Raw genomic sequence first — 60,948 nt, 5'->3', positions numbered from 1 at the left:
TGCACCACAGTCACAAAGGATGTTATTCATAACTTTGGTCTGAGGCTGATTCAGTGCTGTAAATTGGGTGGAAGCCAGATTGGAAGGATTCAACAAGGGAGCTTAGGTAGATATCGGCATGGAACTAGAAAGCAGCGACATGTTCGAGAACCTTAGAGCGTAAAGGGAGGTTTGATACAGAATGGTGGGAGGATCGGATGTACATGTCAAGGATGGGGTTTTGAGCAGGGAGGAATGACTCAGTTGCCCAATGTGGTACTGAGTTGTTATGATTAAGAAGATCTCAGTTTTTAAATTCCTGATCTGTTCTGAATTAAAGAATCTCAGCCGAAGTGGTAGTAAGGATGCTACAATCAGCCTCAGTAAGCCTGGGCTACAGAAGCACTAAGGGAGCCAAGGTTCAGTTTAAGTCAACTTGATAACTATCCTACAACCCTTGCTGGACAATATGGACATTGAGTGAGGATGCTATTGCCTGGTCAAATAACCTGTCAATGCTCACTGCCCATGCCACTGTTGCCACTTTTTCAGATGAAATCCATGAAACTGGATTATGCAGTTCACAACTGGACTGGTAGCTGTCCCAGTGTAGTTTAACACATGAAGTATGGCTTTTTGGAGATCAAGATACCAGAGGGAGTTTGGGTCATATGCCAGCCAAGTCAATGCCTTCAGGATAGGATGGGAGAAAGGTGAGAGGGGGTAATGGGCAGAGAAATAATTTGATGTCTTTCTTTCATTGACTCTTTGATCAGGTCTATGAGATGAGGTGAGGTGGCCAAGGATGGTGATATTAGAGTGGCATGGCTCAAGTCCTTTAGGGTAGGAAACCTGCCATCCTTCCTTGGTCTAGCCTATATGTGACTCCAGTCCCACATCAACGTGGTTCACCTTAGCAAGCCACTCCGTTGTATCAAACGGCTATTTGCAGTGGTTCAAGGAGATGGCTCACAACCACCTTCTCAGGGCCACTGGGGTTGGACAATAAGCGCTGGCCTTGCCAGCGATGCCCACATTCTGAGAATGAATAATAAAAAGTGCCCTCTGTAGCACAGTAGACCCACCCACCCAGTGGACCATGGCTGGTGGAGACAGGTGCCTCACTCTGTGACTTTCAGGGCCAAGGCCTGGTTGGGGATGTCAGTGCCTGTGGAACTGCACCCCAGCAAGAGGCAGCAGCTTGAGGTGAAGGAGGGGAGGGGAGGGGGGGGGGTGGGAGGAAAGAAGCTGATCCCTGATGAACTCTCTGATCAGGAGGAGGAGGGGGGGGGGGGGCACTTACTGCAAAAAAAAACCCCAGCGCGGTGACGTTTGGCGACGTGCCCTGTGTGTCCGGCCGCAGTTCGAGTCGGCGTGATGACGCCAGCGCGGCGTGCCCCTGCTGTGGTTTAAAGCAGCCGAGGAGACCCCGTGTAGTCGCCAACGCCCGGTGCAGACGGTCGCTCGTTGGGGGTGAGTGGCGGGGTTGGGGGGGAAGAAAAGGGGGAGGGAGTGACCCGAGTTACGGTCCCAGTCAATGTAGTGCTTCGTCTGGGGAAAGCGTGTGCTGCTCCCGGTGGTGGTAATGTCGGGACGGATATAATGGGTTGTGTGAGAGGAGTTTTTGAGGAGGGGAGGGGAGGGGGGGGGGGGGGGGAGAGGCCGGCTTTGCGCGGCCCAGCGGGCCGGGCATTAGCTTCCTGCTACGGGGTTTGGGTTCGATTTACGCCGGGGGGGGGAAGGGGGTTGTTGGGCGTGTACCGCGGAGGAGTTGGTTTAATCCGGCACCTGAGGCCTTTTCCCGAGGGAGGCCGAGCGACGGAGCCGGTGGCTAATGGGAGGCGCGGCGGGATCCGCTACCTGGTTCGTACCCTGTTGGGTAGCGCCTTCCCGGCTCGGGGGGGATTACCCCGAAACCGCCCCCCCAGCACCCTTGGTACCGACGCCGCTTGTAGCCTGGGTGGGGCGGTGCAATCTTTCGGTCGCCCAGTGCACAACATCCCGCAGTGAAGATTCAGTCATTTGCTTTAAATTCGGTGCAAAGAGAAGGATTTGCTGCATTTATTTATGTAGATCCCACCAAATGCCGCAGTTTGGAGGCGGTTTCCTTCTAGGAATTCCAGCTATGATCTGACACGAACAGCGTCCCAGGTTTTAAATATTACTTTCTTAAGCATTGCTATCCGTTCAGAAATAGGTTTCCTGTTGAAGGCTTCTCGGTATTACAAGGAATTAAAGAGGAAGTTAGCGGGTGTGATAGCTAAAGGTTGCTATTTTTTGAATTTAGGCTTTTCTTGGGTGTTTTTTTTTGGAGTGAAATCAAATTTGGGGAGCCATGAATAAATGAGTAGATTTCCTTACTGAGTAGAAGTTATTTTATGTTCAAATGACTGCAGATATTGCTTGATTCTAGTTTGAATTGTAGGCTTATGTTGAATTTAGTTTGGAGAAGATATGATTTTCTGTCAGCTGTTTGAGGATTTCACTGCAGTGAAGACTGCAGGGAAACAGCAATGCTGCTGATAAATCTGGGCAATCCCACTAGTGTTTATAGAATCTCTGCAATTAAATCCAGATTCCAGAAATTGGTAACTAAACAGTGATCCTAATTGCTTTCTGTAAAAGGGCCTCCTTGGTCAAATGTAAACTCTATTGATTCTTGGTGTGTTTTAAGGGGGCAGCTGCTCCTCTGGCCACCATTGAGACACAGTTTGCACCATTTGCTAGATTGTAATGTATTCCTTGAGCAGCTGAAGTCCCCAGTGTTGCTGAGTGAAGTTATAATATGGAAATTGCAGATTTCCTCCTTTGCTGATTCAGAAGCAAATCACCCTTCAGGGTTTGTGGAATTGATGTGCTGAAGAAAGGCAGTAATGTCATAGCTTATTGTACCAAATCACTCAGTAGTATTGGTGAGGTTTGTTGAATCATTCCTGTCTGTGTGATGATTGTATAGAACAGGTTTGAATCATTTCCAGGGCCTAGAATATTTGCTTTTAAAACTATATTTATAGGTCTAGTTTGGAGATAATTTGGTTACAAGTGAGTACATGGGGTGGTGTGACTTTGAGTGGCTAGTGTTGCAGTAACAGGAAGTCTGTAAAACTGCTTCAATAGCTAATCTGGTGTAATCTCTCTGAATCCCCAAAACTCTTAAAATAGCTTGGTGTTTATTTCCATTTATTTAAAAAGTTCTGTACTCTAGAACAGATGTAATTGAGGTCCAAGAATAGCCTAATCAAGGTTACTTTGATATAAGTTTATATTTGAATTTCCTGGGCATTTTCAATTGGAGAGGGAGGAATTTATTCTTAAACTTGGAGTCTTGCAAGTTTATATTCCTGCTGGTTATGTAAATTCTGTATAAACTGTTCCATTTAAGTTAGATATGAGCTCTAGAGCAAAATGGCTAGAGACCACCTCCATGGAACTACTAGACTAGATTTTGTGGGTTAGCAAGTGTGAAAAGCTGTTTAGAAATCCAACCAAGATCCATGAGCATAATTTGAGAGCTGCATGTTGCTTAATATTGCATAAGTTTTCTAAGCAGAAATCTGTAGAATGATACAGCACAGAAGGTCATTTGGCCCATCATTCCTGTGCCAGCTCTTTGAAAGAGCTACCCAATTAGTTGCACTCTTCTGCTCTTCCCCATAGCCCTACATTTTTTTTTCCCTCAAGTATTTATCCATTTCCCTTTTTGAATGTTGTGAAGTGGCCTTGCTCAAAATGTTCCTCCTTTGTTCATTACATAGAAACACTGGTTCTTACAAGAAAATCTTGGTGCATAAAACTTCTACTGGGGCCAAGTTTCTTTTTAGATTGAAATTGAGAATTAATGCACATTTCAAAATGGAAATGATGGTAATTGTACAACCTGGGAGGATGGTACATTGTAATGCTGCCTCTTGGGTCTGATGCTTCTCCTAGATATGAAAGCAAAAATGCAGTATTTATTGCTTGTGTTGCCTTGCGTCTGGCTTTCCGTGAGGAAACTTTGCTTTGTGTTGCGGTTACTTTGTCTTTGCTGAATCTGATTCTAAAGTTGCATCAGTATTTCTTGGATCGCTAGTAGCTTGAAGTCTGATCTTATCTTGTGGTCAATAAGACAATTTCTGTAACTACTTTCAAGTTTTGTTGTAATGTGATTGAATTCATTTTGCATTGGTCTGTCTTCCCAGCTATTAGAAATTTAAGACTGAGCAATAATTAATACTAAGTTATTGCTTATTTCTAATGCTCTACCAGGAACTGATTCCAAAATACCTGGGTAACACCAGGGATAATAAACTATCTACTGCTAGAAAACTCCCAAAATAGGAGTTAGAGAATTGTGCTTGGTACTTTCCAATGACTTGTTTATGGCTAAAGTTCCTGTAATCTCAAATGTAAGCACACAAATTCAACACTTGGCTATAAGCAGGGCTAGTTGAGTTTTGATGCAATACAGTGACTTTGACTTAAGATTACAATTGTAATAACATTTCACATCTCTGCCTGCTCCCTATTGGATGGATTGTTAAAGGAGTTGGATTGTAAACAATACTGATATGGCTGAAAGAAATATAAATGCAAGATGGAATAGGGGAGTGGTATGTGACTGAAGGACACGAGTATTTCACTTGCAGTAAATGAAAACAGGCTTTTAAATCTGCCACTCAATGAAATGAGTGAAGCAGCAATAACTTCAAAGCTGATTTTCTGCACTACTAGCACCAAAATTGAACTGTCCTGAGTCCCACAATGCTTTTGCTGATTATGAAAATAAAGGCGTTTCGTCTCCAGATGCCTTTTTCTGTTCCAATTCCAATGTGGGAATTATGTTGTGAACAGAAACTGATCAGTGCCTCAGCTTTACGTTGTATTGAAAAGGACTATTTTAATGTGACCCTTGTGCTGTTTTGATACTGCAGATTGATAAATTTTCATTCCAGTTAACTGGTTCAAACCAATTAGATTTGCTGTGCATTTCTTTCCTTTGACACTTGTGCTGTTTGCTGACCTAGATTTTCATGGCTGCTACTGTTCTTGGGTGGATATCCTGTCTCATAGTCTCTACCTGTGCATTTTCAGCATTGGCAGTTTCTTGAGCCCATTCAAAGGGTTACCATGAGTGTTTTGCTTAAAGATTCCTTGGTGTCAGGAAATGGATTTCACATACCCCTAACTGCCAGCTTCACATGATTTGGGGTTCTTGTATGTGCTATTCTAAATGGTGTATAATTAGTACCAAGAAAAAATTGGTAGAATGACTGAACTAAACTTCTTAAATTTACTTTGATATCATAGTCCAACAAATGTAATTGTAGGTGTACTGAAGCTTTGTAACTTTGTGCAAATACTACCTTTGTATCTCCCTTGTCTCTTTATAGGTGCCTTAGATGTATGGCACCAAATGTGTTTGGTAAGTTGAGGCCCACCAGGTAAAGCAAAACAGAGTTTCATAAAGTCCTTTTGTTCTGTTGCCTAACTAAAATATCTTGATTCGGTTGCTGAGAGGATGGTCACAATGACCTGTGATCCCCAGAGACATCTTGCATATGTTGGATGCTGTTGGATATGGTCTCAGTCTGCTTTGCCTTGGACATTATGTTGGCATCAAATTTTGATGCAAATTCTTTTCATGGGAAGTTATTTGGATCTTCAGGACCAGGATGTGCAGAGTAAAATCTAATTAGCTGGAGATATGGCTGATTGCAAGGCTGCAATGGTTGGGCACTTCAAAAGTTCCAAATGGCAAATTGTGGGCTGTTAAACCTACAATAGTTATTTCCCACTTTCAAATCAGCATCAGAACTCATGGTAAATGCCTCGAGACTTGTACAGATTTCTCATTTATTGAATTGAGGTGGTAATTGCTGAATATATGCTTGTATGGTTTCTGAAAGGGCCTAATTTATAAATGGGCATCCACAAGATGTGACTAGGGGCAGTTGTTTGGGGGTGGGGTGGAGGATGACCTGAAACTGAGAAGTAAAGGAAGCTCAATCATTAAGCATTGATAAAGGAAAAACTGGCAGAGGGGTTGAGAACCAGAGGACACGGATTTAAGGTGATTGGCAAAAGAAGCAAATGTTCCACAAGGAAAAGCTCTTTTTTAAGCAGTGAGTGGTTAAGACCTGGAATGTGCTACCTGTGAGGGCGGTGGAAGCAGATTCACTGGTGGCTTTCAAAAATGAATTTGATGAATACTTAAAGAGGGGGGGGAAGAGGAAGAGGGGAGAAAGGGGGAAGAGAATTTGCAGGACTATGGGACAAGTGGGGGAATGGGACTAACTGGATTGCTGTTGCAAGAGCTGGCATAGGCTCAATGGTTACAGCACAGAAGGAGGCCATTATGTGAAGCTGGTCTCCTACTCAGTTCCTTTTGCAGTCCCATTTTAGTTTTTTTTGCCATTTTCTCTTCACCTGACATGAAGATGACAGGCAGGAAAAGACTTACTAGTCAATCCAGCCTGTCCCCCCACAGTTGTGATGCTTGTAATGCATACACTCTCCACTCACCTGGAAGCTGTGTAATCTTTTGGTAGAGATGGATAAAACTCCAGGTCCATTCGGTGGGGGGAAATGGAAAATTCCTCTCTCCCTCTTAGGTGATCAAAACTAGTCCATTGGCTCCAATTTGTTAAGGATACATACCCCTTGTACAAGATTATTTCTCTAATCCCATTTGGAAACGGGTCCAGCTCTTGTGTGAAGGAAGTCAGCAACTCAGCATTCATAGCATGAGCTGGCAACCTGTTCCACAGGTCCACTATGCCCTGGGAAAAGAAACCACCTAACATCCAACCTAGTTCTGCCCTTGCATAACTTGTAAGTTTGATCTCTGGTCCTTCCTAACCTATCCAGTTGAAATAATTGGTCTGTATAAACATAGGAAGCACTTCCATTAGGTATCAGATGGTGGTTAGGGGTGGGAATGTTGCCCATCCCCCCCACTGCAAGGAATTGAAGTCAGTTGTAGGATAGCACTACTTCCCCCAGCTAAGATCGCCAGACTGGCAACCAGATCTGGGAATTTTCTGATCGAATGCTTCATCTGCTCACTGGCTGGGGAAGTAATACTGTTGAGAAACTTGGCAGAATGATTTTTTCTAGAAACTGTAATGGTCAGCAAACCTCTGTATAACTGCGTTTGGTTTTGTTGCACTGAACAAATTGTTTTACATTTAGGTCAGAACAAAAAACTTCCCATTAAACATTTTGGGGAACCCAGTATTGGCATAATACAAAATGTCTACCTGTGCTTTTTGCAATGTGAATATTGAATTTATTACCAGGAGGAAAAGCTCCAATTTTCAAACCCACAAATGTTTGTTTAAAAAAAAATTGATCCCTGTCCATTTAAGCTTTGTGTAGAGTAGAAACTGATTGAACTGGTTCAGTTATCGTACAACTACTTTGGTTCCTTGGGGAGTGAGATTTTGGTGCAAAGTAGTCCCATTTACATCTGTTTTGTACAGGCAATTGTTATAATTGGTCCAGTATCTTGGTTCTTGTCACTCATTTGGTTTAAATCAGGAAACTACATAGAAATTTTTGGTTTGCAGATTTGGTTGTGGATTTAACAAATGGGAAGGGCAGCTATACAATAGTTACCTGTTGTCAAAAAGCTGTAATTCATTACCAGGAGCAATGTGGTTGCCTCTTGTATGTAGTAAGGCCAGCAAAATTGTTACAAAAACCCTATAATTCGTTAACTCACTCATCCTATGGTGTTAGTTCCTGATCATGCACATTGTCAACCTACTGGTTATGTACATGCTATAGCAGCAGGTGAACAAAACATTGATGTGAAAGGTACAAGCTATGTTGATATGGCAGTACCTGGGACAGACTTCAGCTATGTTAGCTTTTGGCTATGCAAAATTCACTTAGCTTGAGTGTATGGCATTCATAATGGTGTCTTACTGTAGATGCAGTTGCTATACTTGTGCCAATATGCCAGTTTGATTTTAGTGCTGTGAGCTGAAATGAAGATCAGATTCCTTGATCTGGCTATCTGGGAACTTTTTAAATATTGCAACAGATGAGAATATGAAGTGGTGTCAAGATGAGGCCAACTTGAATCCAGCTTTTAGTTGGCTCATCTGTTACTCAGTCATTGCAATTTCCAAGTAATAGCCCTAGGAGTGCTCTTAATATTGAGCTCTGCCTGAATTAAAGCAAGTATACTCAAGATGGCATAGGCCAATTAAGATGTTCCCTTTATGGATTGACTTTTTTTAGTTTTAGGAATCATTGTGTCCCATGTTCAATTTGTACATTCCATTGCAAAATATGGTGCTGTAGAATGCATGACTTGCTTTGTTGTATGGTATCTACTGCCTGAAATAATTACATGTAAGAACATTTGTGTTCCACTAGTTTTTTTTGTTCATGGGATCTGGGCATTGCTGGTAAGGCCAGCATTTATTGCCCATCCCTAATTGCCCTTGAGAAGTTGCCACAGTGCAGCATTAGAGTGTTGACTGTCTGAACTTTGGTTGTTTGGAGGGAATATTTGGAGCTTCAACACTTGGATGTCCTAGTAGTTAGATGAAGTTGGCTCAATTGATTTGGTTTAATCAATATTAAAGCTTCTTGGCTTAACTATAAATTCAGTTTGATTTATATCGGAGGGGAGGAAAAGAGGGAGGTGTTGGCTTTCCATGAGGTCCCTGGCAACCTGAGTAATACTGGAATCCAGTAGGAAGACCCCCTCTTAATGGATCACCTTGGCAGCCAGCCCTGGACAATCTGGCAAGCTTGCTCTGGAGTTCCATTGGTTGCCTGAGACCCACATGTTAAGAGCTAGTGGCATGCACATCCCACTGCAAAAGCTTAAAGTATTGTACCACTAAATTTTGTAGGACAGATCAAATAAGGAGCTTGTGTCTGAGACCTGCTTAGGACAGTCAACTCGTGTTAATATTGGAATGAATTGACAATAGGTTATTTGGTAACATTTTCAAAATATAGTAGTCTGGTTGAATGTGGTAATTTTGCCCAGTACAGTGCTGTAGTTAAACAAATCAAACTCTTTGATCCCATTAGCTTCAAAATCTGGCCAGTTGGGTTGATCCAGCATCTAAAACACTTTGTTGGCAAAATTCTCCCCCTGAAGCTTTCATGTTTCTATGTTCCTATGAGCTGCACGCTTTCAGGTGAGATGTTAAACTGAGGCCTCATCTGCCCCCTCATTGGTTGAGGCAACTTGCTGTGCCTAAATTGGCTGCCACGTTTCCTACATTACAACAATGGCTACACTTCAAAGTACATCATTGGCTGTAAAGTACTTGGAACATTGAGATTGTGAAAGGTGCTATATAAATACAAGTTTTTTTTATGAATAGGTTATAATTTTCCCAAGGTTAATAAGTGTCCTTTACAGAAAGGAATTGTTAAATGCTTGCTTTTGTGAACAGAAGTGTTGCTTTGCATCTTCCATGTATTTTTAAAGATGGTGGTAAATTGTGTTGACACAGATGAAGAAAATTGTATTGAAGTATCACTTTGTCACTGACTTTCAGATTTTTTGTAGAGTTAGCATTACTTGATTCTCTTTTGTAAGGAGATCATGAATTCTTAAATGTTAAAAATAATGTCATCTATGGCTGCAATGTTGGATGTCTCATTGGGCTGCAGTGGGTTCCATAACTTGTCTGGCTCTTAAGGGCTTACCCTGTGTTGGACTTTACTAGTGCTTTGGTGGTAGCAATGCAGTGGGTGGCAGTATAAACCTAGCTATTTGAAGCAAGAGGGAGCTATCCTTTCTGGTCACCAGTGAGCTAAGTAGTCCAGGCTGCCTGCACAAACCAGCAAGCGAAAGCAGTACTACTGTGAACCAGACTTAGTGCTCGAGTGCCACTCTACTGTTCTGATATTTTAAACTGGCTCATAATATATAGACAAGCTGTTGCTGATTCTGCAGCACTAGAATCTGTTGGTTAATTGGAATATGCCACTAATCACTTAACACCTAAGTGACTGGTATAGGGCTGTGGTTTTCAAACCTTGAGGGATTCAATCAAAATATTGACATCTTTTGTTGTAACATGAAGGACTGTAACTAGCAATGCAGCAATTTCTTTAAACAATCCTATTTACAGATAAGTATATGCTAGTAAACATCAACTTGCATTTATATAACACCTTTAACATAGTAACACTCCCATGAAGTGCCATGGATGTTTTATCAAAGTTTGACAGACACACATGGAGATATTAAGACGGGTGCTTTGTCACAGGAGGTTTTAAGTAGCTTTTTAAAGGGGGAACAGAGGTTTAGGGAGGGAATTCCAGAGCTTGGGGCTTAGGCAGCTGAAGGCATGGCTACCACTGGTGGAGCTTTTTTAAAAATAAAAAAATCTGATGCACGAGAGTCTGGAATCGGAGGAGTGTAGAGATCGTGGAAGGTTCTAGGGCTTGAAGGCCAGATAGGGAGGGATGAGGCCATGAAGGATTTGAAAACAAGGATGAGAATTTTTAAATCGTGGCATCTCTGGACCAGGAGCCAATGTCTCCAATAGTGGAGGAAATTTTTTGCTCATCCAGTACTGGATGTCCAAGCAGTGTGACAAATCAGACAATGGATGGATTGAAGGAGGTTGTGGTGGTGAAGTAGAGCTTGGGTGTTGTCAGTGTACACATGGAACCTAATGTGTTTTCAGATGTTGCTGAAGGGCAGCATGGAGATGAGAAGGAGGGGGCTTCGGAGGTAACAGTGCAGGAGCTGGACAACAAACCTTTTTGCAGTAAGTCAACAAATGATCTGTGAATCACAACTACAGCAACTTGCATTTATATAGTGCCTTTAACAGTAAATTGTCACAAGGTGCTTCACAGGAGTGTTATCAGCAAATAACTGAGGGTCATGGGACCTCCATAAATTCTTGCTGTGCATCAGATTTTCAGGAAGTACAACTAACCAGCCTGCTGTTGTATCAAACTGATGGTGCCATTGTAACATACTTGAGGAAACAGTAGAAGAGTAATGGCTTGCTGTGCTCATGTGCTGAGTTACAATGTATATATTTCTCAACATTACAAGTGAGTACTTCATTGGCTGTGAAATGCTTTGGGATGTTGTGAAAGGCACTGGATAAATCAAGATCATTCTTTGTCATTGTGGTCTGATATGCTGTGCTAACTGCAATAGTAGCTAGGGTTGAGAATGGATTTAAGGTCAAATGGGGTTGCCTTAGAACTGCAAAGTCATTACATCCTTATGAGGTGTAAGACACTGTTCCTTGATCACAGGTCATTTTCACAGTGAACACAAGTTGGCTTTTACCTTCCTAATGGCTGACTGAATGCTCTTTATTTGGGCATCTAATTGTGTGTATGGTAATCTTGTAACAGTACAACTGAGTAATGGTGGACTTGCTGCTTAGCCCAAGTCAACATGTGACAATAAAACCAAATTATTTTGCCCAAGCCTGGCAGTGCTGTACCTAACAATGTTACAGGTGGGTTGAATGACTCGAATCTGCACATATCCTAACTTGCATCAAGTCTTGTTTACCTTTCACCCCTTTGCTCACTGACCTACTTAGGCTTCTGGTCTGGCAATGCTTCCTTTTGTATTTAAAAAAAAATAAAATTCTCATCCTTGTTTTCAAATGGCCTTTGCCTTACTCCTCCCTATTTCTGTAACTTCCTCCAGCCCTATGATCTCTGCACTCCTCCAATTCTGGCTTGCAAATCCCTGATTTTGGCCATGACTTCAGTTGCCTAAGCCCCAAGCAGTGAAATTCCCTCCCTAAACCTGTCTGCCTCTACCCCACTCTTCTACTTTAAGACCCTCCTTTAAAGCATACCTCTTCAACCAAGCTTTTGGTCACCATCCTAAAATCTCCTTTATATGGCTTGGTGTCAGATTTTGCTAATGCTGCTGTGAAGTGCCTTGGGACATTTTACTATGTTAAAGGTGCTATTATAAATGCAAGTTGTTGCCCTGTACAAGTCAGTAGGATACTATTTGCTCCTTGTGGACCTTTCCCAACCACTGGTGAAGGAAGCTGCTTCCTTCACCAGAGTGGCAAACAGCTAGTTTGAAGTAACTGTACAAAGGCCACTTAGTGGGTGCTGACAACAGTCCCACAAAATAACTGGGCACTTTCTATAATAAAAGCAGTCACAAGCTATATTCCAGAATTGCTGTGGAAGTGAATTACAATATAGTCTACACATGGTTGTGCAAAAGAAAAGCAGGAAATCTTTTTTAAACCCATAGCACTTCAGAACAATTCCTACTGTGATTGTTTTAAACTAGCAAGTTCTGCTGTGACCTCACCATTAGTGTGGCAGGTTTTGTCAATTGATACAGGAAAGGGAGTGGTAGATAATGACTCAGGTGCTGTCTAGCTGCTAGTTGCATTTGTAGATATCTGGATCAGCACTGGGATAGTGGCTACTTTAGCCAGAATTCAGGACACTTCAAGCAAGCAGATGTGTTTTTTTGACCAGCCTGTCTAGTTGCCAATGAAGGTACTGGTAGTGAGAACAGTAAAGCTAGTGAATTGAGCAAAAAGGCTGCAGATTACATTTTGTACTGAGCTGGTGTTTTGAGCTCTTGTTCATATACTGAACTACAGAAACACTTGTATGCTATGTTAAGCTCCAGAAAAGTGCTTACTGCTCAGGGAGCAGTAAGCACTTTTCTGGAGGAAGGAGAAAATCTCCGAAAGCTTGTGAATTTAAAATAAAATTGCTGGACTATAACTTGGTGTTGTAAAATTGTTTACAATTGTCAACCCCAGTCCATCACCGGCATCTCCACATCATGCTCAGGGAGAAGTTGAATTTGGAATTAGTTAGGTGCCAGCAGAATGCAAATGAAATCCAGTGACTAGGCTTATTTTTGAAAGGTTTGTTTTAACCCAGTGGATGTAATTTTAAAGTTTGCATATTTGACTTGTTGCCTGTGGCCAAATGGAGGTAAAATTGCTATTTGTTTGTAGATTGGCTTTTTTACCCCCCCCTTCCAGGCTGAGATGTAATGTACTGTGTTTAGGCACACCCCAGTGATTTTTTTTTCAGTATCACTTATGTTTTTGTGCATCATGTAACTGAGATGCAATTAATATTGGTTAATTTGTTATGGTCTCTGCACATATTCTCTTTGGAATACACTTCATCACAGATGCTCAGGGAGACTGGTGTGGCTTAAAGTAAGTTTACATGTGGAAAGTGCATGCACATTTGCAAGTAAGTGGCTTGTCATTGTAGAGCTGAGCCTGTCTGCAGCCAGAACCCAGTGGCAGACATATGTTTCACTGTGGCATTCTTGGGTAAAGAATGAAACTACCTTATTTAGTGGTGGTGCCTACCTCTGCAAAGATAACCCTGGCTTCTCTTCACTACATACCATCTTCTTAAACTCCTCTCCCCTGCCTCTTCCAACAAGTGCAAGGAGCTCATGGACTACTTTGTCACCAAGATTTGAGATCATCCATTCAACTGCCTCTTCTGCTTCCCTCTTCCCATTGCCCACCAAGCCAAACTTTCTTTCCCCTGAACTCATCTTTCTCTAGTTTCTCTCCTATCTCCTCTCTCGCCCCCTCTGGTCTTATCTTGACCACAAGACCCACCTGCTGCTCCCTCGACCCTATTCCCACAGAATTGCTGACCTCTCAACTGGCCCTCCATGTTAGCTGATATTAATGGTTGCCTCTCCTCAGGTACTGTCCCCTCCCCTTCAAATGCTATGATCACCCACCTCAAAAAAAAAAAAACATTCTTGACCCCTGTCCTTCCAAACTGTTTCCCCCATCTCCAACTTCCCTTTCCTAAAGTCTTTGAACATGTTACCTCCCAAATCCCTGCCCATCTTCCCTGCAACTCTGTTTGAATCCCTCCAATCAGGTTTCCATCCCTGCCACAGTACTGAAACAGCCCTTACCAAAATCACAAATGACATCCCTTGTGACTGTGACCATGGTAAACTATCCTTGACCTATCTGCAGCCTTTGACAGGGTTGACCACAACATCCTCCCCTGGCACCTGTCATCCAGCTGGGTGGGACTGTGCTCTCCTGGTTCCATTCTTATCTGTCCAGAGGATCACCTGCAATGACTTCTCTTCCCACTCCTGTGCTGTTACCTTGAGTCCCCCAAGGATCTATCCTTGGCTGCCTCCTATTTCTCGTCTACATGCTACCCCCTCAGCAACATCATCCAAAAACATGTCCGGTTCAACATGTATGCTGATAGCACCCAGCTCTACCTCACCACCATCTCCCTTGACCCCTCTACTGTCTGATTTGTCACACTGCTTGTCCAACATCTAGTACTAGATGAACAAAATATTGGGGAGACTGAAACTATTGTCTTCAGTCCCTGCCACAAACTCCATCCCTCTCCCCTGGCCACTGTCTGAGGCTGAACAAGACTGTTTGCAGCCATGGCATCCTATTTGATCCTGAGTTGAGTACCCAACCACATATCCACCCCATCACCAAGACTGTCTCTGCCCTGCCTCAGCTCATCTGCTAAAACCCTCATCCATGCCTTCATTACCTCTAGAATTGACTCTCCCAAAGCTTTCCTGGTCAGCCTCCCATCTTTCACCCTCAAACTTGAGCTCATCCCAAATTCTGTTATCTGTATCCTAACTTGCACCAAGTCCTGTTCACCCATCACCCTGTGCTTGGAGCTACATTGGCTGCTGGTCCAGGAACACCTGTTTTTTAAAATTCTTGTTTTCAAATCCTTCTGTAACCTCCTGTGCTCTGAGATCTGTCTTCAGCTGCATAGGCCCTAAGCTATAGAATTCTTTTTTCTTTCCCCCCTGCTGCCTCAAGGTGTTCCTTAAAACCTACCTTTTTAGACCCAAGCTTTTGGTCACCTGTCTTAATATCTCCTTGTGTGGCTCAGTGTCAAATTTTGTTTGCTCCTGTGAAGTGCCTTGGAGTTTCGTTAAAGGTGCTATATAAATACAAGTTGGTATACAGCTCCAGTAGCATAATGTCAGTCTGATCCTGATCTTGGGCTCCAATGCAATATAAAATTTCATTATGCATAGTCTCAATGTTAGGGCTGTTAACTGATTTGCAAAAGTTCATTTTCTTGTCTATTTATCTGCCTAATAATTGGGTTCTTGAAGTACTGGATGAAGTTTGCTGCTTTTCAGAAGGTAACTGTATTGGCCAAATGTTTATAGCTCTACCTTGAACAGATTTACACTTTAACCTTTTGGGAAAACTTTAATGAGAAATTTTATTTGCCAAAGGGAATATTGTGTTGCTAGGAACAAGAGTAGGCCATTCAGCCCCTCGAGTCTGTTCTGCCATTGTTAGATCATGGCTGATCTGTACCTCAAGTCCATTTACCTGCTGATTATCCTTATCCCTTGATACCCTTGCCTAATAAAAATCTGTATCTCAGTCTTGAATTTCTATTGATCCAGATTTGTCTGAATGTAATCCTCATTCCCTTCCCCTCTTCACCCCATCCCTGACTGATGTGTTGAGTGGTAGAAACTGCCTTCTTGCAAATAATTTTTTTATTTGTTCATGGGATGTGGGCATCACTGGTGAGGCTGGCATTTATTGCCCATCTCTAATTGCCCTTGAGGTGGTGGTGAGCTGCCACCTTGAACTGCTTCAGTCCATGTGGTGAAGGTTCTCATCATTCAAGAGGTGACTGGCAGGCTGTTGAATTCTGGAGGATGGTATAGCTGAACTGGCCTTATGCAATTTACAGCAGGGGCCACTAGGTAATGTGACTGGAATCCTGTCTTTTCCTTCATATACTTAACTAGGGGTACTGAGTAATTGCAGCACCTTTCCCACTGCTGATTGACATTAGCTAATTGCAAACTAAGAATCAAATCTGTGGCTTCTCTTCAACCTCCCCCCCCCCCCCCCCCCCCCCCCCCCTCTCTCTCTGTTTATACCTAGCTGAGGTATAGTTTCACAAGTGCTACTAACATTCTGCTGTAAGCTTGGTCTTTGACAGTGAGTAGTGATGGGCTATTTGAAGGAGGGGTGGCACCAACTTTGCACAAGCCTGTGCTCACCAATGCTTCATGTATCTTTCCAGAACAAGTTGCTGGATGGTAGCCTGGAGCAGGAACTTTGGCTTTCTACCATCAGACATAGGACCTCTGTCTATTTAGCTGTGCTACTCATGGGATAAATTTGCTGAGCCACCAGTGAGTCTAATTTTCTACTCTGTGGCTTAGTGCTACCACAGACTATGCTTTTGCCCATAAGCCATTGAGAAGCTAGTTCATTTTTAATAAAATGTCTCTTGCTTGTAGTTGGCCAGGACAACATAGGCTGTTAAATTGAAACCCTCCCAAAAGAATTTGAGATTGCTTTCACAATGTAAGCAGAGAGCTAACAGACGTTCAGAAATAATGAGTTGGGTTGTGGTCAGCAAAGTCAGTTCTGTGTTCAGAACCTCTAAGTGGTACCTTGGCTTAGTAAAAGTTTATATGACTAGTTTTGGTTGTGATCTAAGCTTGGTTTGAGGATTTTTTCATTCTCAAGATGTGAGCATCACTGGCAAGGCCAGCATTTATTACCCATGCCTAGTTGTCCATGAGAAGGTGGTGGTGAGCTGCCTTGAACTGCTGCAGTCCTTGTGAAGGTAATCTACAGTGCTAAGTAGGGAGTTCAGGATTTTGGCCCAGTGACTGAAGTAATGGTGATTATGTCCAAGTCAGGATGGTTGTGTGACTTGGAGGTGATGGTGTTCCCATGCACCTCAGACTTGCAGAGAGGGTATTATTAACCAGGCTCTTATGAAAATAAAAATGAGAATCTGAATTCTAACATTTGCTTTTGAAATTGGAGGTTGTATGGTGAGTTGCTGAGTCTGGCAATAAAGAAAGTTCCCAAACCTCTGTCTGAAGATATTTTTTATTGATTGTCTTGTGCACTCAATTCCCTTGCATTGTTGTAGACTCCAGACCCTTGATCTTTGTTTATACAAGGTGTTTGTGATGGCTTTTGTTTGGGTGATGTGGGTAGGAGGTATTGAACATGTATAAAAGTACCTCAGCCCTTCCCAAAATACTCCTGTAGCTCAGTGTGGTTGTTAGAAGTTTTAGGGCCTTGTGTGCAATACTCCCGGTCATGCTAGTCACTCCTGTAAACACTGAACATTTGTGTTGCAAATGTGTCTGCAATCTCATCAAAGGCAGACCAAGGAAACACTTGAGGCCAGATGAGTTGTTCACCTGCTTTTTGTTTTAACATGCAGCAACAGTTATGATTGGACATGCTTGCGTCAATCATTGCAACTTGCCTTTGTGTACTACAGAATGAACACACCCCCATATCAGTGGGCCATCTTACTTGATTAAACATTTTAAATTGTCCTCTTGCATCTGAGTCTGGCAAAAGCTAGTTCATGCAGCTTTGTTTCCTAAATTGCTTATTGTTTAGTCTTCTGGAGAAAAAAATTCCTAAGTGTGGTATTTAGGCACTTTTTGCTTACTTTTTGTTCTTCAAAAAAAAATTTTTCAAAACCCCCCAACATGTAACTAGGATCTCTTATCCAATGCTTTTTTGGGGAGGTGTAAATGGGCAAAAATCCCAAAATGTGATAACTGTCTTGAAATTTTGAATTTTTTTTGTGCTATTGGCTACTTGAAGTTAGAAATGCCTTATCCACTTAATGGATGTTGTGCAGTAAAATAATGTAGGTGACTGGCACTGTTCAAACATAAATCCATATGGTTATAAAATTGATCAGAAATCTTGCTGTGACGTTTTTTAAAAAACCTACAAGACAGTAGAAATTCTAATATGCTGCCTCTTGTGCATAGAAAATAAGAAACTTGAAGACTATCGATAAAGGTGGAACTTGTCATATGATTTAATATGCTTATTACATGGTACTGAGTGGCTGGTGCCCATTTCTAAACTAACTTTCATGCTAAGGTTTGAAGTTGCTGACCTGATCAACCACACATTGTTTGAGGAAATCAACTCCACTTATATCTACAATTAATATTCTCTCCTTGTTCACTCCCTCTTCCTTCTCACTAAAACAGTTGCTGTACATTTTATCTAGAGGCTTGTGCCAGGGTTAGGATGTTTACTTGTAAGATGGTATCGCTCAAGCCATCTGGACTTTTCCTCAGCCCTGGTATTGTGTTGTACACTTAAAATTAAATCCTGCTTTGGCACATCCACACTAAATGTCCTCTTTTGAAATTGGAAGCAGACATCTTAAACTGTTCTTGCTGTGCAGCTTGGCTATTCTGTCCCAGCAGCAAATGTGGATGGGGAGTTTGAATCACTTCCCTGTTTCATTCTCTCTAAAATGGGTGTTAAGTAAAATGTTCCTAATGAACGAAAACTCTGCACATGCATGCATTTCTATAGTGTTCCAGATGGATAATTTAGTAGATTTATTAATGGATACCTTTGCCACATCAGACCTGGTATCTAGTGACAGCAAGTGACCTTCATTCCATGTAGCTTTAGCCTGCTCTTGCAACTCGTGTGCTAAGAATTGTTTTAAAACCAGATCTTGCCAGCTTATGGGTTGCAACCAGCTTGGGTTCACTCCATGGGAGTTGGTGCCATGAGCACAGGTTTTAGTGCAGTATAAAATCAGCTTGAGGTTTATTTCTGGCACTTTCCCTGTAACAGTAAGGCTCTGTGGGGGAAGTGGCTATTAGACATGATTGAACAAGGTTCCTGCTAGAATGTGCACCCATCAGAGACCAGGTGAGAGATAGTGGGCACTTTCTATTGGAGGGGAAGTGAATTGACTAGCAAATGACAGCAACCTGCTGGATGCCAGCTATTGTCTGAACCCTCTTATTGCCCTGTTAAACAATGCTACAAAGATCCAAATGGTTGTGGATACTTTGTTCCCTTCCAAGTAATAATGGTTTGTACCTGTTTCTGGACTGGAGATTTTTCTTTAATACTGAGTTTTACATTATGTAAAGCAGGTTTGATGCATAGTTCTAATTTGACTTGATATCTAGATTCTTAATGGATAGCATGTTCGACTCTGCAGGTATTGACTCCCTGAAACAATAACGTGGGTTGCTGATCGCAGAATTTCTTTTTTTAAAAGAAGGGAATTGAGGCAACAGGAGTTGTACCAGAACAGCACCAGCAAAGGTGCCAGCAGGTTGCCTCTTCAAAGAGGAATGGTTTAAGGTGATAAAGATGTAGAGCAGACCAGTGCTAATTTTAATGCATTTTCAACTTTTAACCTTGAATTCATATTCCTAATTTTAAAATATGCAAAGCATTATTTATATCCTGGGAGGAGCCTGCCTGCTGTTTAATTTGTAGTAAATTCTCCCAGCTGCAACAATCCACTCCTCCTCCTCTCTCCCTCCCTCCCTTCCCCCCCACCCCCCACACACTACACTTATACTACTGGTTTGCTAATGTAATTTGGGGACAGGAACCTACCACCCTACCTGTGTTGACCACCTTGTCACTGCAGTCCCATATTGGCTGACTCTCAATGCCCTCTGGGCAATAAATACTGGCTTGCCATTATTTGTCCCAAGAACAAATTTTTTTTAAAAACTGTTAGAATGTAAACAGATGGGTCAGTAAGATGACTTGTGCCAAACTGGGTCTCTGCCATTTCTAATCTAGCTTTCTTTTTTCAGATACTGTAATACATTGGATACACATTGTGAAGGTGGAGACTAAGTGACGTACAACTATGCAGACTATAAAATGTGTTGTAGTTGGTGATGGTGCTGTTGGTAAAACATGTCTGTTAATCTCCTATACAACAAACAAATTTCCATCAGAGTACGTTCCCACGGTAAGTGAACAGTCTGTTTTGGTGTTCTTAAAGTGTGAGCACTTGTGGCTAATATGGTATGTACAATGGTGTTGCAATGTGCTTTATAACATCAACATAAATCAGTACAAATTTAATTCCAGCTGCTAATCTGATAAATATACAACAGAGGCAGGATGTGTGGATTTGTAGCTGCAACCCTCATGGTACCAACCTCCAGTGGCATTTTCTTGCATTTGTTTCAGGAAAATGACCTCCTGGGTTGAGGGGTAGAAGCTGGCCTTAGTGCTGCTGTGTAATGCAGGGATCCAGAATGCAAACACTGGGATGTTCCTCACATTTTCTCTAAAACTGGTTTCCTGTATTTGCCCATTCATAAATGTTTTCTCCATTCCATTAGTACTGGGCCCCATTATGCTAGTGAGGGAGAATATTATCCATCTCCAGTTACACTTACATTCCTATAATATTTTGTGGGAGGTGCTGAGGTCTAGTGTTGGCAAAGTTGCCCTGGGAACATGTTGGCTGGGGATTGGATGTGATGTAGGGAGACTGGCAGATGTTTTGGCTACTTGGTAATTTTAGATGTTCTTGACTGTAATATCTTGTCCTATACTCTTTGCTACATTCTTTGGAATAATTATTTAATCTCAGCAGAATGCTAAACTAGTACAACTGTACATCAAATTCTAATGGATCAATTGTACCTTTTTTATGGTTCTAACATTTTGCATAGAGAAAAATAAGATTGGATTCAATCAAGGATCAGGCTTATTGGTTAAATGTACTTGAGTTACAGTAACAAAAGCAAGTTAGTCATGTAGTTGAGTTTAAACTTGGGTATCCCATTGCTCTGGTTCACTAGAGCATGAGATTTGATACCTTTTTTATATAGCTTCCCTGCCCTCCAACAGCCCAGTACATGATGCATATTTTCATTTGTGTTGGATCTTCTCAAGTTCAGTGTTCCATGTTACTGTATATTGCAGCATTCAACAGCCCTCTTCACTTAAATCCAGATGTCTTGCTCTGAGCAGGTATTAGGTTCACTCCTAATGTTATCAAGCCTTACTGGAAGATATTTGCTTTGTTTTCAATTTTCTTTACATTTTAGCAACCAAAATCTTGGGTAGAAACTTTTTTGTGGAACCTGTTCCCATGCTTGGGCAAGCAATTTTTGGTTGAACACATAATCACCAGTAATTTGGCATGTCAAACTAGTAAGTCTTTTTAAAGAATAAAATGGAAACTGTAAAGTTGATTCGTGAGTTTCTTAAAGAATTGGCAGTGTCATTTGAATTTGTTTACTTATTTGTAAATAAAGTTGCATCTGTTATGTCAATGGTATGTTTAGTCAGACACTCTTGCTAATACAAACTTTCTTTCATTGCACATTGTACCACATCCTTAACAATGTTTTTCTCAAGGTGTCCACTACACCCAGATCTCGTGTGGTTATATTTTAACCAGCTTGCTTTTACTAAGTCTCCCACTGTGATCACTGGGTCTCCTGCCCTTTGGAACATAGGAATATAGGAACAGGAGTAGGCCATTCAGCCCTTCAAGCCTGCTCTGCCATTTGATAAGATCATGGCTGATCTGTGATCTAACTCCATATACCTGCCTTTGGCCCATATCCCTTAATACCTTTGGTTGCCAAAAAGCTATCTATCTCATTTAAATTTAGCAATTGAGCTAGCATCAATTGCTGTTTGCGGAAGAGAGTTCCAAACTTCTACCACCCTTTGTGTGTAGAAATGTTTTCTAATCTCACTCCTGAAAGGTCTGGCTCTAATTTTTAGACTGTGCCCCCTACTCCTAGAATCCCCAACCAGTGGAAATAGTTTCCCTCTATCCACCCTATCCGTTCCCCTTAATATCTTATAAACTTCGATCAGATCACTCCTTAACCTTTGAAATGCTGGAGAATACAACCCCAATTTGTGTAATCTCTCCTTGTAACTTAACCCTTGAAGTCCAGGTATCATTCTAGTAAACCTACACTGCACTCCCTCCAAGGCCAGTATGTCCTTCCGAAGGTGCGGTGCCCAGAACTGCTCACAGTACTCTAGGTGCGGTCTAACCAGGGTTTTGTATAGCTGCAGCATAACTTCTGCCCCCTTGTACTCCAGTCCTCTAGATATAAAGGCCAGCATTCCATTAGCCTTATTGATTATTTCCTGCACCTGTTCATGATACTTCAATGATCTATGTACCTGAACCCTTTGGACGTCCACTGTTTTTAACTTTTTACCATTTAGAAAGTGCCCTGTTCTATCCTTGATCCAAAGTGAATGACCTCACATTTGTCTATGTTGAATTCCATTTGCCACAGTTTTGACCATTCACCTAATCTATCAATATCCCTTTAATTTTATGTTTTCATCTACACTGCTTACAATGCCACCAATCTGTCATTGGCAAACTTAGATATGAGACTTTCTATGTCGTCTTCTGTTAATTTGTCACTCAACAATTTTTGATTTTGTTTTTAAAACTGGTCTCAATATTCCACCATTGACCTGTGTAAATTTGAGGTGACCTATATCTTCCATGATGAAAGGTTGGTAGTCGTACATTGTTTGCATTGGTGAAAGGTTCAATTGCCAGGGCACTAGTAAAATTAAAGCTGGGTATAAAATGCCAACTTAAACAATTACAGCAAGAGGAAGCTAGATAAGCACATAAGGGAGAAAGGATTAGATGAAGTAGGGTGGGCGGATGCTTGTGTGGAGCATAAACAGTTGGACCAAATGGCCTGTTTCTGTGCTGTTAATTATGGATAAATAGGTTTGAGAACTCAATGTGCTTTGAGTAGGTGAAAGTGATTTTTTTTGGAACTAGTTGATCTCCTGTGGCATTGCACATGGTCAACACCAAGCCCAGTATTCAGCTATACCAGGTTAAAGAATGGGCACAGTAATTGGATGTGGGGGAGGGATTGGGGAGCAAAGGCAGGGAAAGTACCTCGGGGGGGGGGGGGGTGGGGGGGGAGGTGTCTAAACTTAATTTCAAACTTGGTTGAGTTTATACAGGTTTTAAATTGGTTTCTCACACTACATTTCCCTTAACAAAACTGAATTCTGTAGAATTTTTGTACTGTTGAAACAAACAACTGATCAGCAAGTGCATGGAATGGAAAATGTGTTTTGAGCACAGGAGGTAAATGTGGTAGTGGGGTCAAATTACTTCATTAGGGGGATGGGCTACATCTCCTAAATTGTGGGTGGTTATCAATGTAATCTGTTACATGGGCCTGGGATTGAAGCTTGCTACAATATTGGCAAGCTTTGTGGCTGATAACTAGGAAGCAGAGTTCAGATCACTTCAGTGCACACAGCTTTCATTTATGTTCCTATTGAGTTTATTTATAAGGCACACTGCTGCAATATTGTCCATGGTTAGGTGTGCAATTGATGTGAATAGCCAGGCTGGATATGCAGATTGTTCTGGCATGTAATCTGTGCTTATTGCAATAAGCATAGTGTGCCACCAACATGCATAACAAACTGTAGAATGTTGCAACCCACTTTAGTTCTAACAATGTGCTCTGTCACTTTTTCCTGTTGCTTAAACTCTTGGCACGTTGAGTTGTGACTAGTTACCTGAGTTATTGGAATAGTAAGAACAACAAATAAGTGACTAACTCTCTCAAATTCCCCTCATGAGTATACTTGATCAGAGTAGTTTCTGCCATAGTATTCCTCTTAATTTTAGTTCTGAACTGATTTGCTTTCAATGCATTGTTTCATTATTTGGAAAGTGCTACTTGCAAATGAAGGAATCTCATTACTGTTGAAGGGCATTGACTTCTATCTTCTGGGGCAGGATGGAGACAGTCTGATGTTCTGAATCTGGTTTTGATGCAGCCTCTAGTCATTTGCCAATTAGTGACTTGAGCTAAATGTTTCAAAGCTGTTCTTCTGACTATGCACACTAATTTGTGGAGGGGTTTGGAATTGCAAAGGTCTCAATGTTGCAAATAACTTGCTGATCTTTATACTGTTTTGCAGGTATTTGATAACTATGCTGTAACAGTTATGATTGGAGGTGAACCATATACCTTAGGACTGTTTGACACTGCAGGTAAGAGGGGCTGCTTAAAACGAACTTGAAGGATAGTCAGGTTTAGTATAATTTAGTGCTTGCCTGTTGTCTCTAGTTTAGATGTCTGAGCAGAAAAATAGTGGTAGCCTTAGTCACTAAGATTGAAAGTGCCAGACTGTTATACTATGGGTTAACGGTCTGGATATGTATTAAGTGGGAGAACAGGTACATGTAATTATGGCTTATATGGTGTATGGCTTATGAGTTGCACATGTTTAGTCCTAGAGTACTGTTGACTAATTGGACTTTATTGTGCCCTTATGTACAAAAGAAACTTACTGTAAACCTTGACTACTGCAGTGGGCCAGAATTTGCTGTGGCAGGATATCAAACAGCATCTCCTGTTGGGTAGACTCTTTCCCCTCCTCCTCCCTCTCCCTCCCCCCCCCCCCCCCCCCCCCCCCCCCAGCACTTCAGCTCAAAAAATCTTTGCCCACGAAGTTGCTGAATGTGCAAGCTAAGTGCAGTGAGGAAATCAGCATCAGGGTCCTGAGTGAACAGGACAAGTAACAAGGTATCTCCTTAATCATTTGAAGGATTGTGAAACTCAGTGCAGGGATTGAGAAGGAAGTGTAAATAGTGGGTGAATTCAATATCAAATCAGGTACATAGAGAAATAGAGGGAAAGATTGGAATAATAAAGACAAAGGAAATGTTTTTAAAAAATTAATTTGATATTTTAAAAATCAACAAATAAAACCTGAAGGAATGAGTCTCCACACTTGTAATAGTTAATTTTGTCAGGTTGATTGGCAGTAATTAACACTTGCCATTAAAGGGTACTTAGACCAGAATAGACAAGACTTTACTTTCTGTGGTGATTGATACCAACCTATCATGCAAATACAGCAACTTCATGCCATTCAGTCCATTTCAGTGGTGATGCTGTTTTCACAAAGCTACCAGCAGAGTGGCACAACTTGGACAACTTTTGGATATTTGCATTTAACTGCCCCTTGCCTGAAGTTGCTGTACCATTTATTCATAAATAACTAGCACCAATAGCCTCACTCTTGACAGCAAAATCTGGCCCATTGTAATTGGATGGGGCTTTGTAGCCTCAAGGCTTAATGCTATTGCATGGATTCTCCATTGGAGGCTTTTTAGCAGGAGCAGAATGAGTTGCCAAAAAATATATCTCAGATTCTATACTTGGCTAGATTTGCACAGCTAGAGCCTATGATTGGGTAGATATACTAGTGATGGGGTAGGTATAGTTATACTATTGCATGAATTTTTAAAATTAAATTGGGTAATCCAAAAGTTTTAGTATGCTGCATTATTAATGGCACTTGTAATTTTTATATAATGCAGCCAAATCTGTGGCTTTTCTTGTCCTGCATTTTAGGAATGATGAAAGGTCTTTCTAAGCAGGATTTTCTCCCCATGGTTGTAGTTTTGGGAAGTACCAGTAAAACTTCAAGACTTCTTGCATGTCTTGTTAATTGCTGACTAAATTTGTTAAGCACTGGGGCTGAAAGCTATAGTTAGTTGATGTGAAACCTCATTCTTGGTTTCAAATTGGCCCTTTTTTGTATCCCATTGAAAGGTGGAGGAAGCAATGTAACTTCTCAAACTAGTTATCAATGTATTTGGGGCGACCCTGGGAATTGAGTTCCGTCCCTGTCAATGTGCAAATCTGTGCATCAACTGCATATGAACTCCTAGGAGCTACATTTCTCTCCTGAGAGGGCATACTGCTAGTGAGGCTTTATTTTCAAGTGGATATTAGTGCTGGGGAAGGAAATCTTTCTATTTCAGTCACCAGGTCAAGTACAGGATGCAGAGCAAAGTTCCCTCTACTGCACCTCCAGCCCCAACTGCAAGGACACTATTGCTGCACCAGCTTGAGCTGACATTTTCCCATTTCCATCACCAATCATCTTCATCAGTTAGTACTAAACCAGGGGTAGTTTTGTGCTGTGGGCTCATGTTTACTAGGAGCTGGATTGAGGCTGCTTGCTCATTTTTATAGGTGTTAGGGTGAAGGCATATTGCCATTAGGCTGGATTGATCCCAGAGATGAAAGGCCATTTTTGTACCACCAGTATCTAGTCACCTAATTAATCCTACTTTAGACTTTTCCATAACTTGGAGCATTCTACTTCAAATATTATCTATTGTCAATCAGATTTTTACCAACTGTTGCCAGACCACAAATAGCACAGCTCCACTGACTTGGTACTAAAGCAGTGTAGCTGTATGCTTGGACTGAGTAGTCAATTTTGTGCAAGAAAAATGATCAAGTCTAGAAAATGCAATGCTACTAGTAAAGCAGATCTTTAATCAAGCAATTCTAGTGTCAGACTAATAACCAATGAGTCCTATTTTACCTCTTGTAAATTGCCATCCCACTCCCTATTGTCTTGGCAGTTTCTGTTCCAGCCTGTGAGGTTGAAATTCAGTTATAGCATGCATATGCATCAAGGGTTATTTAGGCATTGAGCATATTGATATATTTCTTTCAAATGTAAAGCAAGGAACTGCTAGTATTAAAACTAAGTCAAATTTGGGGCTAACCTGGGTGCTATTGAATACTTGGTAGAAGAACCATTTTGGTATATTTGGAAGACTGAGCAGACAGCTCTTTTAAATATATTGTACACAAATGTTGCTAATGCAGTGGCAGCATCTGTTTTTCTAATGTCCTTCCAAGTAGTGAGATGGAGGCTGGCCATTTTTCACATGGTGTCTGGAGGCTACAAGCCCATGGAGGTTATCCTGGCTCAATCTGATTCTATACTTACTAAACATCCAGAGGGATGTTTCCCAATTGAAATGTGGGGAAACCCCCACTACCTAGCCCAGGGCACTGGGGTCAGTTGTGCAGTGTGCAGCTACACTGCTTTGGTATAAAGTCTTGGCTTATGTCACCTAGTTGGATGCAGACTAGGAATCGGTCCTGGGACCTTTTTGGTCTGCATGGATTGGAGTTTGAGCCATACTGGGTAATAACTCTCCTCCTCCTCACCCCCCCCCCCCCCCCCCCCCCAACACAAGTGTACACCAAGATCTCTAACTTGGTGTTTGAGATTAACTTCAGCTTCCAAAATTACTAATTGTTTAAAGGGTGAAAGTTGGTGAAAGCTCAGCTATTTGTGGCCTCATGTAGCTGGTAGATAATATTGGATAGGTGCAGTTTATGGGAATCTGGACAAGAATTTGTAGTCATTGGGGTCTGCAACTTTGGTAGAAAATCCAGTTGTTTTCTTCTCTTGGTAAGCAGTTTGTCACTTGCTGGCAATTTTTGACTTGGAACCTAAATTTGTCTCCAGGTCAGGAAGATTATGACCGATTACGACCACTGAGCTATCCACAGACCGATGTTTTCCTTGTGTGCTTTTCTGTTGTGTCGCCATCTTCATTTGAAAATGTTAAAGAAAAGGTTTGTATTCTTCAGTCCTGACTGAATTTCTACTTGGCACAGTTCCTCACTTGACACTTGCTACAAATTTAATTATTTCAATCTGAAAACTTGGTCATTCTACATTAGTTGCCTGTTGATCTGCATTTTCCCTAATAGAGAAGAGAGGTCTCTGTCACTGGCCTGCCACTAGGAGACATGAAGGGGCTTGTGTGCACTTTTTCTCTGCTGCACCTCCCTCAACAGTACTTACAGGGAAGTGGGTGTTGGCAAGGCCTAGTTGTCCTGAGATCGTTGGGCTGCCACCTTGAACTGCTGCAGTATTCTTTGTAATGGTTTGCTAGTCCATGTCAGGGCAGTTAAGAGTCAGTCATGTTTGTGTAGGACTGGAGTCACATGGGCCAGACTGGGTAAGGAGGATGGGTTTTCTTCCCTGAAGGAAATTAGTGAACCAATTGGGTTTTTGACAGCTTCATGGTCACTTTTACTGATGCCAGCTTTTTATTTCCAGATTTTGTTTTTAAAAAAAAAACTAATTCAAATTCATAAACTGCTGTGGTGGGATTTAAATTTATATTCTGTAGGTTTAGTCCAGGCCTCTGGATTACTAGTCCAATAACAACCAGTACACTACCCAAGTGTCTGTAGAACAGTGGTACTCTAGCTTTAAATCTGCAGAGTTGCTATTCCATGAGCTTCTGGGCCTTTAATTGTAGCCTGTCCAGCTGTGGCATATTGACTGACTGATGGGATTCCATGGTAGTCCCTCCTTGCTGTCTGATGAGAAAGCCAGGGCATGCTATTGCAGGATTGTCTCAGCATCTGTACAGCAAAAAGGCTCTCATGAAACCATAACTGGTCTTAGTTTTTCTTGTGCAGTAAGGCCAGGTAATTTTCACAACAGGTCATGGTGTGATTTTTAAAAAAAAAAATCAGGAGCTTGTATGAAGGATTGCAGGTGCAGGACAGGCCTGTGTACCATCATTTAATGGAACTGTTGCATACAAAGGGTCTTGAGGATTGCTGTAAGACATTAGGATTCTGGTCTTTATAACTACTGTTCCTAAAGTGCTGTTGCTCTAGGTTTTGGTCAAACTGTAGTGAACTAACAGATGTACCATCCAAATAAGGTTGAAAAATGTTCCCATTCATTTCCTTTTCCCTGATCCTCTAGTGGGTACCTGAGATCACTCACCACTGTCCAAAGACTCCATTCCTGCTGGTTGGGACTCAAATTGATTTAAGGGATGACTCCTCAACCATCGAGAAACTTGCCAAGAACAAACAGAAGCCCATCATCCTGGATAATGCTGAAAAACTAGCCAAGGATCTGAAAGCAGTCAAATATGTGGAATGTTCTGCTCTGACACAAGTGAGTGCTCAAACCATCCTTCTACTCTAGTTAAACAAGCTGTGTTTTACTGCAATCAGGTAACATGTTCCAAAGGAGGCTTGGATTTAATGCACATTATGGGTGTGGATCATCAAGGTTTGAGTATTCTTGGATGGCTGATTACCTAAAAAATTAAACTATAATTAAAATCTTAATCTAGATTTGAGACTACAAAGTAAACTTGTCTTTTGAGGGAGCAGAGGGGAAAGAACCTATAAGCAGACTAGTTTTGACAATTCTGACATCCAATTTACCACCTTTGCTGTGCAATATGTCCATAGTCAGTGCTGTTTTGGGTACCAGAATTTCCTTTGCAAGGGGATTTCCTGGGGTGTTAGCAGCAGCAGTAGTTGCATTGCTCTACCATTGTGCTGTCAGTGAGTTAACCTCTGCCTACTTGTGCAGTCCAGCAATGTTTAACTGCTCTCCTGCATGACTCCATCTCCCACTGGTTAAGCTGTATGTAGTTCAAACATTACTTTGCATGTGCAGTTGCTCTAAAATCATGAATAAAAAGCAAAATACTGCAGATGCTGGAAACACAGTAGGCCAGACAGCATCTGAACAGACCAGTTACTTTTCCGATGTTAATCTTTTGCCAACTCGGATGCTGCCTGACCTGTTTCTAGAATTTTTTTGTTTTTAAAATGTTTGATTTGTGCATAAATAAAACTTGTGAATAATTTGACTTGGTATCAGCAGGATATCTAAATGTTCTCAAAGCAAAATGAGTTGGCCTTCTGGTTTGAGACTTCCAGTGAAGTGTCTGAACAAGTTGTCAAATGAGCTAATACTGTGTTGCTGAGCTTCTGTCCTGAGTGACAGTTCAAACTATTAGTCAACTACACAATCTGAAGTTTTTAGTAGTTTGAGAATGCCATGGGACAGTCGCAAGGTGCATCTGGGTGGTGGCCAGGGGGAGCCTGTCAGACCATGAGGGACTGAGCTGCAAAAATGAATCCATGAAAGTGGCAGAGCTCCATATTGTTTATTAGAAAATCAGGCCAGTGCCCATTAATTTTAGTTTCTGATCTGCCAGTTATATGCACAATTTTCAATATGCATGATGGCTACATTATCTTGCAGATTATAAGATGAGCTTAAATGAAGGCCCTTTAGTCTCTCTCTATTTGATCTCATCCATCCAAAATACCAGTTTTGCCGTCTAAATCCTTAATGTTTTACCATGCCCTCTGAACATTGACCTTTCAGTGTGGCTCATTTGGATATTAGTTTGAATATCAATTTTTCACTGAGTAGGTCTATTGGAATTTGTACAGATGGATGAGCTGTCACTTCCTTTCACTTTTTTAAAAAATGAAACATCAAACTTTTAGTGGATAAATGCACTTGGTTGGTATTTAAACTGTACAGTCTAAAATGGCTCTGGTTCAATTTTTCTCTACATTAGCTTGCAGCTAGGGCCAGTAACTGGAACACAATTATCTTGTTCCTGGGTTAACAGGGTGGAGGGAAGGCTAAACAGTGCCTGTGTTTGATTATCCATTAACTCCTGTTGGAAAGTGCACATGTGGATGTTAGGACAGGATTGGGCTTGGTGTTGATTTTGGGGGATGTGGGGAGGAAAGAGAAACGGTTTCCACTGGATGATCTGTTTCGAATATAATTTCATTTTTTATAAAAGTTTTACAGCTGATGGGCTTTCACCTGAATAAATTGAATTTTTCTTAGATATTTGTATTGGAAGAAACATTAAACTTCAGCTTGGCAATTTGGGCAGGGGGTGGTAAGTTACAGACCTCAGTCACCCCCTGCCCCCCCCCCCCATTCTGCTACCATTTATAGGGGGTAGGATTAACTCAGGTGCTGATATCTCTAGCTGTGGACAGTGTGATTTGTTTTTAAAAAAATTGTGCACCTACAAGTATTAAACTTGTTTGGTCATGCACCACCACCTCTGTCCTTTTCCCCGTCTCTTCCTCTTTCCCTCCTTCCCCCCCCCCCCCCCCCCCCCGCCAAAGAAAACTGACTCCTGGGGGCACAGCTCAACTGGTGCTGGTAGTTTTTGGGTCTCTTGCTCATGCCTGATCATGAGATTAGTGTGGGGGCTGCATCAGTCTAATCAACATACATTATCCAAGGGATGATTAGAAATGTTTTTGTAGCTAATTGCTGTTTGACCCCAGCCATTCCGGAAGAAACTAACAAACCTAGAACAAGATTAAGTAGTAACCTGGGAACTTCTGGTTTGTACAGCAACTGGTGCTCTGCCCTCTGCAATCCATTCCATTGCATTTCTCCTGCCTCTGCCCCTGAAATTTGAATGGAAAAATTTGGTCCTGGTTTGGATCACTCTTTTAAAGGCTTTACTTAGCCTGGTTAAAGAACATGTATCACAAGTTCAGTGCTTCAGAAGCAACATTACTTTTTGAAGTTGTCAATTTTTATAGGTTTAGAGCAAAACCTATTTTGGGGCAAATTTGAAGGACAGGTTGGGATTGAACTTTGCAGCAAGAGTCCCAGCAGTTTAAATGTGAAATGTTGACCAGTGTGGAAATTTTAGGTTTTTTAAAACAGTATGAAATTTTGCTGCCATGATTCAACCTGCTTTTCACTGGGGGTAAAAGATGCTGGAAATATAAATCAGGCCTGTCAGCAACTGACAGACTGCTTTAACACTTCAGATGGTGACCCTGTGGTATGATGCAGGGTATCCATCTAAAATGTTAACCTGGCCTTTTTCCTTTCAGATGCTGATGGCCCTCTTTACTAGCACTTGCAGTTTTCTTTACAGTTCCACCTAGGAGTGATGGGCAGGTTGGCATCTCCTTTCTGCATATGTTCAGTTACATCCTTGTGACTTTCTGCCACCACCTCCTGGAGGGGAAGGAGTGCAGATAGGCAAGGCACCAGTGACAATAAGTGGGCTACAAAGTGAATGTGGGGAGGGAGGAATATCGTAAACCCCAAAAATTCAATTTTTTTTTAAGAAAAAGGGCTTGGTCAGTCAGCAGCCAAGTGGTAAGTTGGTTTTTGGTGAGTCTTCATCAGAACCTGATGGTTTTGCCTGAAATGACCTTTTTTAAAGCACTGCTGCTGACTACTTTGTGTATGGTTATGCATGTTGGGTATTTTAAATACCTGGGTGCTGTTAAAACTGTTGTCTTGCTTCTAACCTGAGTCTCTCTCCTAACTTCATGCTGTTTTTCCATTCCTGCCCCTCTTTTCTCTTTCCTTCCTTCCCCCTCTTTCCCCTTCTCCTAAACCACCTTGTCTTGTAGAGAGGTCTGAAGAATGTTTTTGATGAGGCTATCCTAGCTGCCCTCGAGCCACCGGAAACTCAAAGGAAGCGGAAATGCTGTATATTCTAAGTGTCCCTCCTTCTCTTTGTATCCAATCCTATAGAAATGCTGTTCAAATGAGTCCTTTTAAACTGTTCCATTCACTCCTTCATATGGATATGTAAAAGTTGCTGGGTGCCATTTTGGACCTTTCCAAAAGTTTCTACTCCTGTAATTGTGATGTACTCCTAGGTATTGTACAGTTGCACCTTCTGTGGGTGTCTTGCTGTTAATTTGGTTGAAATAAAGTTGATTCAAATGAGTTCTCTGGCTTGCCATATTGGGAGACCTGTATAAATGGAGCTGATGGCATTCTATAGGGATTCTTGATGTTTTGCTTTTTCTATCCTTTGTGTATGTGACAAAGCAGCAAAGGGCATCCTTTATCTTTGTAGCTGTTAACATCAAGTTGGCTAAGTTTATTTCAACTGAATAGTGCCACATGTGATGGTTACATTGCAGTATTGCCCCTGCCTCTACTGTGACTTCTGTGCCTGAGCTGTAACAGCAGATTTTTAGGTACTTCCTTTTTAGTCCGATAGCAATAGTTGTAGCATAAACCTTCCAGTAAATTCTCAAAGCTTTCTTCTTGCTCTTCTCCCCCTCCCCTGTGTTTGGACTGTTGCAGGTAAAATCTCTAGCTTTCTTCACATACCGCCACTTTTGACTTAAGTTGGAAGTAATCTATTGCAAAACAAACTTTCTGATTTAGTAAAGTGCAGTGAGTTTAGTGCTGAAGATTTCAACTGTTGCTCAAATTTGTGTCACTGGCAAAGCAAATGGAGATCCTCCACAGGGAGACAAATCTTTGAGCAACATTGCAACAGAAACTGCACTGTTGTGCTAAATACTCTAATTTAGCTGCAGCTAATTTTTGCTAAATGAGTACCTTTTTGCTGCTGTGTAAATGGAATAAACTTTGGACATAGTGCATAGTACCAGCCTTTTGTATAAATGTTAGTTGAGTGCTTTAATATCTACTTATCCCTTTGTCTTATTGTCTACAAGATTTAAAATGTTGAAAGATGCTACCAGGAGTCCCTACAACTGTCAATACCAGTTTTTAAGTCTATAATTCATGGAACCTGTCTTCATTTGATACAAAGCAGAATTTAGCTATAGATCCTTTTGACAAGAGCCAAGGATGTTAGTGGTAGCTGTCATACATAGTAAGTTTGTAGAGTAATGTGTACAGTAAATATCAGCATGTTATAGTGCCAACATCCCAGATGCAAGCTTTAAAATTGATGTATTTGGTAAATCATATCTACAAGGGGAAATGCAAGTCTCAGTGATTCATTATAGTGCTGCTGTTTAGAAAAAGTAATGGGCTCAAATAAGTAGGTTGTGGTGTTGGGGAGGACTGTCCTGGTAGAGCTTCCTTGTCCAAAGTATAAGATTTAGTAAAAACTTGAGACCATAACCTTCCAAGACTTGTTTTGCACCAGTTAATGCAGCTGTTGTGGATGAAGGTAATAAGACCTTGCCTGCAGGTCTTCCATTAGTACTCAAGGTCTACCAATCTTAATGGGAGGAGTGTAGGGAGAGATGAGGTTAAGGATAACCTAGTGTGCTATGGTTGGAGGTCAGGGGGAGGGCACGGAGGGAAGATGACAGTCAGATTGGGGGGGGGGGGTGGTGGGCAGAGAGAAGAAATTCCTTTACTCCATGGTGAATTTAGCAAAGGCACAAATTTTGATCCTTGTGGGTTTAATCCTATGGAGATGTTCTAAATTTATTAACGATTGACTGGCTCTCATTAGGGTATATCTTAGAATTCTTTTCTGTTGCAACTGCATCTTACTGAGCAAATATTTATCATGTAACAAGATTTGTTGCCCAAATGTTTTTTGGTTTGATTCTTTGTTTTTTATTTTGAACCTGTAACCATGAGAGCCCACCTTTCTCTCCCACTTTCCAGAAAGGACTAAAGAATGTATTTGACGAAGCGATATTGGCAGCCTTGGAGCCACCAGAACCCAAGAAGAAAAGACGCCCTTGTTCACTGTTATGAGCAGTGCCCGCAGGCTGACATATTGAAGCGTTGTTTAAAAAAAATTTAAATCATCCTGCAATAACACCCTGCACACAACCACGAGTGCGATGATGGGAGGAATAGAATAGCCAATGGTAAATTTTCCCCCTTCTAATGTAACATTTAAGTAGACAATGAATTTTTTTGTTCCTGATTATTTTCCACTGGACACTGATCCATAACTAGGTTTTAATCTGCTGTTCTAAAATTCCTTACCACAGGCATGAGACTTGCACAGTAATTGCTTCTGTTTAATGATCAACTAATGGCTTTTTGTAAGAAGTTGCCACACTCCCAAGTGCCACATCCTATAAGCTAGCACCACTGTTCCACCTTCTGTGTTGTCACCAAGCTGAATTAGTCTGATGCCACTCTGCTAAAGAAAAATCACAATTAGGCCTATATGCCTTGTGCGATAGTTGACACTTTTTGGCTAGTTGATCACTTCATATTGCTCCCACCAGTACTTTGTGCTTTTTTTGTAAAATATTCTCTCCTGAGGCAATCAAAGTTTGGAAGGACAAATTCTCACCACTCAGTTCAAGGGTGGGTATAAAAACTGTACTCATCTTGATTTATACATTACTGCAGTCCTAGTGACAGCACTGGAACAGTTTAGACCAAGCTAGGTATTGGATCTGAAGTCAGTGTTGCTATGCAATTTGCTAGATGCTTGAGCCATTAAAAAGCTAGTGATGGACTGTTGTGCTTGGGAGTGATGTGGGAGATACTTGTGCAGAAGTGCAGACTGGATTCCTGTGGGAATAATGTTAAAAATGCTAAGGATCCTTTGTAGAATTCAGTGTTAAATTTTTACCAAATTTTTGATTTCCATTTGAAGAGTGTCATGTTTCATTGTCTTGTAACTTCTTGGTTTAAAACAAAGCTTTATTTCATGTTGAGTTCTTTGTATATGCATTTTCAAAATATTAAACTTGTACCTTAATGGCCTTTATCCTTATTGATGACTTGTATTGAGTGATTGCCAATTTGGGCTCATTTTTCCACTTTCATTATTTGGTTAAACTATACTGTACCAAGACTTGAGCAACTTAAATGGCATTGGCTTTATCCAGCATCTGTTGTGCACACTGGTTATGTGCAGCTGAGATTGCCAGCTAAAACTTGGTCACTTGCAGCTGGCATTTTAGTTGTATATCAAATCAATGCCTGACTACTGGCCATTGGTGCTGGCAGTTCTGATTAAACCACCCAGTCCCTCATTTTGACATGCATGTTTTAAAACTAGAGTCTTAATCTAGAAGCAAATAATCCTCAATCTGAAGATAAAGCATGAATTCAGTCCATTTGCTCCAAATTGAGGCTTCAGGTAGGTCAGCACTCATACCTGATCAGTTCACTAATGCTACATAAAATGGCCCATATTTTTAAAAATGTTTCCCATGCTGAATGAGATTCGGGCAACCATGAAGCATTTTACAAACCTTTTTAACCCATAAGCTATAATAACCAAAACTGCTGGAATAAAATCCATGTGAGTAGAAGTGACTGCACATTGAAACCTTTCAGTCACTTGGCATTTGTTTTACCTGTTTTTGAACTCCAAATACAGAGCTGTACCATTTTAAAATCTGATTTAGAACATTGAGTGCACTTTAGGTGCAGCAATGATCATACAACCTTCAAAATAAAACCAACCTGTAAAACTGTGCTATGTAATATTTACTGCCAGTGGTGACTTCCTGGGAAAAGGGACTTGGTTTAGAGCAGGAAAATAATATTCTGATATGCACTTTGGGTTGCAGAGCTGGGGTCTGAAATCAGACTGCAGCAAACTGCAAGGATGTCAAATGTTGCTGGAAATTGCATTTGAAAAGCTGAAATGGCCTTTAGTAATGCTTCCAAGTTGCCTTGTGACACATTTTCTTGTCCTTGTTAGTGATCTGCAGTTAGTGATCTGCATTTAGTCTATAGGATCTGGTGCACATGGGCTATGGTCTTTAAATCTTAAATACTGCAGTTGCACACCAGGTTTGTCTCATACATTTGTATGTATAAAGACCCACAGTTCACCGAAGAATGACATTCCATGCATACTTTACCACAATGGAAAGATCTCACATTGCATTCACTTGATTAGAATTCTAATGTGATTCACTTGTATGTTTATTCATATGCAAACAACTATATTTTGATCACAAGAAGGACTGCAGCAAATGCCATGGCCACAGAATGTCATCAGGACCTGGAACACTTGCAGAATTGGAAAATATTGAATGACCCCATAATTCACACTTTAACCAACAGTAGTGGAGTTTATGGAACTCTGATCTTGTGTAGCTCTTTAGTAAAATAGTGTGGAGATTCTAGCTGTAAGGTATCTATGAAAAAATTGTCTTGAAGCATAGTGATAATTCTAGTCTTAAATGTAGCATGTAAGTAATGTATTTTTCCTACTCAACATTAAAATGGTACATTTTAATTTTTGCCTGTCTTCATTACTTGTGATTAGTATTTTTGGTATCTTAAATCTACTCCAAACTTGGATTTTAACCAAGTAATCTCCAGGTTTGCAATGAGGCAAGGAAAATTTAATGGATTAAGCTAATGGTTTAACTGTCCAATATTTAAAATGATGTGTCTAATCTTTCAACTTGTAACTTAAGTTGATGCAAATATAATGCAAGTATCAACTGCTAAATAGCTGTTGCCCATCTTGATTTTGCTTGTCCAAATAATGTGAAGTATTTGCTGTTGAGGACTTCCAGTTTGTAATAGATCTGTTTGCAATTTTTTTTCTAGTTACCATACAGAAGCTGGGGTGCTGCTGCCTCGCTTGTCCTAAAGTTTGCATGGTCTTAGAAGCTAGTACTTCATTAGAAGCAGCCTTAATATTCTTAAATGGAATTAGAAAAAATTAAAAACTTTGCTTAAAAGCTGGTATGAAGTAATCTGTTTGCTCATTATACCTTGTGGCTTTTGTAATGTACCCAAGCAGGGTGCTTACAAGGCAACAATCTGGATGATAAATCAAGAAACCTCAATGATGGGCAAGTTGATTTTAAAAATCACTTCTAGTGGTCTTACAGTGGAGAATAGACTCTACAGTCCTGTTAAATTTTCACAGGAAGGCTTTCTTTTCAGGAGGAACGATCAACAAGTTGCATTTATATAGTGCCTTTTGGTGTAGGATCCCATTGCAACTGTTGGGTAACTGATTTTAGTCCCTCCTGATCCCAATGTAAAAATTTCATTGTATATTCCAGTAGTGTTAACTTGCAACTATATGGATTATATTTGAGACATTGCATTAGTTTTTTGAATGCTTGGGCAAGTTGCCACATGACCAGCATTACACTTTTTCTATGCTTTGTGCATCTGGGTGAACACTGCATTTGATTTATTCTTAATTGGATGCATTGCCTCTTAACTGGCACAAGAAACAAAACCTATAGTGAATTGAGGGGTGAAAGTGACCCTGTTGATACTAAAGCAATGATTTAGATTTTTTGCAAAAGGATTTAAATTTCTACATAATTTAAGGGTTTAAAAAAAATGGCCCACATTAGCAGCTGCTTTCTTTTTGAAGCTATGTTGTACACATGCATTCACAAACCTGGTGTCAGTCAGTTGTTAATATGCAATAGACCCACTCGTATTCACTCAATCGAGTGAACCAAGTGTACTCCTGCAGGTAAGCAGCTGCTGGCAAAATATGAAGCTTTTGGGGGTTTAATCACATGGTATTGGGCCAGTTAATGTCCAGAATCACCACACCATAGATACTTTTTCAAACAGTATGACCGTGTAGGTAACATACTCCTCGGCTCAAGTTGGATCGTTTTACTTCCCCTGTATGAGTTAGATACCACTTCAAAACCTCGGCTCCTCCTCACTGGTTCATCTATAATATGATTCTTGGTAATACCTCATCTTACAGGTAACTGTCAAAACCTCAATGTGCAAGATTGGGTAGATACCACTGTAATCGCATTCATAAAACATGGCTTCCTGATCATTCATAAACTTGCAAGAAACTACTAGCTTTTCACACTTACTAATTCTTTAAGCAGGAAAAATAAAATAGTACAGACATTGGAGTATCTACACAACCTGGAGCTGCGCTTTAAGCCCCATCTCCATTCCTCTCCTAAGACTGCTTGTCTAAACCTCCACTCTGCTTCAGCTCCTCTCCTGGTTAAATCCTTATCCATACTTGTCACCTCTACACTCAATTGCTCCCATCTCCTTCTTGCTCTCCTCCCACCTTCGATAAACTCACCTGCCCATATTCTCTTCTGCACTAAGTTCTGTTTGCTCATACTTGCCCTTACCAACCACTGCTGCCTCACTGATCCACCACTACTGAATTTTAAATCCTTATTTTAAAATCCCTCCACCTTGACTTTGAAACGACCTCCAGCCTTGCATTCCCTCCTGCATCTATTACTCTTCTATCTTTGGCCATTTTGAGCATTCTTCAATGTTGGCAGAGCCTAACCACCTCCCCTTGACATTCAGTGGCATTACAATTGTCGAATTCCTGCACCATTGACCAGGAACTTAACTGGATTAGCCACATAAATACTGTGGCTACAAGAGCAGGTCAGAGGCTGGGGATTCACCTCCTGACTCCAAAGCCTTTCCACCATCTACAAGGCACAAGTCAGGAGTGTGATGGAATACTCTCCACTTGCCTGGATGAGTGCAGCTCCAACAACACTCGAAGCTCGACACCATCCAGGACAAAGCAGCCCGCTTGATTGGCACCCCATCCACCACCCTAAACATTCACTCCTTTCACCACCGGCGCACTGTGGCTGCAGTGTGTACCATCCACAGGATGCACTGCAGCAACTCGCCAAGGCTTCTTCGACAGCATCTCCCAAACCCGCGACTTCTACCATCTAGAAGGACAAGGGCAGCAGGCACATGGGAACAACACCACCTGCACGTTCCCCTCCAAGTCACACACCATCCAGACTTGGAAATATATCGCCGTTCCTTCATCGTCGCTGGGTCAAAATCCTGGACCTCCCTTCCTAATAGCACTGTAGGAGAACCTTTACCACATGGACTGCAGCGGTTTAAGAAGGCGGCTCACCACCACCTTCTCAAGGGCAATAAGGGATGGGCAATAAATGCCGGCCTCGCCAGTGCTGCCCACATCCCATGAACGAATTAAAAAAAACCTTTCATCCACCTGGAAGTTCCTCCTTTGCCTTCTCCATGCTCGAACCTCATCAAAACCCATTGTTTGACCAAACCTTCGGTTACCCGTCAACTTACGCGCACCCCCCCCCCTTGGCATTTTTTTTACCACCTCTGTAAAGTATCTTGGAATATTTATTACATTAAAGACACTATGTAAATACAAGTTATGTATAATAATGCAGCTAAAGTTTGTAAATCATGGTAAAGTAGTTGCTGATCTCATCTCAGGGAACCCGCACGCTTCATTGCTTAAGCAATCTCCAATACGCTTGGTTTCCTCTCTGATGGCAGGTACCTTGGTCACACTCATCAGTTACTAAGGCCATTGGTCCTCTGAACTTTCTAGTACATTTTAAGTGCCAACTACATCATCCTCGTTATTGAAATTAAGTCTCACCACGCTGTCCTACTTATTTTCCAGGATCTAACTGCAACTCCTTATCTCCCTCAATCTTTTCTATACTTTGCAGAATTTAAAATCCAATCTTATCACCTGTTCACTATTTGATTTACCCAGTCTTTTCAATGTTGGTGCCTTGGCTCTTCACCTAGCTTTCTCAAGGGCGTGAGCACATCGCTTGTAAATAAAATAAATGCTTTGGACCATCAAAATACCACATCTAATAAATGAAGAACAATACACATACATTGACCTGTATATTTTTGGCTGGAAGTACTGAATTGCTTGAACCCTAGCGCACTTTAAGGCTGAAAGTGAGTCTTGTGCATTTGTGGTTTTCTTGAGGTGTAGAGATAGTACTTTATTTAAGCAGCGTTGGAAGTTTAATTTTTTTTTTAAACAGTGCTGCTGTTCCATCAAGTAGATGTCAGACAGCTTTTGAAGAATTACATCTAGTTTTCAGTCCTCAGGAACTGGGATAGCGACTTCAGCCTCCACTAGTTGCCAGCAGAGTGAAAAGAAAGTGAAGCATAGTTTAAACACATTATGCAAAGGAAGTCATGCCCTCGTTTCTCAAAGTAAAAGGACTCGATGCTCTGCAGCACCTCCTCCTCCTTCCTTCTCCTCCCCCCATGACCTGATTTAGGGTGGGTCAGTATCAGACGACAATGTGGAACTCAAGTGTTAGCCTCCCATCTAGCTCCCCAATGCAAGGGGGAGAGTGCCTACCTTGTGTCAGTGCAGTCAGCCTGCTGGCCTTTGGCCACTCTCTGTGTTTCTCTAACTCAGCCTGCCAAAACCTGATGGGAATGCTCCCTCTTGGCTCTTGCCCTGTATTCCCTACTGCATGCTTCACACAAGTGCTTGATGTATAAAAGCCTGGCCGCAGGCAAACTGATTGCTGGAAAGAATAGCTGATCTGTTGGCCAGGGAAGGCACGTAAGACTGGCAAGGGGCAATGACCGCTGGTTTGTAACCTCTGACCCCTGCAGGTACTCCCTTCCCTTTACCCTCCTCCCCAAGTGCGACTCTGGAAAAATTAGGGAAGCTGCTGAATCCATTGTCAGGAACAACTTTCCCCTCCCCCAGCTCAACCCCATAACATTCAAGGGTTTCTGATAGCACCCTCCCTCCAAACCCACTTAGATGGAGCTCTCTCATACATCCTTCACCATGAAGCAACGCCATTAGTAACCAGGATAGCCTGCTTCCCCCTATTCAGCTGGTACTGCTCCACAAACTAACCCCCTAGAAGGCGACGGTGTGTTTGACCACCCAACTGATGACACCATAGAAATTAGGCCCTTTATTACCAATGTAGGTATCCATAGGCATAATTACAGTGGTGAATCCCAGAGCCTTCAATTGTTACGTATGTGAAATGTGTCACGTATGTGCACTATGCAAACGCTCCTGGCGGAACTGTAAGCAGCTCACGCAGCTCCAGTTAAGACAGCAAAGGCAGATCTAGACCCCTCAAGCACCAAAGAACCACACAGGCTATAACACGTACTTGGAATTATAAAACCTCAATGAGAATTTTGTGACCGCGGTAGGGTAATCTGAATTTGTCATGTAAACACATAGGCTGAATGCTATGTAAATGAGTTGGAGATCCATATCCATCACAATGAAACAACAAATCTCACCCTTTGGACAATCTATCTGCATCAGCTCAAATTCATACACCAAATGTTAGACTTGAGCATATAATCAAGTCTGACACTTCAATGCGGTACAGAGAGTGCTGCACTGTTGGTCATGCTAGCTTTGGATGAGACATTAAACCAAGGTCCCATCTCTCCTCACAGATGGATACAAAAAGACCCCAGGGCGCCTCCACCAACGGAGTGGTATGGCGATGCTCCAATTTTCTGGTCACCAGTCAGAGTGAGCACCTGTTATGCCCACACAGGCCGCCGACCCGAATAATGGAAATGACCCCATTCCTGGTGAGCGGAAGTCCTGCTCCAACACAATTCCACTGAAATTTCAGGCCCATTTGAAGAAGTGCAGGATTAGGGTCAGGACCAACCTCTCTGGGGTATTTTTCTACAGGTGCTAAGCATTGCCCAAGTGGCTGTTATTCCAGTGTGAATCTTCATTATGCCAGCAGGGTATTTCATTGCAGAGGGTACTACAGATAATTCAGGTCCTGTCTTCAACAGATAGCCACACATGAGCACTTTCCAACCAGGGTCGGTGGAGAGTGAGATCAACCATCTAGCCCAGTTTGAGCCCGGGACCTCAATCACCGGATAAAGTCACAGAACCTTTGTGGAGGAGCTAAACTTAGTAAATTTAAACGCTCACTTAACCTTCCTTGTGATTTATCAACCACTAGGGTGAAGTACTTCTGTCTTTTGGATGAGACGTTAAACCTGCCTGCTCTCTGAGGTGGATGTAAAAGATGCCATGACAGTAATCGAAGAAAAGCAGGGGAGTTAGAGTCATAGAGTTATACAGCACGGATAGAGGCCCTTCGGCCCATCGTGTCCGCGCCGGCCATCAGCCCTGTCTACTCTAATCCCATATTCCAGCATTTGGTCCGTAGCCTTGTATGCTATGGCATTTCAAGTGCTCATCCAAATGCTTCTTGAATGTTGTGAGGGTTCCTGCCTCCACAACCCTTTCAGGCAGTGAGTTCCAGACTCCAACCACCCTCTGGGTGAAAAAGTTCTTTCTCAAATCCCCTCTAAACCTCCCGGTGTCCTACCCAACATTTATCCCTCAATCAACATCACGAGAATAGATTGGTCATTTATGTAATTGCTGATTGTGTGACCTTGCTGTGCGCAAATTGGCTGCTGCGTTTCCTACGTTACAACAGTGACTACACTTCAAAATTACTTCATTGGCCGTAAAGAAAACTTACTGTAGTTCTAGTGTCAGCTTTGCTGAGTTGGAGCATTCTCGCCTCTGAGTCAGAAGGTTGTGGGTTGGAACGTCCTGAGGTCGTGAAAGGCGCTATATAAATGCAGGTCCTTCTTTCTGTTTGTCTTTTAAAATGCTGACAGCAGCCCAGTCGCAGAGATCAAGATGATCCCAGATTCCGCTCCATTTCAGTCTGTGCTGTTAGCTGATCCCAGCTAGGCGGTTGGTTAGAATACTACAATTGGCCTCAGTACCCCCAGGCCAGCGAAGCGAAAAGCGAGCCTGGGTTCTCTTGCTTGCTGGCGTACGGTTCCACAGGTGCTGGCTGCCCACCGTGTAGCTCACCCACGTCACCAGTCTTCACATGTGAGCTTGGACAGTTTGGGTGTGGAATTGCGTCGGGGCTGGGTTCCCGCTCACCCGGAGCCGGATTGCAGGAATGGGGTCATTTCCATTACTGGGGTCGGCAGCTCACGCCTGTGTGGGCACAACAGAGGCGCCCGCTCTGACTGTGGGCCAGGAAATTGGAGGGTCACCATACCACTCTGTTGGTCGAGTGAGAGGCCCTTACAAGTCTGAAGAGGAGAACCACTTTTTAAAAATAAATTCCCCGACGGAAAGCTTGGCTATAGATTTTAAATGTAATTGATTCCCTCTGGGATGGATTACTTACGCTGGCAAACCTTTTGACGCTGTTGGAAGGCCCATTGTGGACCCAGTGCTTGCTGTCAACAGGTGGGGCACCCACTGGGCCTATAGAAGGCTTAATGGGCGGAATTCCCAGGGTTGCCTAGGAACGCCCTCAAACCAGCCTTCTGATGTGGGGGAGCAGACGGATGACTCACACACTTCCCCCACTGGAATTTCCCAGGTAAATTACCAGGGTTGGAAACCTACATTCCGGCTCTGACCACTTTGCGCCGTCTCATCCCACTCGAATTTCGGGTCTTAATTGTCACCAGGCTATTTGACTATAAGGGGCATCACAGCTGAGCCCAATAATTCTCCTCACCTGTACACGCTCTTCCCCACAGGGGCCACGGGACAGAGATCAGGAGCGAGAATTGTCCCCATCCTCATCCAAGAGTGCTGAAAGAAAGAACTTGCGTTTACAGAGCGCCCTTCACTACCTCAGGACGCCCCAAAGCGCTTTACAGCCAATGAAGCACTTTTGGAGCATAGTCACTATCGTGATGTCGGAAACTGAGGCCAACTTTGGGGGCCCAACCCACTGCCCAGTCTGAGACCAGGCACACAATTACAGAGGGAGATTCCACAGTGTGCTAGCTGTAGCAAAATCATAAAGGCATTCTCTTATAAATAGGTTCATAACTTCATTACACACAGTGCACAGAAGAAATCCTCCCCTTGGTCAGGACCCTTTCCTGGTGAAGGTGCAATAGCACAAAGTGCCACCAGATGTCAGTAGATACCTACGTGCTGAGCACACTCTCCTACTGCAGTGATTTACTGCTCAGAGTCTTTGCTCTTGATATTGTGATCCAATTCAATTTTAGTCTCCGCAAGCGCTCTGGTGATATCAAAGTGCAGCCTTGTCTCTTAAAAATAAATTCGTTGATAATATGACTTGATACAGGCCGTGAGTTATTCCCTCTCATTCCTTTTGTTACATCCTTACAACTCAGCATCCAATTATTTATAGTGCTGGCACCCTATCCTTATATTAATTTGTCTGCACAGCAGATGCAGTGATTTTACCCCCTTTACAACTGACCAGCTAAAAGATCAAAGTGCTTTTCTCTGTCTAATTAAAGCAAAATACCCTTTCTCTTTTTTTGTTGTCCCTTGTATAGTAGAAGGAAGACTCATCTGCATTAAGACCCTCAGCCCTCTTGAAGCAGAGCTTCAAAACATCGACTCATGTCACAGTACGAAAATGTCTTGCATAGTTTTATTCATTTCAATCAAGATTGTATCAGTTCATGTGAACATGAGGTGACCCTTCACCCCACTCCAGGAAAATTAGTTTAAAGTAAAACAAAGAAAGAACTTGCATTTATATAGCACCTTTCACGACCTCAGGATATCCCAAAGCGCTTTACAACCAATGAAGTACTTTCGAAGTGTCGTCACTCCTGTAATGCAGGAAACAAGGCAACCAATTTACGCACAGCAAGGTCCCACACACAGCAACGAGATAATGACCAGATCATCTGTTTTAGTGAGGTTAGTTGAGGGATAAATATTGGCCAGGTCACCGGGAGAACTCCCCTGCTCTCCTTCAAATAGTATCATGGGATCTTTTACGCTCGCCTGAGGGGGCAGACGAGACCTCGGCTTAGTGTCTTATCCAAAAGGCAGCACCTCCGACAGTGCGGCACTCCCTCAGTACTGCACTGAAGTGTCAGCCTAGATTATGTGTTCAAGTCTCTGGAGTGGGATTTGAATCCACAACCTTCTGACCTAGATGCGAGAGTGTTACCCACTGAGTCAAGGAACGCTGACTGAATTCATAGTCTCAGCCATCAGGGTCATAACGAACTTTATTTCCCATGAGGAAAGAACCAGGGGGGAGATGAGAATTTTTTTTTACGCAGCGAGTTGTGATGATCTGGAATGCACGGCCTGAAAGGGCGGTGGAAGCAGATTGAGTAGTAACTTTCAAAAAGGAATTGGATAAATACTTGAAATGGAAAGATTTGCAGGGCAATGGGGAAAGAGCAGGGGAGTGGGATTAATTGGATCGCTCTTTCAAAGAGCCAGCACAGGCACAATGGGCCGAGTGGCCTCCTCCTGTGCTGTATCATTCTATGATTCTATGGTTTCTGTCACATTGCATCTCATGCAAACATAGTACAATACCCACAAAAGATTAAAAAAATAGAACTAATGAGATTAAATTTCAGCATATGTACAGAGTGATGCTTTGACTGAACAGTTTTAGCAGGGATCGGCCTTCGCTGGGAATGTTTCACGGATCCTGGAATCACCTATTATGCCAAGTAACTAGTCAGGAGGATCAGAGTTCAGTTGTTCGTGAAAACAATTGCCAGAGTACTCGTCCCACCTGGGGTGGATGAACAAGGTGACCGGTGCTGTTGGGGGCTGGGTTTATTTTATCTACTGCCCTTCCACTGCAGTCTCAAGAGGCAGAAGGAAAACCCTCCTCTTCAACCGTGCCTCGATGCCACTGGAAGCAGTAGCACTGCCTCATTTATCTTACAACACTACAGCTGAAGTCGAGCTGCTACCGGGAGCAATGCTGTAAGGTGACTGAACAGCGCTCCAGGGCACTGCTGAGCTTACTGCTGGGACCTGGAAGTGGTTACACCTGTCACTGGGCTCCGGGACTCTTCCCACTCCCCTCCAGAGAACTTAGCAGGCTGGCTGGGCAGGCAGCAGGAAGCTTAGTAATGCCTTGTGCTGGTAAGCTGCATGGTTTCAGTCCAGTACCCTTGTGCGCACTTGACAGGTCCTTAGGCCTTGGCTCTTGCCAACCAGTGCCTGAGTTCCCTGGGCTGAGGTAAGTGGGCTGTGTCCCTGTGGGAGTGGGCACTGTATATCTGGCAAACAGAAGCTCTACCTCAGCAGATTGGCAAACGTGGGATCCCCTACATCTCTCAGTGTCTCTGGGAGCCCCTGCTTCCCTCAGAGTCGCTGGGATCTCCTTCTGCCCCTCCCTGAGATGTCCTCCACCCCTGTCTGTGTCTCTGGCAGTGGAAGTGTTGCTTGAGGACGCCGACCGTCTGCTCGATAACATATCTGGTGGCTCTCGCTGTAGGCCAGCTCTGCAGCTGTGCCCGGGTTCCTGATAGGAGGTCGTGAGCCAAGTCTGAAGGGGGTAGTCCTTGTTGCCCAGTCGCCAGCCTGACGGCCTCGTTGGAACAAAGGCGGCCCAGAGGACTGGCGCAGGATGATCGCATCATGACTGCTGCCAGGAAACCAGGCCGGGACCTGCATGATGCGCTGCCTGTGGTCGCAAACAAGCTGGACACTGAGTGTGTGGGTTCCCTTTCTATTCAGAAAGTTGCCAGGATGGTGATGTGGAGCAAACAATGCAATATGGGTGCAATTTATGGCACCATGGGCCCTGGGGAAGCCTGCAATCCGGACGAAGCCGAGTCCTCTCTCGTCCTGTTTCGCTCTGTCCATAGGGAAAGAGATGTAGGTGTTCCTGCGTAGAGAGTCTAAGTGACCTCCCTGATACAACGGTGGACTGCAAACTGGCTGATGTCACCTGCTGCAGCCTGGAAGGCAGCCTGTTGCGTAAAAGTTAAGGCCCACAGTGCCGGTGACAGACAAAGGCAGTGCTGCCCACGCTCTGGTTCGAGGCTCGAGTTGTGGCTCAGTGACCGCCTCCTTTGTGAAGTGAAGGCGGCTGAGATGTGGCTCCCCCGAGAAGTTCAGGCACCGGGAGTGCTCCCCGAAGACCCGCAGTGGGTATGGCCTCCAGTACAGGGCCCTCCTCCTCCTCCTTCTTCTCCAAGCTTCTCCTGCTTTCTCCTGTCTTCTGTGCTGCTCCTCCTCGTCCTCCAGCCCCAAAGGCAGACCCACCAGACCACCCATGGAAGGCATTGAAGCAGCCAAAGAAACAGTCCAACACCAGCAAAAACCTCTCCTCAGAAGTCAGAATTAAGTTTTATAAGAAAACGGACCAATAAATGCCCAGACGTTGACCAGCAGCCTAAACGGACAAACCAGGAGCTACCCTGTACGTAGTGGATGAGCACTTTAAACCGTGCTGCTGAATGATCCTTCCTGCCTGTTACTGGGCGAGTTTATAACGTGGTGATTCAGGCGCTGAGACAGACCAATACCACAAAAGGGGTCCCACAACAAGTGTAGAACCCTCATTTAAAGATTTTAATCGTTTAACATACTTCCCGCGTGCACCCTGGACGCCCGCGGAAGACCCCGTCCAATAGAATGGGCGATGCACTTCCAGTCAGGCCCGCCATATTGGATGCTTAGGTGCCCGTTTTGCGCCTGAAAAACGGTGCATTTGATCATTAGGCCATCAGGAAAGCCTAAATTGCTAAAATTGTTATAGAATAATTGTAAATTGGGTGCATATACACAAACATATTACACATATCGACATATCACTTAAATACAGAGCATAAACAGAGAATAAATGGTAGTGCTTAATAATTTATAACAAAAATACATCGTAATAATAATAGGGCAGCATGGGATGCTGACAAGGCCCTTCTTCACACAATGAAGTCAATCAATACATGACCAAAACAATCTGAAGGGTAATTAGCAAAAGTTTAGGGGCTGCACTGTCCAGGAAAACTGCCATTGCTCTTTTGTGATACTCCATTCAGATCTGATCACCGAGGCACAAGGCAAGCCCTGGATGTGGTGCGAAGTTGTAATTAGGCTGATCCCTAGTGTCACGGAATTCTTACGAATATTGGCTAGAAAAACTTGGAGTCTTTCAGCCTGGCAAGAGACAAATGAATGAGGACTTCAAAAGGGGGATACAAGATACAAAGCGTAATAGGAAAAGTTAATCCTGAGCACTGATTTAAATTAAACCACAAGGAGGCATAACATAGGAATAGGCCAACTTGAGGACTGATGTCAGAGAGGCAAAAATCTCTGGAATCATTCAACAGAGGGTTAGATGCTGTGATGGGGGTGGGGGTTGCAGTTTTCTATGGAAATATGAACCAGATGGCCCCCTACATCTGTACTTACCTTTGTGATGTACCATGAATAAGGTAGCTTGCTAAATTGAGAGGATTGTAGGTGTGCCTGCCCCTTTAAAGGCTATTTCTCACATGAACACCCCTAGTGTCTCCTGCAAGAGCCCCTTCACAGGGGACCATCCTCATGACTTTTTTGCCCAAGACACTTTGATTTGTTCTACTGGGTTTTGATCTCCAGCTTTTACCTCTTCCAACCTTTTTCCCCCCATTGCTTTTCAGGATTCTTGAAGAAGATCTGCCTTCAAATTCTGAATAATTTGCTGGAGGTCACTCTCTGGTCAGGCTCTTTGGTTTTGGAGCGTCTCCTTTGTGTAGACCTTCCTTGTTGGCCAATTTCCAATACCCAGTCATTAAAGATTCTCGTGCTTTATCTATTGTGATTCACACTGGGGTTCCACAAGAATCAGCAGAACCTCTAGTACCTCACTTAATGGTCATTCTTTATGCTAATTGTCAACGATGATGAGGAATTCAGTGTCCTAACAGATCCACCCCCACATTATGATTTATTTCAAACAATGAACTCCATGGAATAAACTTTTCCTCTCTGACACAACTTGGCAACATTTCTTTCAACACCAAATGGAATGGGGAACTTTGCAATATTGTGCGAACTGGCCAACAATGCAGCTGATGCTCTGGATGAGGACACCCTGCAGGTGGCCCCCTCTTCAACTGAAGGCAATAAGAAATGGCTGCAATATTGATATGGAGAGCCTATTTAAAGCAATGAGCATTTGTGACATATGTAATTCTGGGTATTGCGAATGAACCGTGTAGTGAATCTGTACTTTGATGGTAAAAAAGTCTACGCCGCTAAAGGCTGAACATGTTCTTAATAAAAAATAAATTGGAGCAATCCCCAGGAGAGCTCACTGCTTTTTGAAAAAGTGCCATGGAAGAACCATTAGATTTAAGAATAAACGAGGTTTTGGCCAAGACAGAGTTTATTCCTAAATCTAATAGTTCTTCCATGGCACTTTTTTCAAAGAGCAGGGAGTTCTCCTGGTGTCCTCGCCAACATTCACCCCTCGTCCAACACCATCAAAACAGATTAATCGGTCCTTCAGTCATTTACTGTTGGTGGCACCTTATTGTGTCATTTACCTACCAAACATCGGCAACTGCACTTTAGAAGTAATTTATTAGTGGTGAGATGCTTTAGAATGTGCTGAGGACATGCTGTATATATGAAAATTCATTCTTTCTTTTTCTCTTTCTTTCTTTCCAGCTCTAGTTCAGTCTTGCATAGGTTTAAATACCCCGACGTTGGCTAGGAATTTTGCGTAAATCATGAATGCTGATGACATCTTCAAGGGAGGGGACTGGGAGAGCTGTAATTCAGTCCAGATGGGTTAGGATGCTGAATTCCATCCTCCCCTTCAGCTCTCTTCTCCTGGAGTGTCTCATAGAATCATAGAATCATAGAAGTTACAACACGGAAACAGGCCCTTTGGCCCAACATGTCCATGTCGCCCAGTTTATACCACTAAGCTAGTCCCAATTGCCTGCACTTGGCCCATATCCCTCTATACCCATCTTACCCATGTAACTGTCCAAATGCTTTCTAAAAGTCAAAATTGTACCCGCCTCTACTACTGCCTCTGGCAGCTCGTTCCAGACACTCACCACCCTTTGAGTGAAAAAATTGCCCCTCTGGGCCCTTTTGTATCTCTCCCCTCTCACCTTAAATCTATGTCCCCTCGTTATAGACTCCCCTACCTTTGGGAAAAGATTTTGACTATCGACCTTATCTATGCCCCTCATTATTTTATAGACTTCTATAAGATCACCCCTTAACCTCCTACTCTCCAGGGAAAAAAGTCCCAGTCTATCTAACCTCTCCCTATAAGTCAAACCATCAAGTCCCGGTAGCATCCTAGTAAATCTTTTCTGCACTCTTCCTAGTTTAATAATATCCTTTCTATAATAGGGTGACCAGAACTGTACACAGTATTCCAAGTGTGGCCTTACTAATGTCTTGTACAACTTCAACAAGACATCCCAACTCCTGTATTCAATGTTCTGACCAATGAAACCAAGCATGTCGAATGCCTTCTTCACCACCCTGTCCACCTGTGACTCCACTTTCAAGGAGCTATGAACCTGTACTCCTAGATCTCTTTGTTCTATAACTCTCCCCAACGCCCTACCATTAACGGAGTAGGTCCTGGCCCGATTCAATCTACCAAAATGCATCACCTCACATTTATCTAAATTAAACTCCATCTGCCATTCATCGGCCCACTGGCCCAATTTATCAAGATCCTGTTGCAATCCTAGATAACCTTCTTCACTGTCCACAATGCCACCAATCTTGGTGTCATCTGCAAACTTACTAACCAGGCCTCCTAAATTCTCATCCAAATCATTAATATAAATAACAAATAACAGCGGACCCAGCACTGATCCCTGAGGCACACCGCTGGTCACAGGCCTCCAGTTTGAAAAACAACCCTCTACAACCACCCTCTGTCTTCTGTCGTCAATCCAATTTTGTATCCAATTGGCTACCTCACCTTGGATCCCGTGAGATTTAACCTTATGTAACAACCTACCATGCGGTACCTTGTCAAAGGCTTTGCTGAAGTCCATGTAGACCACGTCGACTGCACAGCCCTCATCTATCTTCTTGGTTACCCCTTCAAAAAACTCAATCAAATTCGTGAGACATGATTTTCCTCTCACAAAACCATGCTGACTGTTCCTAATCAGTCCCTGCCTCTCCAAATGCCTGTAGATCCTGTCTCTCAGAATACCCTCTAACAACTTACCCACTACAGATGTCAGGCTCACCGGTCTGTAGTTCCCAGGCTTTTCCCTGCCGCCCTTCTTAAACAAAGGCAAAACATTTGCTACCCTCCAATCTTCAGGCACCTCACCTGTAGCTGTCGATGATTCAAATATCTCTGCTAGGGGACCCGCAATTTCCTCCCTAACCTCCCATAACGTCCTGGGATACATTTCATCAGGTCCCGGAGATTTATCTACCTTGATGCGCGTTAAGACTTCCAGCACCTCCCTCTCTGTAATATGTACACTCCTCAAGATATCACTATTTATTTCCCCAAGTTCCCTAACATCCATGCCTTTCTCAACCGTAAATACCGATGTGAAATATTCATTCAGGATCTCACCCATCTCTTGTGGTTCCGCACATAAATGACCTTGTTGATCTTTAAGAGGCCCTACTCTCTCCCTAGTTACTCTTTTGCCCTTTATGTATTTGTAGAAGCTCTTTGGATTCTCCTTTGCCTTATCTGCCAAAGCAATCTCATGTCTCATGCTGGGATAAAGGATGATGGGCACTGCCAGCCCTCCCGTACCTTGTCCAAGTACCTGATTTTCACACTTGACCCCAAGACATTTCAACCATGGAAGGGTGTCACAAACGAACCTGATCCCGTCCCCATCCAATGTCCACACAACTGTGCTTACTAGCAGGAGTCACTGGAGAGCGATCAAGTGCAGAAAGCTTGGCTGATTTTCTCCCCCCCCCCCTTCCTAACCTGTGGTGATTATTACATCCAGCCACTGCTCCAGGTAAGATGCAAATCAGCTAACACAGCACAAACTGACCACAAAGTATAGGACATCCCTGGTCTGTATGGCCCGATTCCACACTGGGCAGTGGACTTACCAACTGGGCACTGGGGTGAGGGGGGAGTGAGGGAATGGAACTGAATTCAGCAAAGATACAGTCATTGATTAAGGTACTTCAGCGTCAACTGCACATGCTAGTTCAGCTTCCTCACGGTGTTGGGCCCAAAGCCAGAAGCTCCTCAGCCCCCCCATAACAATGATCAACATTCACTGCTTAAAGAAAATATTCCAAAAAGTTAAAAGAAACTCAGAAATAAACACTTACAGGCTTAGCAACTCCTTCAAACCAGCTCCTCCAATGATCTCATCATCAAACACTTTTTAAACAAAAATATGAAGAAAATCAACAGAAATTTACCCCATCTGGACACAACCTTGTTGAGTACACAAGAATTTTTAGGAACAAGAAAAGCCCATTAGATTCAAAAAGTTTAACCCTTGCTGATAGATTGCCCATGCCTCCCCATCTTCTCTCTACATCCCTCAATCTCTTCTCTGTCCATAAACGCATCTCAGGGTAAATTTTGCGCTTCCAGTGGTGAACCTTGCTCCAAGGAATCATGGGTTGGTGAATGAGTATTAGTCATAACTCTAATTCTGAGCCAGGGCTCCTTTTGAGTGCACCTCCAGCTGGGAAACCAGCATCAGTGATTTAACCTTCCCTTGCCTCTTGAACCCATTGGTACTGTCTGCTCCAGTGTCCTTTCCTCTTAATTTATTCGCTACTCGTTGGATGAACAGTTAATCTGATTTCCCCTCTTACTCCTAACTTCCTCATTTTTTGACTTGTGTCCCCTGGCATTAACCCTTCACTGTAGTGAAGCATTTGGCCCTAAAATTCTGTGGGGGTTCTACCAGTGCCCTTTTATTACTCCGGCAGGAGACTGGTAGAGCCCCCATGGAATTTCAAGGCCTTTACCTGGATCAGCTTTGTCAATTCCCCTTCATATCCTTCAAATCTTTAATTAGGTAACTTCAAAGTCTCCTCCTTTCCAAAGAAAACACTCCCAACTTCCTTACCTTTCCTCATAACTGAAATTCCTGTTACTTGGAATGTTTCTTTTGTGGAAGATGATGGACTCCTGGCCATTCCAGTCGGAAAGCCAATTTCAGGTTATATCAACAAAACCCATCTCCTCGCACTACAATCACATAGGCTCACATTTCCCACCCCCACAGTGGAATATGATGATAGAGTTACTCAATTTTCTAAAATGCAGATCAACATAAGAGTTTGGAAGAAGAGCTCCCCTCATTGCTTATTGAGTAAATTAAGTGACTTGTGTGGAACGGAGTCTCTGCGAGCATGAATGCCCCTTCGGTTCGATCGGAGTTAGGTCATTGACCTTCGCTGGGACGGGAGTAGGGAGCCAGGGCAATAGTGGGGAGGGACAACAAACTCCCGTGAGCAGTCTGCTGGTAATGATGTGAGTGAGGGTGTCGGGCAAAGACTGGATTGAGCTTGGTTGAGCTGTTCCATGCTCACTCCCTCCCACCCCCCATGTTCAAATGGCCCGCCAACTCTCACTAGCAAGTGACCACTTGGGTGAAGAACTGGGGGTCTGCCGGCCCCTGATAGAACTGTACATGAGTCGATGGTTTAGGACGGGAGGACCAAAAAAGGTCAAAGACTCATCAATAATGGCGCCATGGAGCACCTCTGTGTCTATAACATCTTTTTGGTAAACATGCACAATTATTTACTTTGGACCAAACTAAGAAGTGATAAACAGCTTCGTGTTATTGACGTAATTGGAGTGACTACAGACGAGGAGCACAGATTGCTATTTTTCTCTCTGTAATAAATATTTCAGGTATATATATTTATGTAGATTCTTCTAAGGCTCCGTGGGCTATTTTCGCCACAATCGTTGGTCAAGAAAAAACACCTTTTATCTTTCAGCCTAAACTTGAAAGGACTAAGTGATTTCTTGATGTCTAATAAACTCCATAAAAATGTCCCACTTGTTTGTTAAAAAAGGTTGTTATTGCTTATTTTGGCCACAAAATCTAATAAATGGAGGAATTTATTAAGTGAAAATAGTACTTTTCCTGTCATGATGGCCCAGGCTTTGAAGAAGATGATAGGAAACAGACTATCTTTTCTGGCATGTCAGCAAAGCCTAGCGATTAGGCCAAGTCTCTACCAGTCAGGCAAGCAATGCTTTCTGCAGTGACTGTTTCTGTGCTGAATACAGAAATCTTGTTACAAACATACACGGCCTGCTTTGCTGTCTCTTCGGCTAACTTCAACCAACAGTTTTTTTTTCACAGCTTATGTCTCCTACACTTTGTTGGCTTTCAAATGAGATCAACAACAACTTAGAATCATAGCATCATAGAATGATACAGCACAGAAGGAGGCCATTCGGCCCATCGTGCCTGTGCCGGCTCTTTGAAAGAGCTATCCAATTAGTCCCATTCCACTGCTCTTTCCCCATAGCCCTCTAAATTTTTCTACTTCAAGTATTTATCCAATTCCCTTTTGAAAGTTACTATTGAATCTGCTTCCACCGCCCTTTCATGCAGTGCATTCCAAATCATAACAACTCGCTGCATAAAAATTTCTCCTCATCTCCCCTCTGGTTCTTTAGCCAATTACCTTAAATCTGTGTCCTCTGGTTACTAACCCTTCTGCCACTGTAAACAATTTCTCCTTATTTACTCTATCAAAACCCTTCATGATTTTGAACATCTCTATTAAATCTCCCATTAACTTTTTCTGCTCTAAAGAGAACAAACCCCAGCTCCTCTAGCCTCTCCACGTAACTGAAGTCCTGCATCCCTGGTACCATTCTAGTACATCGCCCCTGCACCCTCTCTAAGGCCTTGATATCCTTCCTAAAGTGTGGTGCCCAGAATTGGCCACAATACTCCAGCTGGGGCCTAACCAGTGATTTATTAAGGTTTACTGTAACTTATTTGCTTTTATACTCTATGCTTCTGTTTATAAAGCCAAGGAGCCCGTATGCCTTATTAACAGCCCTCTCAACTTGTCCTGGCACCTTCAAAGACCCCCAGTGACTTATGAAAGCATTGAGAGAGGTGACAAGATGGAGGTGTTGAGTGAGGCAGTTCCATAATGGCTGAAGGACTGGCCCTTCACCACGTAGCTATCCAATTTTAACATGAGGCTGACTGCCTTCCATACCGGGAAGACACCCCAGGTCACATGGGCAGATCCACCATGATAATTAAGCTCACTAAGTTGTGGGAACGCAGTGAAAAATCCCAGGGGGCACCAAACCAAACCAACAGGCAGCTGCAGCGGTGCATCAAGATACTAACGCTAACAGCACCGGGCCTCGGCCATCCCTCGACCACTACAGCCCAGTGAATCCTGTCCTCATCTTCGAATACCTCGATGGGCCTCACTCCATCCTACCTGGCGAACCTTCAGCCCTATTGCGCCAGCCCACACCCTTTGCCCCCCTGACTCCAGATTATTCCTGGTTCCCCACTCCCTCCCTTCCATTATTTCAGTCACTGCGCCCCCACCCTCAGGAATTCTTTACCAAAATCACTTCTCTTCACTCCCTCCTTCCTGCCCTTCAAAACCCTCCTCAGAAGACTCTTCTCATCGCTGTTCATGGTATCGTGCTGTGCGTAAAATGGCTGCTACTTTTTGCCACACACAACAACAGTGGCTGCGGCTCAAAGCTGTAAATGAAGTGCTTCAGAATGTTTCTGAGAGATGTGACATCTGCTATAAAATAGATGTCTCTCTTTCATTGACCGTTCCTTTGGTCTCCCTCACCCATCAAATTTCCTCCTTTCCTGCTTGGTGTCCACCTTTTATCCCTTTGTTAAACACCCCAAGAGTTTTCCTTTTATGCCATAAGAACTATACAAATGCAGGCTGTTGTTTTTGTGAAGTTCGCTCCCCAGTATACTGTATTAAGTACACTGAATCATGCATACTGTATTCTATGAGAGTGGTGTACAACTGTCTGACTACACACTGTAAGTGAACAATTGCAGAAAAAATTACTTATCCTCGTTGGACAATCTTCCATTATTTTCCAGGTGTCTCTGCTTCCATTCTCAGTAGGAACAGGCAAATCCTGCAGGATTCTTAACTGGATGCCAACTGTCAATGGACTGAGGTACTCAGTGCTGCCTGACCTGTTCTTCAGTTAACCTTCTCATCTCGATGTGATCTCTACTGTAAATCTGCAGAGTAGTAGAAGCCCTTTGATGGGAACATTTGTTTATACAGACAAATCGTTCCTTTTATCTAGTCACATCAATTGAGCAAATTCCATGAGATGCCAATTGGCATCAACATGCCCTGACAGTGTGTAAGACCTGGAGTCATTAGCATGTTTGATTCAGTGAGCACTCAGTTCAGCTTTCAGCAATAATTTCTACAGTGCCTTTAACGTAAAAACCAATCCAAGGTGCTTCACACTTTGGCACATGGAAAATGGACATCAATCTGTGTATATCTCGGGGTTCCTCCCGACTGCATGGTATGGTTTACTGAACCTTACAGTTCATAAAACGCCCAGATTTGTTTCCTTTGCTGTTTTAAGTTTGTTGATCTCATCAGAGCACACGGTGCTAAAGTGTAGGGAGGAGCAGGTTCAGCCTGGATCCCCACTAACAGCAGTATTTGGAAGTTACAACACAGAAACAGGCCATTCGGTGTTTACTTTCCATTGGAGCAAATAATCCTAATCACATTTACCGACCCTGTTCCCATATTACATCAACCGCCTTTTCCTTCATTCACCTATCCAATCTAATCTTGAATGTTGACAAAGAGAATTCGACAGCCTCACAGTTGTCTGTTCTCCTGCCCTCTGTTCTAAATCTCTTACATTTAATCTTATATTTATGGCCCCTCATTCTTGACCTCTCAAGTACTGAAAACAGTCTGCTTCTATCCCATCTTTTCATAATTTTAAAAACTTCTGTTAATGTCCTGTACTCTGCATTGTCCTAATGAAAAAAGACCCAACTTTTCAAGTCTTTCTTATTTGTATTTCATCCTACCAGGCAGCATCCTAGTGAATCTGCAATATACCCTCTCCAAAGCCTCAATTTCCTTCCTATAGTCTGGAGCCCAATACTGCACACATGCTCTAACTGAGCTCTTATATATAGGGTCACCATTAACGATTGACTTTTATATTCTACACCTCTTAAGATAAAACCATTTTTTTTTACAGAGTCTTTAATGACTGTATTGGAATTTTTTTTGACAGCCTTATCAACCTGAGATGCTGCCTTTAATGTTCTATGAAGCTGAATCCCCAACTCCCTCTGCTCTTCCATAGCACCGAGCCTACCCCTGAGCTCTATTTAATGACCCCCCGTTGGAAAGTGCATGATTCTGGGTTTGGGTCTGAGGTCATGATTACATTCAGTCGTGATGGCCATTACAGTTGAATAGGCCGCAGGCACTCACTGTCTAAGCTCAAGAAGAGTGCTTACTTGGGCTCAGTACTGAAGGGCTGCCAGCACCTGTGGAACTGTTCTCTAGTGTGTGTCAACGCCCCCGGGAGAGATGGGGAGAAAATCGGAAAACCATAGACACAATGAGGTTGATTCTGCAATCCCGCATTCCCAGCAGGGAGTGCAGGTCAGAGAATTGGGTTCACAACATTGTAGCCCTATCTCTGACCCAGAGTGCAGCTTCCCAGCTGGGAGTGTGGGATCATGGAATTAGCCATATGTTTGCAGTTATGTAACATTTTGTCATTTCACTAAGATAAAGACAAGTACACATCACTTACAGTGGGAACGGGCTGTTCAAATGATCGGGCAAAACAGCCAAAAACAGTTCTTTAATTGGTTCTGGCGGACAGAAATATTGATTTGTTTGGACACATCTTTACTTATATTGACTGTAATCGCTGGAAGCTGAAGTAAATGAGCCACAATTTGACTATATCTGGGGCCTGTTGCTTGCTGAGATGCTAATGAAATGCTGCATGTTACTTAATCCTGAATTTGAGCTCTTAATCTGTGTCAGGAACCTGTAATCTATCAATTCAGGTGTAATGGTTAAACTAAATGAGAGCAGACAAAGGTAATCAATAAACCATCGTGGTTGCCAAGCTTGTTGGATCCTCGTCTGTAGTTTGCGGTGGAATAGCATCAGTGTTGAAGACTGAACAAATCTGGGCAGCATGGATTGGCCATTTGACTTTCTGATTTCAGGGTTAAGCCCATGGTTCAGTTGATAGCTTTCTCGCCCATGGGCCAGATGGTTCTGTGTCCAAGCCCCGTTCCAGGACTTGAGCATGCAGACTAGGCTCACAGCACCTCTCTTGCATTCCTGGTCAGGGTACAGGGCAAAGCTTATAGTTTATGAAGCTATTGTACATTGTACATTCATCCATATAGTTTATGAAACCATTGTAAGGATTAAGGATACATTCACATAGATATTTTGAGGTTATTCTATATTTTGGTGTATAATCACACATTTTATGAGTGTACATTCGCATACGTAGTTTATGAAGTTCTGCACATCCTGACAGCATGGTGCCTGAGGGAAGAATGTATCACCCCCTCAGACTGCTTGCACTAGGGGTCTCTCGTCTCCAGCCTCCAATTCATCTCTCTCTCATTCTCTCTCTCCATCACAACCTTTATCTGTTTTACCCCTACTTCTTTGCTCATTGCCCCTCTGAATGTTCTTGTCTTGTTAGAAAGGTTCAAAAAACTCTAGTCTTGAAAGGGGGCAAATGAGAGGGGACCTTATAGAGGAATATAAGATGCTAAATGGAGTAGAGCATTCTGAGGCATTATTTCAAGTTCGATCATAGCTGTAGGACAGGTGACACAGGTGCAAACTGGTAAAAGGCAAGTTCAGGACCGAAATTGGGAAATACTTCTTCGCACAAACAGCGATTAATGTCTGGAATGGCCCTCAGGTCGGGTAGAGCCAAAAACTCTGGAGTGATTCAAGATATTGCGGTGGGAGGATGGTAGGCTTCTTTGGAAGGAAGAATGAGCTAGATGGACTGAACCACCTCCCACCTGTACTTATCTTTGTTCCTTCTAAGCTTCAAATAGGCTATCCTACAAGCTTTCCTCCTCCTTGGATCATCTTCTCATTGTTTCCCAGAACCTCAAAACTGGAGCTCCTCGCCTTCCTCAGTCTTTGTTTTCTCCTATAATCAACAAGTCTTTAAAGCCTGAGTTTGGGGGTTATCTAACCAGGATTTTTTGATTCTCTTCTACTCTTTTAAACCTTGGTGGTGTCCTGGACAGTAGGATTTAGCCCCCAACCTAAGTTTCTCAATAATAGAATTGAAGGCCAATACGCCGATCTTTCTCCAGGAGGTGTGATCTCCCCTCTCCCCTCCCCACCCCCCATCCCTGGTACTCAGCCTTAGGCCCTGGAGTGTTCTACTTTTCCTGTCCGCAAAGCTTTCAAGAATGTATTGCATTTACTAAAACAACACGGTCCCATCTTGTGTTTCAAAGCACATGACACACACACTGGCCCAAAGCTTCAAAACACATTTCTAATTCACTTCAGTTCCCCCAATCCTAGCTCAAAATATGATCTTAATAAACAATACAAATCCCACATTATCTGGATTGAATGTTTCCAGAAATTTCTTCAAACGCTGACATTATGAATTTTGGGCTCTTTAAAATGTTACCGTTTGTTTTACATTCCTGGAATAATCAGTGATTTACTTAAAGGGTCAGATCCCCTTTAGCAGTTATTCAATTCTCTAGGTCAACATTAATTCTAACTTATCAGGTAGTAATGAAAAAAAAATGAGTGTGTCAGTTAACTATTGGATACAATAATGAAATAACTATCCATTTATAGTGAACATCTCACCAGTAATTGTTCTTTTTCTGCACTTTCTTTTCTTAACCATCATTTTCCCATAAAGTACCTTTCCACAGGTATTGGTGGTGCTTTGGTACCTCAACCATGTGTCCATTGTTCATGTGTGAACGGAGACAATTCCTTGCCAACAGGTTATTCAACCCATGGGGTGCAAGACAGAAAGCTTCTTCCTGTACTCAATCAACCACACGTGCACCTTCCAGTAAGAGTCGCTGGAAAACGATCAGGAGCACAAACCCTAACTGATTTTCTCCCCCCCTCCCTAATGCGTGGGCACTGAGGCTAATTGTAACATCTCTACTGCCAGCCTGACTGAGATCAGCTAATTCAGCAACTGACTGGGAATTAAGCCTGGATCTTCATTAATTTGTTTGGTTCAGAACCAAATGGGCTTACCAACTCAACCACTGGGGAGAACCTCATTTTCTGTAGTTTCTCATAGGTTCTGAGGAGCAGGATACCAGTGCTGAGAATGGTAAGTTATTTTACTTCATGCACAAAGTATCAGCATCAAGCACTCCAAAACTAGGTACATCTCAGGTTAGATACAGAGTAAAGCTCTATCCACACTGTCCCATCAAGCACTTCCAAGATCAGGTATACCGCAGGTTAAATGCAATGTAAAGGTCCCTCTACACTGCCCCATCTAGCACTTCCCAGATCTGGTACAGAATGTGTTAGATACAGAGTAAAACTCCCTCTACACTGCCCCATCAAGCACTCCTGGACCGGTGCGGCACAGATCAAATATAGAGTAAAGTTCTATCTACATTGTCTAATTAACCGTACCCAGGTCAAGAACAGCACGGGTTAGGTACGGAGTAAATCTCCCTTTGCTTTATGTCTGAATCCAAATCTGAGTACATGCTTACACGTGTTAGCAACTCTGTGGTACCTCACCCCAGTGGCCTTTCTTATGTGTGATCCTGGGCAGTGAGGACCAGCAGGCTGTTTGACCATGGGGTTATCACAGTCAGTCCAGTGCTCACCTTTCAGTGTGGATAGCCGTCACTGTTCGTCCTTCGACAGCGAAGAATACAGCCAGAATATCATCTCGTGTTTTGCAGTGTGTCCTTTGAGGACTGATGAGACCTATTTTTGCTGGGTCTAAGCGTCCGCAGATTGATCAGTGGATAGACCAGGTTTGGGATCTTGATTTTTCAGATGAGACTTCTTCAGTTGGCATTTACAATCAGCAATGCGATGGGCCTCATAGTAGGAGCTGCCTTCATGGATGGTTTTGTGCCATGCTTTCTTATCTTGAGTAAGTTGTTCCCACTTATGGACGTCTATTTTGCACCGTTTCAGAGTCACTTTTAAGCAGCCTTCATATCTCTTTTGCTGTCCACCACATGATTGCTTCCCAGTTGTCAATGAGCCAGTCTTTGGGATTCATTCATCAGATATTCGCCACCACATGACCTGCCCCTGCTTGATATCTCCCCTCCTACCTCTTGTTTTTCCCAGATATATTGTGGTCGATTGTAGTCC

At 42.7% G+C, this 60,948-nt stretch overlaps 1 protein-coding gene across 2 annotated transcripts; it reads left to right on the top strand.

Annotated features, from left to right (window-relative positions):
- Window positions 1-1,361: 1,361 nt before the first annotated feature.
- Window positions 1,362-36,345, top strand: cdc42 (cell division cycle 42). Of its 2 annotated transcripts, none has more exons than XM_067970621.1 (6): window positions 1,362-1,452; window positions 19,562-19,722; window positions 23,715-23,787; window positions 27,084-27,193; window positions 28,347-28,544; window positions 33,789-36,345. In XM_067970621.1, exons 2-6 carry the CDS (start codon window positions 19,618-19,620, stop codon window positions 33,879-33,881), a joined length of 579 nt encoding a protein of 192 aa, XP_067826722.1. In that variant the 5' UTR covers window positions 1,362-1,452; window positions 19,562-19,617; the 3' UTR covers window positions 33,882-36,345. The 2 variants fall into 2 exon arrangements, with proteins under 2 accessions (XP_067826722.1, XP_067826723.1); XM_067970622.1 differs by lacking the exon at window positions 33,789-36,345 and adding an exon at window positions 31,808-32,129.
- The last annotated feature ends 24,603 nt before the right edge of the window (window positions 36,346-60,948 follow it).

This window comes from Heptranchias perlo, chromosome 32 (genome assembly GCF_035084215.1).
Source record: "Heptranchias perlo isolate sHepPer1 chromosome 32, sHepPer1.hap1, whole genome shotgun sequence".
Lineage (NCBI taxonomy): Eukaryota > Metazoa > Chordata > Chondrichthyes > Hexanchiformes > Hexanchidae > Heptranchias > Heptranchias perlo.
The sequence above is the reverse complement of the archived record's forward strand: the minus strand, read 5'-3'. Positions and strand labels throughout refer to the sequence as shown.

Bases quoted from the DNA above. Each gene is read 5' to 3' on its own strand.
- cdc42 (XM_067970621.1), top strand. From the start codon at position 19,618: ATGCAGACTATAAAATGTGTTGTAGTTGGTGATGGTGCTGTTGGTAAA. The intron at 19,723-23,714 runs GTAAGTGAACAG...ACTGTTTTGCAG, and splicing joins CATCAGAGTACGTTCCCACG to GTATTTGATAACTATGCTGT. The intron at 28,545-33,788 runs GTGAGTGCTCAA...CCCACTTTCCAG, and splicing joins AATGTTCTGCTCTGACACAA to AAAGGACTAAAGAATGTATT.